Source organism: Patella vulgata, chromosome 1 (assembly GCF_932274485.2).
Source record: "Patella vulgata chromosome 1, xgPatVulg1.2, whole genome shotgun sequence".
NCBI lineage: Eukaryota > Metazoa > Mollusca > Gastropoda > Patellidae > Patella > Patella vulgata.
In genome coordinates, this window is record NC_065879.2 from 77,397,064 (window position 1) to 77,469,152 (window position 72,089).

The 72,089-nt window shown below is 35.8% G+C and overlaps 1 protein-coding gene and 2 long non-coding RNA genes across 3 annotated transcripts; 2 read left to right on the forward strand and 1 right to left on the reverse strand.

Moving 5' to 3' along the window:
• The first annotated feature begins 1,715 nt into the window (after window positions 1-1,715).
• LOC126811239 (uncharacterized) lies at window positions 1,716-44,122 on the forward strand. The gene is made up of 3 exons (XR_007675444.2): window positions 1,716-1,882; window positions 43,343-43,577; window positions 43,725-44,122. It is a non-coding gene; the product is annotated as an uncharacterized LOC126811239 (long non-coding RNA).
• Window positions 17,008-19,335, reverse strand: LOC130012851 (uncharacterized). The gene is made up of 3 exons (XR_008788104.1): window positions 19,079-19,335; window positions 18,264-18,337; window positions 17,008-18,028 (listed from the first exon to the last, which is right to left on the reverse strand). It is a non-coding gene; the product is annotated as an uncharacterized LOC130012851 (long non-coding RNA).
• Window positions 22,303-32,378, forward strand: LOC126811088 (uncharacterized). Its single transcript, XM_050536566.2, has 4 exons — window positions 22,303-24,098; window positions 26,080-26,269; window positions 27,821-27,915; window positions 28,472-32,378. The coding sequence occupies exons 1-4, from the start codon at window positions 23,602-23,604 to the stop codon at window positions 28,680-28,682; spliced, it is 993 nt and encodes a 330-aa protein (XP_050392523.1). The 5' UTR covers window positions 22,303-23,601; the 3' UTR covers window positions 28,683-32,378.
• Window positions 44,123-72,089: the final 27,967 nt, after the last annotated feature.

The following is a 72,089-nucleotide window of genomic DNA, read 5'->3' on the forward strand; positions in this document are numbered from 1 at the left end:
AGGTCACCAATCTGAAAGTGTTAGCCGTGTGAAGTGGCTATCATGTGTTTTAGAAATGAAATGAAATGGGTTTAACGTCCTACTGTTCTGCTCCGACTGGACTAATGAGGGAAACTTTGTCCGGACAGCGGAGCGACGGCCTACTCTTATTTCGAATTCCAACTTCCAAGGGATCTTTTACGTGCACCCAATGTGTACCTCGGTTTTACGTCACATCCGAACGACTTGACAACTGTCCTTGCCAGGTCACCCGTCCTGCACCACTGACAAGGGGAAACCACGCCGGGGAAACCCGGATTAACTCTCTCGGCCAACACCATGTGTTTTAGATATCCGCCTCATATACTCTGGGATATTACTGATAAACACGAAGGGAGCAACGGTGACCCGATTAGTATGGTGCTACATGATTAATCCTGGTATTTTCCAGTCGGGTTTCGCCTTGGGAGTGGTGCAGGATGAAGGGCCTACAACCTAGCTCACAACCCGTCGTACGTGTTATGACACGCACGGGTCGTAGGGATTGGTAGCTGACAGACCTGCCACAAGAAGCCATATGTGAAAATTTTGTATGTGCAGGACTGCGATCTTCTACGCTGCTGAGCACACGCAAGTGACGCATAAGACTTACGCACAGGTTTACTAAAATTCCCACCGTTGTAACACGTACGGCGATTTCCGGGCCAGACGTTACTGGCCGAATGGAACCAAATTAGAAAAATGAAATAACAATTGCACATGAGTGTGTTCAATAGACTGGTTGACACAGACAATTAGGACGTTAAACCATATTTCATTTGGATTTATTGATAATGGACGTAATAGAGTTTATTGTTGTTGTATATTTATGGGATATTATGTTTCAAGTGATTTAGTATGTATGGTGTATTATATACATTACACATAGTTCTCGACCTTTATTTACCTTCATATGTATACATATACAGGTATATAAATCAATTGTAATAAGACGACAGATTGTAATATCCACTCGTCACACAGAGTCACTTTTACAGCAACTTCTAAGAAACGAAATGAAATGGGGTTTAAATTTCTGCTTTTCGATACCAACTGGGCTAATGTTGACGGACATATGCAATGCAGTGTGCTATGAGGGAAATTTTGTCCTGATAGCGGCCTTTTCGCCTATTATTCATCGAATTCAAAATGTCAAGAAGTCTTTCATGTGCACACCAATGTGTTCGTGATTCCTCGGTTTGTCGTCCCATCCGAATGGCTAGACGTTGTTTCTTGTCAGAAATCTGGACAGATTGTGTGAAAGAGCTCCAACTTGTAAATTTTTTTTATTTGGACTGTTTTGTGTGGTGGGTGGGGTTGCTATAAGTCAAGCTATAAAACATCAAGACTGTCGAAAATGGCCCTAAGGATCAACTAAATAGTTGCCTAGTCGTTTGGGTGGGACCACAAACCAAGACCAAGCCGTGTACACGTAATAAGCTTGCACGTAAACCGGATACTTGATAGTTTGAATTCAATGAACGGTAGGTGCTGTCCGTACACAATCCCCCCCCCCCCCTAGATTTGTACATGGGAACATAAAACCATTTATGTTAGTCTCAAAACGAACGACGTGTGGGTTGATGAGGAGCTAAACTCCGTACTATTCCTTTCCTACTGTACAGTCATAACTTGAGACAGAAACCGAAGGGTATACCGAATGCATGTGAAATTTGATTGTGATCAGATTTATTTAAACTTCTATAACTGGATAGAGTGTTTGAAGACAACACTGTGTTATTGTTTTGATTTTACTTGATAAGGAGTAAAAATTTCAAATTATTATAATTAGCAACTAAACAGAAATGGGTAGCAAAATAAGTAAATCAATTCACAAACGACGTGAAAAGAGCCGAGATAAAAAGTAAGTTGATTTTCGCTACTTTTTATTGCTGGGAGCCACGGTATATAACTCCGTGAGTATGTCACGAGAGCACTAAACACCTGGGATTTCCTAGGGATTTTCCAATTAGCTATCAGGGCATGGATCTAGTTGTTTGGCTGGGGCAAAAAGATGGGGTCTACCCATTTATTCGTTGATGTGCATCATATAGAACCACTGAAACAATAAACAAGCCTCTATCGATACGTTGGCTTGCAAATAAAAGACAGATGTAATGGCGTATATCCCCATCGTTAATAGCACCCCCCGCTCAGCTACATAAAAAAATACATATAGTAAAACAATACTTTTTTTAAGTGGGCGTGGGGGATGACCGAATGGTTAGCGCGTGCGCGTTGTATCACAAGGTCTGTCATTGAGTCAACTCGCGTGGTTTCGATTCTCCGGTTGTACGTGACAAGGAGTAGGGTTGCCTTTCCAACCTCGTTTTCTCCTGGTCCGTCGGTTTTCTCCCACTGCCAAAGATCCCTACGCGCAAGTGGATTATTGGAATAAAAATGAACCATGTGGTGGTCCCGTAATGACCCAGTTTGTGCCGTGTGGACGTTAAACCCCTTTTCTCTCCCCCTCTCCCCTACGGGTGTGTGCTTTATCCTTATCATCAAGAAACAGCAACTAGTTGTTCGAATGGGGCGAGAAGTTTCCACATAGTTAAAACAAATGGGTCAATGGCTCTCCGTTTTAAGTACGCACTGCCTTACTTAATATCTGTGATATAAAAATAATCTTATTATTCTATTCATTATTATAATTGTGATATGGTTTATCTACCGGGTTATCTTGTTGTAATACGAGACGCATAAAAATATAGAATTGTTTATCTTCGTTACACATCTTGATGCCGTCAAGTAATCGTAAGACGAATGCCACCCATCGGTTGGAACAAGTCGCGGGAGTAAATCGTGGGATCTCGAGTCTCCAGTCGCGATAAATATTTCAAGTCGAGTTGCAAGTCAGATTCGTGTCCAGTTGCAGTTCACACCTCGGCTGCCATCATATTAACGCGGTTATCCGAATGCAGCAACTTAAAAATATTGTACCAACCCCAGCCAATTGCTGTTCAATTGATAGAAGATATATCATTCTGGTGATATATGAGAAATCCCGGTTTTCCTCCCCTGAGGGGAGCCACAGTGTTGTAATGGCTAGATCTTTTTGTTAAGGCCAACTCAATTTTCGTCAAGGTCGCTGAGATGTAAATAAGGTTAGGGCTTATTGTTGGCGAGTTTGTAGGTTAGGTTTAAGAATTTGGAGGAGAGGTTAAGTCTCCACATAAGCATGGACCTAGGATGATGAAAATTTGATTCGTGATATTTCCTAGTTTTATCAAAAATACATGCAATACATTAGATTTATAAACACGGTTGGTTTTTTGGTGTTGGTGGCGCTGATAGTCTTCCTTCGGTGTCGCTTTTGGTATTCTGGAAATTTGGTATCTGAAGAAAAAAAGAAATAAATAAATTTGAGGCTCTCAGGTGAGAGCAACATTAGTGTGTTTACTACTAAGGATTGTATTTTCTAAGGGTTAAGCCAAGGGTTTGATATATTCTTTGCTTTGGGTTAGGGTGAGGACTGGTGTTATTTAGTCTAATTTACTGTGCACTAGGATGTCGTTCAGATTTTTTTTTTTTAGAATATGCAATTATACTCTTCAAAAAAAGTAGGGGATATTGAAATGCAAATACCTATGCAGGTTGTGATATGATAAATAGTCATGGACACTTGACATGCTTTGAGAGTATGTTAACAGATGCAGAACTTATCGCCCCAAAAGAACCACTGAGCTGCACATGCGATACGCAATAGCGCCATACACGTGGGAGGGGTTCATTGTCAAATCTGACACTCCGAGGAAGGGTTGATGAAAACTGCCGCGTGCTGGTTTATCTATCCATGTTTGCTTTCCTATCGGTTCTTGCATAAGATTTACTGTTTAGCATATCTTTGTTTTAGTGTGTTACGTTTAAGAGAGAGAAATGGGGATTAACGTCCACTCGACACAGACTAGGTCATTTCGGGACTAACATATGGTTTAATTTTATTTCAATAATTAGCTTGCGCGTAGGGGTCTTTAGCAGTGGAAGGAAACCGGAGGACCCGGAGAAAACCCACGAGGTTGGACAGGCAACCCTACTCCTTGTCACGTACAACCGGGGATTCGAAACCACACCAGTTGACTCAATGACAGGTCTCATGTTACAGCGCGCACGTGCTAACGATTCGGAGTCTCCCCTACGTATTGTTTGTCACATTGTCTACATGAAAATATTAGATATATTTGAACTACTGAATGAAAGTTGGTCTAATATTGGGAATTGTGTGCCAGATGTTTTGTTATGGAAATGGTCGGATATGTTTATGATTTTGCATGTTTGACATCTTGGGTGGCCACAAGTTTTGGTTCAACTGCTGATTTCATATTATTTGTTTCTTTGGCGGCAAGTTTAGCTAGAGTGTTGTTTTTTATATGTCGGATATAGAGTTTGGAGTATCCCTTTCTCTTAGTTTCCTAAATACCAGCGTACATGCTGACTCAAAGTCGGTCTTCTGAATGCATATCCAATGAAAACGGAGATTCTGAGATTTTATGATGCCAGAGAACGTATGTTTGGGTGAAAGTAGCTTATGAACAATAATTGATGTGCATCAGTTTCTTTGAAAAATACTTTAAATTCCAATTGGCCTGTGTTTTTGATGTTGCTACTTTTAAAAACGGTAGTGTCAAGGAAATCTTTGCTGTTATGACTTACATTTGCGGTTAATTTGACCGATAGATGATGATTGTTCAGGATGTTGACAAACGTCCAAAATTCGTCTAGTGTGTACGTCCAGACTATGAAAACATCATCTAAAAAACGTCCATAGAAATCCGGTTTTAATGGGCAGAGTGGCAGAACTTTCCTTTCCCACTCCGTCATGTAGAGATTTGCATAACTCGGAGCAAAACCTTTTAAACTCTTTTGGCGATCATTTCAGAATGGTAAACGGGCTATTTCTGTACATTTATTTCGTAGACACAGAGAGATCATTTAGTTTTATACCTTAACTACCTTCACATGGTTAGTATTATGGCATTAGTCGTGGCTTAAACATGCACCGTATCAGACCGTTAGTCATGGCATAATACTATAAGTCCAGAACAAAGCATTAAACATGCCATATCCATGATCCGCATCATAGCATTAAGCATAGCATAATCATGGTGCGTTTTATAGCATGAATTAATCATGACATGGTCCGTATCATAGCTGTAGTCATGGCATTAATAATTTCCATATCATAGCATCAGTCATGGCTTATTGACCGTATCAGACCATTAGTCATGGCATAATCCTAGTCCGGACCATAGCATTAATCATGGCAAAACCATGGTGCGTATTATAGCATTAGTCATGACATAATGGTCCGTATCATAACATTAGTCATATTATATGGTAGATTAGATAAAATACATGTATAAGCATTTCTATGTACGGGAAATAAACAAAATTCTAAAATTAGACATAAGCTCTATCTAATATTATACATCAATCCTTAAGCCCATTCTGAAATGTGATATACATCAAATAATATAACATATTACACAAGCTATAAATATCCTGTCGTGTAATAAAATTTACCTTAGAATAAAATATAATATAAATGCAAATAGGCACAGCATTTTTTATCAGGGTATTTGCTCGACTGCTAGTAAAAGTAGTCGCAATCAATATTGTAAGCTACAGTATCCACATTCTCTTTGTATAAAGATATATTACAGTCATGTTAGTGATTATTAATAACACAGGTGTCATTTTACAATTTTATCATACATTTAAACGAAAATAATCGATTTAAACCGTATTAGTCATGTGTTCAACATGCTGAATTTATCCAAGTGAGAAATGTGTGTATTTTATTAGTGCATCTATATAATGGTCTTATTTGATTTAACTTAATCATCATCATCAACTTCTCAACAGAACAAGCTTAAAGGTGCATTATGTATAGATAACGAGCTGAAAGTTCTCGCTGTAGTATTTTTTTTTTTTTTTTAAAAAGATACATAATGAAAAGGGAGAATGTTTAAAATTATTGCATTCTGAAAAGGGTTATGGCCGTTTGAAGAACATTGTAGTCTCGATTGACATTGCAACCGTTTTTACGATAATAAACAATGTCTCCATTATCCATTTTTAAATTAGATTATTAAATGCGCTAAAAAAAACCCAAAGCCATCCGATGACCCAGACAGTTGATTATGGGCTTGACATGTGAATGAATGTCTAATTTAGCTTGTACATAATGCATCTTTAAAGGCCCCAATTGTATATTAGTAAAACAGCAGGTGGTTGCGGCGGTACAGTACCATATAAAATAAGAATTGAAATGGGGTTTAACATCCTACTGTTCTGAAAATGCTAGTCTATAAAACATCTTTGGATATTGTGTTTGTATTTATGCCATTGTTAAATCGCAGGAGGGGATTAAGGGATCAGCCGCCGGAGGCGGCACGTTCCGAAGGCCCTAATCACGGGAGTTCGAGGGTCCTCTCAAACTCAAAGAAAATTTTAAAAATTGGATCGTCATAGATGCGATTTAGATACATACTGGAACCGATAATTTCGTTCCCCATATCTAGCGAAAAAAACAAATGAAATTGGGTTTAACATTCTGCTCTTCTGCAATAACCGGATTAATGAAGATGGGCAATATGACTGGTCATTTTGTCCAAACAGTGTCGTTTTCGCCTAAGCCTAGTCGTCTTCGAGATCCCGATGTCGGGCTCGGAGGTTCCTAATTATTTCCGGTGAGGTTGTCAGCGGTGCAGGATTGAACGAAAAACCGAGGCGTGCACGTCGAATAGGCCGACATTTACGTGTGGCAAAAAAAAAAGTTGTATAGTCATTCGGGTTGGACAAAAAACCGAGGTCTCACATACACATTTGCGTGCAAGTAAAATAACCCTTGACAATTGGATTTCGAAATAGGAGAAGCCCGTAGTTTATAATTTCGTTTTGATTGTGTTACTACTACACTCCTGGCCGAGGCCATCGAAAGTATATAATATATAAAAAAAAACGAAACGAAATATAGATCTGTATTTTAATCAGACTTGTTGTTCAATGAAGATGAGTAATCTATAGTTCATGAGTGTAGAAATAATTATCAACCCCGTTTGTTTATATAATACGATATGATACTCGATGATAGGTACATGTACATTCCTTTCTATTTTTATCACAACCAGCAACTATTGAACCCTTGCATTCATAAGTCAATAATTGTGTTTTAGCTGCCGATTGTCTGGCAAGCAACAAGCAAACAAAATGGAATAACCAAAGAAAGCCTATAAACAAATATTACAAATACGGCACTATATGCAATTTGATGACTTGCCTGATTTGTCGAATCTGTATTTTCGACCAATCAACGCCTCTTTTTCTGTAGTTATTCCGTGTAATCTATCTATATATAAAGTGTAAAATGTTTCAAGGGCATTTATTAGTAATTGAACTGGAGCGACGTTTCGACTAGACTTCTCTAATCAATTGACTAGACAAGATAATGACTAGAGAAGTCTAATCGAAACGTCACTAATAAGCAGTAATTGTATTCCATAGAATTGTGACCTGTAGGCCTATATATAAAATGTGTCTCTGTGTGTGTGTGTGTATGTTCGTCCATTACGCGTCCTCGCCGCGCTCCATCCCCACATGTGTGGTATCAAATTAACGAGCATGACCCCGGGAATGATTTAGGCAATGATTTATGAAGGTCGAGATCATTTATTAGCTGAACACAGCCAAAAATCAATGTTGGACTGTTTTACTCCAATTAACGGTTAACGGGAGATAACTCTGTTTATTATTCTAATTAAGTTTAATAACAGTAACATTATGCTGTAAACTAGCGTATGTTACTGCTATTATTCTAATTAAGTTTAATAACAGTAACAACTAACATATGCTGTGTACTAGCCGCAAAGCGTGCAAGAAAGAAGATGGCGAGCAAGCAGATCTTGAGCCCCGGGCGAGGCCTGGTATCGTGCTAATGTTTGATAAAACCAGGCGGACTTTTTTTTATATACAAAAACTAGAAAATTACGTGGTTCTAATCCAGATTAAACTACGCGACCATCCGAAAATGAATCATCATTTAAATTTGTAATTAAACACGAGTTTGTAAACAGGCCAAATCAACCAAAGTTAAAGGGGCATTATGTAATATTAGATACAGAGCCGACAGTTCTCGCTATAATAGATAACAAAATAGATAACGAAAAGGGAATATTATGTTGAATTTTCAGTCAAATTGCTTCAGTCTGAACTAAGTTATCGTCGTTAGAAGAACAGTGTGGCATTGGTTGTCATTGCTACCGTTAAGATAATAAACAAAGTCTCGATTATCCATTTTAAATCATTAAATGACCGAACCCTTCTAATCTACTTGAAATCGGAGCCATCCGATGGCGTCGAGAGTTGATTATGGTCTTGTCGTGATAATTAATATCTAATTAAACATACATTACGCAAGAGCTAAATCTGTCTATTGCAGGTCTTTCTTTAGGCGTGAAATGTTATCTAAATTATTAATTAGACATTAATTAATTTATCCAGACCATAGTCAACTCTCGATGTCAACGCTAGCCTGCGATGATTATTGGATTAGGATCCCATTTCCTACACCACTTTCATTCATGATTTAATCATGAAATAGATAATCGAGACTATGTTTTTTTTTTATCGTGCCGACTTTAGAAATGATGATCGAGGCTAGGCCAAAAATTCAAACGCTAAAATCTGGATTCAGAGTGGATCAATTTGACTGAAATTTTCAGCAAATTCCCTTTACATTATCTTGTTTTTAACTATTATAGTGCAGACTGCCAGCTCTTTATCTAATCTCCTATAATGTATCCTTAAAGAAAGACCTGCAATAGGCAGATTTAGCTCTTGCATAATGCCTCTTTAATGATATTATACATTATCTGTGTTAATATTGTATTAATAGTAGTGATATGAAACTAACAATCCCATATGGTATTAAAATCGGTAAATCAGTAGGTAATATCATTGGGCGTGTCTAAACTACAACTATCCGCGTTAAAAGACATACCCTGTCATTAAGGTCAGTTATCTATGCATATCTCCGTATACAGTACTACTGAAAGACACCTCTTCTTGGGAGAATGCACGTTTCTAAATGAAATGTAGGATTATTTTGCCTTGACAACGGAAGATGGAAAGCATACGGGGGTTCGACATATAGTTTTCCGAGGCAACTGTCCTAATATCAATAACTAATTTATTCCCGTTTAAATTATTTGACACACAATTGTTATGTTGTCCTATTCACGATTTATCTGAAAACTATTTTCATTTTATTACAATCCTATCACATTGCAGATGTTAGCAGATGGCGATACACGTTTTATAGCTGTAGTTATTGAATAATAATTTAATGTTAGAATACGGTAATATTATAGAATAATACCCGTTACAAACACCTCAGAGAGAGAGAGAGAGAGAGAGGGGGGAGACAGAGAGAGAGTTTAACGTCCACTCGACACAAACTAGGATATATCGTGGAGAGAGGGTGGGGGTGGGGGTGGGGGTGGGGGATGTAGATGTTAGGCGGTTGGAAAGCTTGGGGTCGAACTATACTTCAACGGATGATGGACCTAATGATCTACAGCTCATGCATTAGATCAATCTGCAACCACCACCCCGAACAGCCAAGTAAAAGTATACATGATATTCCGGTGGGTCCGCAGGTTTATCTTGTAGAGTTAGTTTTGTTTGGAGTGCGGTCCTACTGAACCTACTATTACATAGTATAAACATTTCAACCACTTCTCACCCCACCCAGTGTATCTAAAGCTTTTAGCGGCTACAAACCACAAAGACAATAATATCCCCAGCTAAGACGACTTAGACGAGTACCTGAAAAATAGGCTTACCATGGTTCATGCACGATACGAAGCCAACTTGTATATACCCTAAGATGAGTCTAATAGTATTAGTTATGGGAATACCTACAAACATAGGCATACTCTGGGTTATGGTCGACTGGTGCCTTACACAGAACATCTGATAACATTGCTGATAAGTTTTGTTTTCTAAAGTAATGCGTTTAATAGAGAAAATAAAAACCGTCTAGTCGTCAGGAAGGACGAAAAACCTTGTTACCTGTGATAGCACGTTAAAGATCCCCGAACAGTCGGAAATCGAAATAACAGTCACGGTACTACTGCCCGGGTAAAATGTCCTCATAGCAGAATTAGCATACTGCATGACGTATGTGTCTTCATTAGCCCGACTGGTGCAGAAAAGTAAGACGTTAAAGGAGCTAAATCGCTAATATTTGGGACCTAGAAATTGACACAAATGAGCCGCAACGCATATAATAATGTAATATGAATGTATATAAACTGACTTACATTCAGTCGTTTCCGTTTTTACTCTAATTTTGAATCAGTTATGTTCGGCGACATACGCCAGAAGTCTCAATCGAATGGTAATCTCTAGCGTCTGGTTATTCCAGTCTACACCGATAGTATTTATTGCGCATGTCCTCTAGATAAGAATGGGGGTTTGGGATAGCCTCGTGGTTTAGAGTGTCACACTTCGACCTCTAGCGGGTCGGTCACCTCTGGCTTGCGTTTGTGGTTTCGATCCCTGGTGTGAGCGTATGTGGCGTGGGGATATGGGCGCCTTCACAACCTCGTGGGTTATTCCGGTTTCCTCCCAAAGGAAAGACCCCTGCGCATGCGCTAAGATAATACAAAAATGAAAATGAGACAACTTGTCTGCGATATCACCTTCGGTGGAAGCGGGCGTTAAACACTAAGTACAACGAGATAAGAATATTGTGTCTTCGTTTGACATGGAATATGTCTAACCTCATTCTTCGAGTCCCTTGTTACATGGTGCTGAAACGCATTATGGTACACGATTCATGTATCAATGGTAAGATGTTTATTTTGTCTTAAATATTGGATATAAGAAGCCCATCTCTTCCCGGTAAGGTCACAACGTCAATGTTGATTGAAATTGACAAATAATTCGTGTTTTCAGTGTCAAAGACTTTGGATGATATTGAGTTAGACTTAGCTACTTTAAATCCCGTTGCATTTTAAATACATACAGAAGAAAAACTTAGAAAAAATAGTTTAAACATACGATAAATTTAAAATCAATATTCTAATTTTCTGTATCAAGATGATAAGAATTTTATAGATGGTGAAAAACTGTTATGAGAACAGCTGTCAGCCATGTTATTGTTTTGTTGACGTTGCTCTACCTTGCTGAACAACAAATGAATATTGATTTGAAACTGTATGTAGATACAACACAATTAAAAATCATACCACGTTTTGCTGTTTTTTTATATGCTGCTTACATTTAGAATAATCTTATTCAATTTTTATCTTTATTTCGTTCCGGGAGCCACAGTGACTAAGTGAGTACGACGCGGGCTTGCTAGTCTGGAGGTCGCGGGTTCTCTCCCGGGATTTTCCGGCGTGGGTTGCCCTTGTCAGTGGTGCGGGACGGAAAAGGACAGCTGTCTAGTCGTTTGTATAGGACGAAAAACCGAGGTTCCGTGTCCACGATCCCTGGCCGTTGGAATTCGATATAAGAGTAGACCGTAGCGCCGCTGTCCGGGGGCAAAATTTCCCTCATAGCACAAGTTGCATAGCGTATGCCTGTTTTCATTAGCCCAGTCGGAGCAGAACAGTAGTACGTTAAATCCCATTTCATTTCATTTATTAAATAATATCGATTTAAAGTGTCGCTTTAAATAAAACATGTCAATCAAAAAAGTGGGCGTGTTGTAATTTATACGCGAGCTTTAATGATTAAAAGTTTTTCTATTTTCTATGCGTTTACAGTATGTAGCTTTGTATATGTCTTGTTCACCACAGCTGTCGTTTGCAAGATATAATACATGACTTGTGTCTATTGAAAGGAAACAAGTTTATTTAAAATCCAGGCTACGTATCCTAGTGAGAAAGGTAAGTTTTATGCATCTTTAATGACGCTTGTGTAATGACCATGGGGGGTGTACATGTTCAAACGGACTAAAGTCACTTTCCTTAAAGGGATACAGAAACAAACAAAAGTAAGACAAAACAAAGTGCTTTAAAATTTCAAAAAATGAGATTTTCCAATTAAAAAAAAGGGTACATCAAAAAATCGTATGCAATGGTCAAGATTTACGCCTGTAAGCTTATTTCCAAAGGTAGTAAGATTATTTTTCTGACATTACTGTGACTATCCAGAATAAAGATGGAATTTCTATACTAAATGTTTTATTTGTCCATTTTTAGCTGAACAGAAAACCTGATTATGCTCTAAGTAACTTATCTTTAAATAAGATTAAAATGCCACAGCGAAAATAGTCTGATAGTGACTTTGGCAATATGTGGAATTAAATGGCGCTTAACGTCATACGATTCTGCACCATTCAGTGCGACCAACCAGGCATATGACATTCAGTGTGACCAACCGGGCATATGCCATTAAGTGTACTTTGCGGAGAATCTTGCCCGGACAGTGGCGTTTCAATCCGCTCTTCCAGAGTGGAGACTATAGTATTTCGGTATCCGAATTAAATAATAAAACACTGTTGAACCGTCGCAGTGCAATATATATACACTTGTTATTCATTAATAGTGCATGTTATTTGATCAAACCCAATTTCTCGAAGAAGACTCCCGTGCCCAATTTTCTTTTTGTAAGGGACCGCCGGTCGGTCACGTGGCACTTTACAACCCGAACTCCGTTATTCAATCGGGGTGATACGAAGATCAACAAGTCGGGGTTTGGGATGGCCTAGTGATCGAGTGTGTCGCGCTTTGAGCTCAGGATGACCAGTCACCTTTGGTCTGTCGCTTGGGTGAGTGTATGTGGCTTGGAGATAGGGGACTCTTCTCAACCTCGTGGGTTTACTCTCGATACTAGAGTTTCCCCCACAGGAAAGACCCCTGCGCTAACCTGGAGGTCCCGTGTTCGATCCCTGGGTTGGCCGAGAAAGTTCATCAGGATTTTACGGCATGGCTTCCCCTCCCGATACCTTTCACTCCACATGTCCAAAAGTCAACGGTATGTTGATTACCAATCTGATTAAAATACAGATCTATATTTCGTTTCGTTCTTTTATATTTTCGATGTCCTACACTACAATACTGTAGTGAAGACAAGTAAAACGAAATCTTGAACTATAAAAAATGAAACCAAATAGGATCTGTGTTTTAGTCAGATTGGTTTGTTACTGGATCTTCTTTATTATTTTGTGGTTTTTCATTTTTGATTAATTCTAATAGACCACTGAAGCACGAGATAACGACTAGTTACGAACGTTAAATGCCCTAGAAACCTGGACAAAATCGTTATATTCTTTAATGACATAAAAAATACTGTTGTTAGGTTGGCACGATACTGGATGTTTGTTCGATCTGAAAAATATCTTTCCATGTTTATACTCACAATTCTAACCCTAACCCTTCGGAATAGTTTTACCCGCAATCCACTGTGTTTACAGCTTCAATTTGTACGTTTGACATGTAAATTATAAACCTAGCCCTAACCCTAACCCTAGAAAGATATTTTCCAGATCATACAATGATCTAGTATTGTGCGTTAGGTTGTAGTTTTATCAAAAACTGTAATTGGCAGATGTGACACCGTCGATGAAGGAGATAACAACATGAACATTTGACTTATTGATGAATTTATCAATTTTAAGCTACATTTCATATTATGTACATACAGTTAAAGATACGTTATTCAAGAGTTAAATTTTCCTATTGTGGGTCTTTCTTTAGGACTTTAATGTTATATGAATTATTAATTAGACATTTATTAACATGACAAGACCATAATCAACTCTTGATGCCATCAGTTGCTCGAGATGTTAACTAGATGAGAACGGTTCGACCATTTAATGATTTAATTAATTAAAAATGGAGAAGCGAGGCTAAGAATCGAGTATACAAGTACCGTGGTTACGATAATAAACAAAACATATACACATCTTGTCAAAACTACAAAAAGTGATAACTTGGCCCCGAATAAAGTAATTTGAATGAAATTTTCAATATAATAATAATAGTGTAATTTATAATGCGCAAATGTCTATACACGTATGCATGCGCAAAGTGCCAAACACTATGACATCTTTCACTATTTATACACAACAGTATATTCGGTCAAATACAACTGTATTCACATTTAAACAGACGCGTCTTTAATCTTGATTTGAATGATTCCAGTGAAGGGAAAGATTTGGGAACTTCTAGTAAATGCTGGTCTTGGGATCGTAAATTACGCCGAGGAGTAAACACATGTATTAGATCAGACAGATATTTTGGACTAGTTGCATTGGGGCTGATGGCAGAGAATAGTGTTTTCTCGAATGGACAGGCAGTCAGTGAAGATAATTTAATAGCGGTGGGGTATTAGCTCGTGGGGATCACGTGGCTAAGTGGGTAAGACGCTGGCTCGCTGGCCTGGAGGTCGGGTGTTCGATCCCTGCATTGGCCGAGAAAGTTCATCCAGGTTTTTCAGCGTGGTTTCCCCCTTGTCAGTGATGCAGGATAGAGGGTCTGACAAGGACAACTGTCTAGTCGTTCGGATGGGACGAAAAACCGAGGTCCCGTGTACACTTTGGCGTGCACGTAAAAGACCCCTTGGCAGTTGGAATTCGGTATAAGAGTAGGCCGTAGTGCCACTGCCCGGGCAAAATTTCCCTCATAGCATACTGCATGGCGTATGCCCGTCTTCATTAGCCCAGTTTAGGAGCAGAACAGTAGGTCGTTAAACCCCATTTCATTTGTATTTACTCGTTTCGAAGTGCGACTGACTATCCTAACAGTAGTATTTTGAATAGTTTGTAGTTAGACCACTCGAGATGCTGTTGCAGTAATCCAGTCTAGAAAGACCAGTGATCTAACAGATGTGTGAGCAGAGTCTTTTGTAAGGAGATGCCTGATATTGCCAATAGCTATCAAATGAAAGTAACATAATCTTGCACAAGTGATTAACTTGTTTTTCCATTGTTGCAAACCCCCATTTCATTTTCATTATCCCGGTTAGTAGGACGTTAGGTATGTCGCCATTATCATTTCATTTCACTTCATTTCGCCATACTCATCGAGCCACAAACAAAGCTGTAATCTAAATTTATACAAATTAAATATTGTTGTAATTTGACCAGTTTATATGAATAATAAAATTGTTGCAGTAATAATTATTCAACAAGATAATTGATGGGGCAGTTTTTATTTAATCATACTGTCACGGGGTTTAAAGTGCCACTTATTGGTTGATCACGTTATTATCTAATCATTCGAACCAGGCCATAGTTTTGCTTCTTTTTTTCGTTTGTTTAAATCTTTTTACAAATAACAGAGCCACAGTGGTTCAGTGAGTAAGGCGTCTATGATTTTCAACCTGGCGTCCTCTTGTCAGTGGTGCAGGACAGAGGGCTTTGAAAAGAATACTGTCTGGTCGTTCGGTTGGAACAAAAATAAAAGTAGACCGTAGCGCCATTATCCGGGCAAAAGAATAGTGTCTAGCTATTCGGTTGGAATAAAAAACGAGACCCCGTATACACGTTGGCGTGCACGCTAAAGAACCCTGTCATTTGGAATTCGAAATAAACGTAGACCGTAGCGCTATAATTGTCCGGGCAAAATTGACCTCATAGTACACTGTATGGCGTATGCCCGTATTCATTAGCCCATTCGGACCAGAACAGTAGGACGTTAAACCCCATTTCACTTCACTTATGTTTACATTTACACAACAGTAAGGTCTAACAACAGCTTTAAGTTAGTGTGCGGCCAACCAGGGCTCTAACAAGGAAAGGTTTAAAGGTTAAAGAAATTTTAAAATAGAATTTTTTATACTTTTAACAATTTATCTAAACATAGAACTAGAATAATATACTAACTTCTATGATCTAAATAACTATTTATTCAATCAAATTATATGTAAAACAAAATATGTTTATTTCCCCTTTAACTCTCCATTTGATTGAAAAACCTTTTAATATAACTTAGAGCAATTATAATTCTACCCTCTCTATTTGCTGAAATATGAACTGGTTTACACAGGTTTAGGGGAAGCGAAGGCCGGTAGTTTGCTATCTCAGCCTATACTGTCCCTTTAAATGTTAAAATGTAATTTATTGGGATGTCGTTATTAGTTTTACATATAACTCGCTTAACTTACAATAGTTATGTTAATTTAAACAATGTATATTAGATAATGATAAATGCCAATAAATATTTACAGGCCATTGATAAAGTCATTATTATCATAGCTGTATTGTCAAATATTGGCGTTCAATAGAATTCAAGTGACATTAAAGAACAAAGGGGGACAACTCCCATTCACGTCATCAGGTCTCAGACTAGCAATTATTTGCCCATTGACTTCAATGTTAAATGACTGTAACATCACAGGCTGTAGCTTTTTGCTCAACATTCCGTTGGTTCCAATCTTTATAGGCACAATGGGGACAACATTTGGCAATCTCCTCATCATAATTTTGTAGGGGGTTGACCATTTAGATTTTTTGCTACACAGATTTGAAGTTGACAGGGGTGGAAATCTCACTTCCGACACAATGATTGCTCTGCAGAAAGACACTTTACACCCCCTATCCCTGTAATATCATCAGTATTACCCAAAACTGCTATGAAATTGCAAATTTGATCCCTTTTCTCCAATTCTAGACCAAAAAGTCAACCCAAAAATGCAGGAAGAGGGGAGAAAAAAATTAAGGGAAAAATTGTCTATTTATAACTCGCACTACATTCGTCCATCATGAAATAAGGGGAAATAATTACTAGTCTTAGTCCTATATACCTCACATGTTTCTGCAGTTTAAACAAATCTGTTGTTATCTAATAAACAAACATATATGCAATTCCCTGGCCAAAGAATATGAAAATCTATGCATTTTCAGATGAGCTGTGCGGCATTCTGCAAACACTATAATACATCAGAAAACTGCGGAATTTCAGACAGAAATTTAAAAGCACATGAATTTTGAATTAAACAGAATATTTTTATTTTTGAACATAAATGCATTCTGTAAAAAGATGAGATAAATTCAATATAAATCTAACACGAAAATACTTTAAAACAGTAATCATGATGCAATATTAGACTTTTTAACACTTTCATCGAAAACCACACAGTTTTTCTCTGTTAACGTAGTTTCAAGTGCCAAATTGTGGTCAAATCTAAAATGTTGAAACATGCAGTGCCTATCAATTTTAAAATATCTCCTATATAGCTGTATTTCCATAGGATAAGTAAGTTAAAATAATCTGATTATGTAACACTACAACAGCTTTTTCATCCCCACCCCCAGTTTGGAATCTGATAATTTAAAAGCACATCAATTTTGAATTCCACAGAACATTTTTATTTTTGAACATAAATGCATTCTTCAAAAAGATGAGATGAATTCAATATAAATCAAACACGAAAATACTTTAAAACAGTAATCATGATGCAATATTAGACTTTTAACACTTTCATCGAAAACCACACAGTTTTTCTCTGTTAACATAGTTTCAAGTGCCAAATTGTGGTCAAATCTAAAATGTTGAAACATGCAGTGCCTATGAATTTCAAAATATCTCCTATATAGCTGTATTTCCACAGGATAAGTAAGTTGAAATAATCTGATTATGTAACACTACAACAGTTTTTTCATCCCCACCCCCCGGTATGGAATCTGATACATTGCTGACCAATCATAGGTCGCCCCGTTCACTCGGGCCTGTCAAATGATTTACAATGGCGATGGTGCCTACAACTTTCCTGACCAAGAGATATGCACAACCGTCGATCAACACACAAGCCATTAATGTTATCTTCCAATATGAGAGGCCATGATAAACACACAAGCGTCCTTTTCAAGCTCGGAAATTAAGTCATCACCAAAAAGCAAAGTTTACAAAGGTCCTCGGGGCTGGAACCCAAACTGATTACGATTTGCCCTCCACTTCCACCACAGGTGTCATAGAGATCAGGGATGAAATTGATATGCATCATCGTTCTCCTAAAGCCAGTTCAGGAAGAGATCAGGTTTTGAGATGTAGACCTGAAATGTTAAATTTGGATGAGAATGAGAATTCTGGGGCGAATACTATCCAGGGAAATGGTCATTGACATCCAGAAAATGGTCAAAATGTGGAATTCTGTCATTCAGTTAAATGTCAAGGGGAGAAGACAGGCCTGTGCAGTACCAAATTTCCAGCCCATTACTATTAGTGAGCAGAAGCGGGGATCAGGTTGGATGTACTTCTTAAAGTGTATGAAATGCACATTTATCTCACCTGTTTTGCTTCTTTTTTTTTTAATACTTGTGTTGAGGTCAATCATTCCACTCTATGAAACATTACCTGGGCACCTGAAATGATAGGAGGCTGGGGATAAATATGCAATAAAAAACAGTGAGAAAATAAGAAAAAAATATGGTTTCAACTGGAAATAGAAATAAACCTCTTTATTTCTAGCGAACAGCCCGTCACTGGCCCTCCAAAAAGAAACCAGTTAACAGTCAGTAAAAAAGTAAACCTTGAGTGTCACATAAGTCTAAGCCAATCTCAAAGGTAGATGCCATGTTTTAAGGTTCGGTCTAAATATTAAGGCCAACTGCATGTTTGATCAAAAGTCACACAGGTGTGAATTTTGGAGTGTACATGTTAACATTTCATTGTATGATGTCAAAAACATGTTAGGTCTAAATGTTAAGGCCAGCTGCAGACTTGGTTCAAGGTCACAACATGTAATTAGGGTTAGGGCACATGATTTTTTGACACAATTGTGGGTTTGGGCTAGGGTCAGGACTAGGTCTTGGCTTAGGCCTAGGCTACATGCTTTTTGACAAGATTGTGGGTTAGGGTTAGGGTAAGGACTGGGTTAGGGTTAGGGTCAGTCTTGTTTACATCTCGTGACTTTAGACCAAATCTGCAGTTGAGTTGGCCTTAATATTTAGACCTAACCATGTTTTGATATCATTGTGAACAAAATGTTACACATTTACAACCCAAAATTCACACTCAACCAACGGATACCCCCAATCATGGCTATTTTGATACCAAATAGTCAAAAAACTTACTGCTGGGCAATAAAAAAGCAGTATTCTTACCATTTCTGACACTTTCCATTCAAAACTTCAGGAAACAAGCCGTTGAAAAAATATCAACATCCCGAGTCGGCCATGCTTCATTATTTCATCAGGACTCAGACTAGCAATTATTTGCCCATTGACTTCAATGTTAAATGACTGTAACATCACAGGCTGTAGCTTTTTGCTCAACATTCCGTTGGTTCCAATCTTTATAGGCACAATGGGGACAACATTTGGCAATCTCCTCATCATAATTTTGTAGGGGGTTGCCATTTAGATTTTTTGCTACACTGATTTGAAGTTGACAGGGGTGGAAATCTCACTTCCGACACAATGATTGCTCTGCAGAAAGACACTTTACACCCCCTATCCCTCCGCTGTAATATCATCAGTATTACCCAAAACTGCTATGAAATTGCAAATTTGATCCCTTTTCTCCAATTCTAGACCAAAAAGTCAACCCAAAAATGCAGGAAGAGGGGAGAAAAAAATTAAGGGAAAAATTGTCTATTTATAACTCGCACTACATTCGTCCATCATGAAATAAGGGGAAATAATTACTAGTCTTAGTCCATCACTAGGAACCGAGCCATTCGCTTTGAAATAGACTATAACTTTCCAACTGTTTATAGGATTAACATCACTACGATGTAAAGCACGAGAGGCCAGATCGGCTTTTTTGATTAGTCTTCCGGTGTACTCCTATTAGACCACAGAAAACAACCGCCCCCATTGTCTCTAGTCATCGCTCATAAATACCACGTTTCGCATTTCTTAAAACCCCAATTCTATGACGAAAAGTTCATGTGTGTGTTTGTGTGGTGAGTGAATGGGGTTAAAGTTCCCTCCGACACTAACATATGGTTCAATTTTATATCAATAGTTCGCTTTCACGTAGGGATCTTTAGCAGTGGGGGGATTCCGGAGGACCCGGAGAAAACCAACAAAGTTGGACAGGCGACCCTACTCCATGTCACATACAAGCGGAGGATCGAAACCATGCCACTTGAGACTCAATGACAGGCCTTGTGATCTAACGGGCACGCGTTAAACCATTTGAAGTATGGTGTTTGTAACGATAAACTGGCGTAGGGCCTGTCGTCTTTTGAAAACGACATATGGTTGATGTTAGAAAATCGTGTGTACTGATGAATTTATGACATCACATATTTTCTTAGTAGTTTAGATAATAATACACAACAGCTAGATAGTAGCGAAATTACAGTCCCTTGAAATATCATCACATTTAATAATGTAATAAGTATATAAACTGATTTACATTCAATCGTTTCCGTTTTTACTCTGATTTCAAATCAGTTATGTTCCGTGAAATACGCCAGAAGTCTCAATCGAATGGCAATCTCTAGCATCTGGTTATTCCCGTCTACATCGATAGTATTTATTCTTATCTCCAAATAAATGAAATGAAATGCAATGGGTTTAACGTCCTACTGTTGAATATGACGTCACAGATTGACATGACTTGTTGAATATGCCAAGCCTCGTTCTTCGAGCCCCTTGTTACAAAATAATGGCACTGAAACACATTATGGTACACAATTTGTGTACCAATGGTGATATCTTTATTTTGTCTTAAACATTGGATATCAAAAGCCCATCTTTTCCCGGTAAGATGACAACATCAATAATTCGTGATTTCAATGTCGAAGACGTTGGATGATATTGAGTTAGAGACTTAGCTACTTTAATTCCATTTTTTTGTTCAAATTACCTCCGATAAATTAGTCACCAATGCCTAACTTTAGCAAATCTATTCCGGGTCAAGTTCCCTTGATCATCGCCCCTGTCTACGCCTCCTCCCAGGGACCTCGAACCTTTCCACTGTACCGATCTCCCACATTCTTAGTGGAAGGGGCAAATAAATGACAATGGCCCAGGTTGGTCGAGAAAGTTCGTCGGGATATCCACTTATCAGTGGTGCAGGACGAAGGAGGCAAGGATAAATAGCTGGGTGCAAGATTTCAAAATCACTGGTAGTGGGTATGTGAGACATAGGACCTTAAAGTTAAAGAGCTGACAGTTGTCGCTATAATAGTTCAACAATAGATAATTTCAGTCAAATTCAATCGGTGTGGAGTTATGGCCGTTTGAAGAATAGTGTAGTCTTGGTTGACATTGCTACCGTTGCTACGATAGTAAACGAAGTCTAGATTCTCCACTTTTTAATTAAATTATTTAGTGGCAACCGTGCTTAAATCCGTTGAAAATCAAAACCATCCTATGTTCTAGGGCTTGGCATGTTAACAAATGTCTAATTAATGATTTATATAACACTAGCAGGATACCCGGCTTCGCTCGGGGGTCATAACTCCGAAACCGGAAGTGGTAGACTAACGCCACCTGGTCTGTGTTACTCCCCGGTCCGAACTACCCCTATACCCCAAATTTCAGACTCGGGGCAGACCTAGTGTAGCCGCCAACCCCGAACAGACCGGCATCGCTCGGAGGTCATAACTCCGAAACCGAAAGTGGTAGACTAACGCCACCTGGCCTATGTTACTCCCCGGTCCGAGCTACCCCTATACCCCAAATTTCAGACTTGGGGCAGACCTAGTGTAGCCGCCGACCCCGAACAGACAGACTTCGCTCGGGGGTCATAACTCCGAAACCGGAAGTGGTAGACTAACGCCACCTGGCCTATGTTACTCCCCGGTCCGAGCTACCCCTATACCCCAAATTTCAGACTCGGGGCAGACCTAGTGTAGCCGCCAACCCCGAACAGACAGACAGACAGACAAACGACAGTCACAAATATATATATATTGATTGATGATGATGATAGATTGAGGTCATACGAAAGATCTGCATTAGGCATATTTAGCTATTATATAATGCACTTTAATAAAAGCGTGGTTTGTTTGATAGAGGTGTTACGTTAGTTGATTTTCCTATTCGTGATATTTATTGATATTTGTTATTGTTTACGTTTTAACTAGTTATTCTCGTATTTGGATAAATATTTGTCATTGTATCACGCTTTGTTTTTGTTATTGTCTGTTGTTAATCGATATACAAGTGTGCGACCCCTGTTCGTATTCTGTCCAATGGTGTGAACTTATCCTTGAATTCTTGACATTTTCTTTATCATGACTATTTAACTGTACACAGAAAAATCAATGTCTATTAATTATACCCAGTAACAGATGTTAGGTAATCGATATAAATATGTTCTAAATTTCTTGAGTTAATAAAATCTTGAATATTTCTTATTATAGGCCGACAAGTTTTGCACAACGTTGGGCCTTTTTAAGTTGTGACTGAATGGGCTGGCGTTTTGTTTTATTTTGAACTATGTGTGTTTTCATTTTAAAGAAATATGATCTTATTCGATTCTTTTCTTAACTTATATTGTTTTGCTTAGGTAGATCAGTCGGATTATGTTTTTTTAGTCTTTTTAATATGGATTATTTTTCAACACAACACTGGATGTTTTCACGGGCCGTGCTCTTTTAATGATATAACTGGGGCATATTAATGGATAGATTCATCCGGACACCCACTGGAAAAATTTAAAGACTATTCAAAAATAACCATTTAAACAGCTCGGTCAATGTGTAGTGTGAAATATAAATTATGAATTTAAAATCGTGACATCAAAAGGTTATTTTTATATTTAAAGAATATTTAAGACAAACGGATATAAACCATAATATGCTTAATTGATATTAACATCTGATCTTAACAATCTTGCCCTTTGTGACTTTCAAAGAAGAACGATACTTTTACAAATTTATGGATATTCATACTTTGAACATTAATATCTAATCTACTTTTAAAAAAAAGGAAAACAATTAATTAATATAAGTTTGAAAATGGTCGTCTTATCTTTTTAAATATAAACAAAACGGGAGTTATTTGTTCGGTCGATGTGTACGATGTACATATAATTCAGATAGACTAGATAAATAAATAAAAACTAATATAACCTATATTGGATGTATACTATATATACATACAAGCGTTATTAATATAGCTAGAAAGTGAATTTAATATATAAACGTTATTGTTAATCACAACAAAATATACAGAACAAGCCCATAATCGATATACTAATTTAATACTATGATTCGCCATAGACGAGAGGGTGTAAGACAGGTTAATTTGAATTTATGCGCGAATAACAAGTCCTAGTTTGTTGTGTATTAGAAGCATTGGCTCACTGGATGTGTGTGCCTTACTTTTGCGATTAACTAGTACTTCAAACGATGTAAGAGGAATTCACAGATTCATATGGTCAACATATGCTGTTGTTAGATTGTTGATTTTAAGCAGATTTTAAACACTGGATAGACATTTTCGAAGCTATCGTTTTTGCAGCAGTCATATATATTATTAGGGTATTAAATGAAGTTACTACACGAGTTCATTTCCGCAACAACAGAGGTCAACTTTTCTGATTTTGTGGATTAAAAACAAAAATCAGTTCCTAATTTAGTGTTTAAAGGAATTGTTAAGAGGAATAACAAGTGTCATCATTACCATCTTCGTCATCAGAGGAAATTTAAATACAGGTTGAGAAAATGTTTACATGCTGTTGTTGTGTAGAAGATGATGAAGCCAAAGTACCTATTTTGAAATCTGAACAACCCGATTTGAAAAATGAAAATGTCGTAAATAGTGCTCCGAAGGGAGGAGAATTTCACGAGAAATTAATTATGGAGAAAAATGTTAAGGAAAGTGTCGATATAGTCGAAAAGAAACACCCAAAAACAATAACTAGAACACTTTCAGTAATTGCTGCAGACCATGCCAAAGAAGAAGAAAAGAAGAAGAAGAAGGAACAAGTCGAAGTGGCTAAAGAAACTGTTCCTGTAAAGATTACGGATAATGCGAAGAACATAACGGAAAATGTCGAAGTGGTCGAAGCAGGACTGAATGCTAAAGCAGTGCCTGTAGCGCATAACGATCTTGAGGAAATTCCAGATAGTGAAGAAGTGAAAGAGTTTTTAGAACATCGAGCATTTCCCACTGCTATCCTTGAAGATGGTGTGGAGATCGTTCCGGATGAGGATGAATTGTGGGTATATCATTATGCATAAATTTCCGGTTTTATTTATTTTTATTTTAAACCGAACAGAAATCCACTTTTTGTAATCTTTTAAATTGGGTGGCACATTTTCTCCCGCTTAAATAAATCAAATCAAATCATAAGTCTATAAGCTCCCGAAATCTTTTATAGTTTTTAACTCAATAACCCTGCACATTAGTTATTGTAATTTTGAAAGCCAAATGAGGTCAGTGATCTGGATATTTATAAATACTACTGGTGCTAATATTAGTTTTTCCAATAACAGCCGCTTCGCTGCTCATCTGAGATAATCTGGTTCAATCAGTTTGAATCTGGGTCACAATCCTTTTCTGGGTTTCAAACTTACAGGGCGCTATATTTCTTGCACGGACAAAGATAGCCTTACTACCCATTGTCTTTTTGGTATCACATTAGAGGTTTGAAGGGTAATTTTTGACATTTATTTTCTTTTTTTCAAAAGGCGATATTTCTTTGATTTGTGTGAAAAATAAAATGGTTGATCTGATTTTATCGGCGGATTTGTGGGATGAAATCTTTACGTGACATTTAGTACGGTAGCCTGTTGGTGCCATTCGTTAACTTATAAAAAAGGGTTCTCTATCGCGGAGAATTGGTTTCCACCGCGAAAAAAGGTGTTTCATGGGTTTTTGTATTTACCATAGTTTTCATTGCGAAACACCCGTTCATTGTATTGCAGGGTGAATCTTTCTCATATGAGGTAAATTACTACAAAAAGGTATAAATTAACGAATGACACTATTAGGTCACCGTAATTTAGCGATTGAGAAACAAATCAAGAACAAAATTTTTATGGAAAACAATCCGTGTTTGATAAAGATAAGAGGATACCTGTCGAATGTCGTCTGTTAGTCCATTGACAGTGTTGAGATATACCAATTTTGTGTTCCGTTCTAGATCTGGTTGTACTAAATAGTGTCTAAATTAACAGTGGCGTGTTCAAGTTTGTTGTGAGCTCTAGGGGATTACCCGAGAATTTGATAAAATCTGGGTGCATACATGATACATGTATAGGATTAGAGTGGAGTGAGGCCAAAACCGTGACAATTCTTCGCACACGTATGTTTGTTGGCGTTCTTTCGATGAATCTAGTTGAAAAAAGTATGTTCTGCGCGAGCCACCTCCACAGACACACGTCTGACCAACTGGGCTCACATACTGATGAACTTGAAATATAATTCTAGAAGGTTGCATGGTACAGAGAATTCATTGTTAGGATTAAAAGCTAATGATAAAATATAGTAAAAAATGATTCTATTTTTCGTAAAAACTAGGTCATTCCTTTTATGCACGGATATATTGATAACATTTTACGCGTAAAATAGTATATACCCTCAATTTGTTGGGCAATTAACAATCGTTGTGATTTAGATTGCAAATTTAAATGACTTGCAGAAAGGCACTATTCCATGGCTATTCTTAGCCCACGATATCATATCGGTAGAAGCGGACGTTAAATAAGAATATTTCAAAGACACCCACAGCCTTCTATTGTCAAACTTAAAGTATTATTTGTTCAATCGATTTTGTTTCTTATTTATTCAAGGTTTGTTTTTTGGGATTGTTTTTCAATACATGTTTTTGTTTTTCAATACATGTTTAACCCTTTTCTACACCCATAAATGAAACCCGCCTTTAAGATTGTATTGAGATTGTCATTGGTTGTCCAACTTATTTATTTTTTGATTTTCACTGATTACATCATATAACGTGCTGTCTATCAGTTTATATTTCCTGTCCGTTAGAATCATTGTGTTCCGAATGGGTGAATGCCGACTGCTGCCATTACAACCGACCAATAGTCGATGGAGGATTATGTGTCCTGACCACCGAGCTGTATTTTAATAGTACATGTATATTAGTAGTAGTAGTAGTAGTAGTAGTATAGAGGGGTAGGGCTTTTGGACAAAATTTTAAAAATCTGACGTTGACCTTTAACCTTTCGTTTCAGGAAGAAGAAGGAACAGGACATGGCAGCTCTGCATAAACAAGGTTCTTTATCTCAATCGGAGATAAATGATTTGTATTATAGAGCCGAGTTTGAATGTATGGATCTGGCTAAAGATAATCGACTCTGTTACTCAGAATTCGTCAAACTACTTGTGGGTTTAGGATACCATCTAGGCGTTGAGGGTGCTAAGGTAAGTAATATAAAAATAATATATAGTTATTCGGTTATTTTGATGTAGCAGAGGCGTGTTCAAGAATTTAAGTAGAGGTGGAGGAGGGGGGGGGGGGGTCCAAGGTGGAGACAACGTCAAGTTTGTTGTGAGCTATAGGGGATTACCCGAGAATTTGAGAAAATCAGAAGCTCTGAGACAATATGTCTGCTCAGTTAGGTGCATACATGATACATGAAAAGGGTTAGAGTGGAGTGAGGCTAAAACTGTGACAATTCTTCGCACATTTGTTTGTTGACGTTATTGGTATTTAAAGAGCTTCGGAACGATGGTGCTCTGTTTTGGTCGTTAGTTTAACGGGGCATTATGGGAGATTAGATATTGTGTCGCTATAATAGTTAAAAAAATAGATACCGTAAATAGAATATGCTGAAAATTTCAGTAAAATGGCTCCACACTGAATCGTGAGTTTTAGGCTAAAGTAGGCACGATAAGAAAAGAATAAAGTCTCAATTATCCATTTTAACGTTTAATTATTTTTCAAAAAATGTATTCTAATCGGCTAATTAAATATCGCAGGCTAGCGATGGTATCTAGAGTTGATTATGGTTTGGATAAGTTGATTAATGTCTAATTAATAATTTAGATAACTTTTCAGGCCTAAAGACATAATGTATGTTTAATGGTTCGAGGGTTTTGAGAATTTTCACGTCGATTGCCTCCCTGAAACGCCTTGCATTAGGCTATTCGCCGCTTTGATCTTTTTCCGCGTGATTCTTGCAGGTGCTGATATAGATTAGGCGGCGCGTCAAAATCTGCGCCTAATGCGTAGGACACACTGGGCGAATCATTCTGGCGACCCCATCGCCAGCGAATTTCGTCTAGTGTGTCTAGACCTGCGACATTGGCCCGAGCGTGGGCCGACACCATTCGTCAATATCAAACATGTTTGATACCTAAAGCCCGAATATTTATCGCCGTCGACCCGTTCAGCGAATGTGTCCAGTCCTGCGAAGAGTATACAACTATATTATGTGGCCAAAAGCGCATCAACGGATGCGTGAATTAAGTTTCCGTATAGTTAGTCGACGACAAATCGGTATAGGTATTCACTTTGCGTGTTCACGGTGTTGCCTGCAGGTAATTTGGGCGGCGAATACTTCGGCCAAACTATAGACGAATAAAGTTCGCTTAGCGTGTCCTAGGCTTTAGGCCTATCTCTCGACAAGGCACAGCCAGATCCCAATTCCCAAGTTAACCGATGTGCTTCCTTTCAACGGTAATTTTGGGGTGTTGTTTAGCTTGTCTGCTCTGGATGTTTGCTGGTGCGACCAGTTGGATCTAGTAAGCGTCCTTATGGATATCGTCCTACAATTAATCAGTGAATTAACACTGTTGATGCACAAAAGTGGTACGTTATATACAATTGTTCATTTATACATCACTTGGGAAGTACATAATATATCTAAAAAACAAAATGTACTTTTGAATATACTGTTATTTTTTATTTCTATTTTTAGAATGTATGGAAGGAATGTGTATTTTACTGTTATTTTTTGTTTCTATATTTAGAATGTATGGAAGGAATGTGGTAAATATGATTCATCATTTATGACAATAGATGAATACATCAGATTAATGATCAAAGATAAGGAATTAGAAAATGCGTAAGTATATTATGTTATTATCATAATTAGACCAAATACGTATGGAAACTTTTCCAGGTAAACGTCTTAGATGGGGGCGATCAAGTGTAGGCGTGGGTGCGATGAGAGGTGGAACCCGCAGGTTTACTACCGATGTCGCGGATTGACTCGGTACACGGTTTGAGTACAAAAACAAATCGATCTTAGCATTGACATATTTGCAAGTAAGCTAATTTGGTACACACATTTAGTAGATGTGTTGCTTGATTGGTGCTTATCTATGTCTATCGAAAAGAAAATGATCGGTCCCATATGTCAGTTTCGGGGTACTTTTTAAGAGGGAAATTAAGATATTTTCTTACTCACTACATCGCCATTTTGTCGGCATGCTGACTTTACAATCATGCTTGTTCACAAGAACCCGTAGTAAGTCATTTTCTCGTCGACAGACCCCCCCCCCCCCCCCAAATAAAAATTATTAATATTATAGTGATCTTGCCCAACCCTTCGTCACATAATGTGCAATTAAGCCCATGTGGGCTCTCTGTTTTACAATAGTTTTCTATATTTACTTCAGGACCAGTAGCTGTAGGAGTGTCTTCGCTGCCTTTGACTGGGATTCCAGTGGATGGGCCTCTAAGGATGACATCATCAAAGGACTCGAGACAGTCTTGGGGATTACTGTGACCCCTGCATTAGAGAAGAAAATCCAAGAGATGGACTCAAATAAAGACGGATGTATCTATTACGGGGATTATTTAAAAATGCAACTAAAAGGATTTAAATGAGAATGGAGGAAATTAATTTTTTTAAAGTAGTCAAATCTCTTTGATTTTAGTCAAAATGGTGTTGAATTGGGCCGATTGTCATTAGTAACCGGATAAGCTCTATACGAAAGATTAAGCGGAAGTCGATTTATTTACTAATTTTAGTTTCATTTCTGATGCAAAGAGTTGTCATATGAATCGGTTATATGTCTCAACATTACCTTTATCTACAGACGCAAAACATTGGACAAAGGCAGTGTATCATCACACTAAACAGGCAATGCATAAAGTCCAGAATCAAATGACAATTGTATTTTTGACCCAAATCCATTGAGATTTAATTCTTTTATTTCATTAGGAACATTTTGTACAAAAAAACCCCACAAAACCACAAAAGAAAACCCAGCCCAGTAATAAAACATTAGAGTTCATGCGTTTTAAAGTCTCTGCGTTATTCTTCAATTTTTTGTTTCTAATTGTTGTGTGCTTTTTAAGGCCAACCTACGTGGTGCGATTTTTCGTCACTTTGATTGATACTGTATGTATGTCACCCGGGGAAAAAGAATCAGGGTGTTGTATTTCCTTTGAAGACCACATGATCTTACTGACTAATCAAATTATCTGTATTGGTATACGACGCTTCATTATGTAGTGGATTATGAGAATTTTAAAACCAATTTGCCTCTAACGAAATGTAATGCAATTTTAACTTCTTCCGTAATCTTACATTTACAAGAAAGAATTCGATCAATAATCGCATGGTTTCAGTTGGCCTTTATGCAGAGGCTTGCGTGATTTTTCTGTTTTATTTCCGAAAGAATACTCATTTTAAAAAATTTGAGGCATATTTGTTTTTATTTTCATGGTGTATTTATCAAATTATTTGCAAATTGAATATTGTTGTTGATGTCTATGGGTTTCGCTGGCCGTTGGTTCTTTTAATCTGCTTTGTAGATTTTATTTTATTTTATTTCTTTGAATGTTGGCTTCGTTGAAGGTATTGTTCCTGATTTCTATAATAACTAGTACTTCCAAACATGTATTCAGATATCGCTCTATCTGATATAAATTCGTTTTTCCTTAATGTCTGGCAAATTTTATCATTTTCTTATTTGTGTACTGTAAACGGCCAATGAAAACATAGCTCAATTCACACCAAGACGTTCTTAAACACACTGGCGTTTTCTACCCAAAACCGAAATAGATTTCTCCAGACGTCAGTATGCCTCATTTTATTTTTAATGTTCTACTACAGCAACAATATTAGAATGAAAATATAATTTAATTTTAATTACATGATATACATTGACATATCTAATATGTATTGTAGACGTATGAGGGGTTTAAAAAGTACATCATTAGCTGATTTAAACATATTTTATTACTTTAAATTAAAGGGGTCGGACAAACAGTTACTCAAACTTACAAAGAGACCTCTACAATACAATATAAATTAATATAATTGTCGTAGGTGGTCAATGAAACAAAGTCAATAAACATGGCAGATATTAATACATGTAAACAATAATTAACAAAACAGACATATGTACACAAGATCAGTGTATTTAAACTATGGACTAGGGAGAATACCTCGGGATTACATTAGTCATTAGTTAATCAACGTATTTAATTACATGTATTTAGTTATTCTTTATTTGAATTGTGTATAAATATATTATTATATCTAGTAGAAATCCTTTGATATTTATAATTATGTTTTTTTTTATCTCTTTAATAAACTTGACTTGAAAATGGACATATTTATAGTCATTATAACAGTATATAGATTTTACAGTGTTTATCTCAATAACATTGTGTAAATTTGACGATCTTAGCTATATTTTAATACTTTGTAAATATGATCAACTTATATTTATAACAATACTACGTATGCATGTAGATTTGATGATCTTAGTTACATTAATAATACTGTGTAGATGTGATGATCTTAGCTACATTATTAATAATATGATGATCTTAGCTACATGTATTTATAATACTGTGTAGATACGGTGATCTTAGCTACATGCATTAATAATGTAGATATGATGATCTTAGCTACATGTATTAATAATACTGTGTACATGAAGATATAATGATCGTAGCTATATATTTATAATACTGTGTAGATGTGATGATCTTAGCTAATGTGTAGATATGGTGATCGTAGCTACAATAATAATACTGTGTAGATATGGTGATTTTAGATACATGTATCGATAATGCTGTGTAGATATGATGATCATAGCTACATTAATAATACTGTGTAGATATGATGATCTTAGCTACGTGTATTAAAAATAATGTGTAGATATAATGATATTAGCTACATTAATAATGCTGTGTAGATATGACGATCTTAGATACACGTATTAATAATAATGTGTAGATATGGTGATCTTTTATAATACTATGTACTAGTGTGTAGGTATGATGATCTTAACTATATTAATAACATTAATCATGATCTTAGCTACATTATTAATATTGACCTTAGCTATAATATAAATATTAAAGTAGATTTGATGCTCTTATATAGCTAAGGATTTATTTTCTATGTATTTTTTCACGGGTCGAGGTGCTAAGTTTTAGAATTACTTTTATACTCAATAAGTATTCATGTTTAAAGGTTCACTGCCTTATTCAATGTTATCTTGTACTGTTTGTTTTTATTATTGTGAGTAGTCGATTAACAAGGGTTCAAATATTTTATCAACGTTCTATATATATTTAAAGATGCATTATGTTGAAATTTTCAATACATTCATTTTCCATTGTCTATATTTGAACTAGTATAGCAAGAACGTCCCGCTATTTATCTAAATCTTACATAATACTATTACTATATTTGTCATTATCTATTTTTAAACTATTGTAGCAAGACGGATCTGCTCTTTATCTAAATCTTACATAATGCATCTTTAAGGATCCGAGTTTAATTCGTTGTGACTAGAAAAGTTTTTTGGTACCATCTGTCAAAGATTTGACTTTTTCTCTTAAGAGTAGTTCCATAAACAGTTAACTGAATTAGCTTTAGATATAGCATAATATATTATTTACTATAAAGCAATATTTAAAGCCTACCGTAAAATTATATAAATTCGTTGGACTTGACATTGTATGTCAGATGTAGCTGCACTTTTGGTAAAGTAGTTCTGTAATGTCCTCTTTAGATTTTTTATTTTCATAACATTTTACTGAGGAAATATCATTCTCACCAAGCCATTAAGTATGAATATTTTTGAATAATATTATATTCAAGATAGCCTCAAAGACTTTGTTAAGTATCAAAAATCCCAAAGCTTACCTCCACTAAGCCCCCCCCCACCCCAGACACACCTCCTCTCCCCTTCCCTTCCACTAAGGTAGTTTTAACAAGCGTCCGTTCAACTCCATGAAAACCATTACAAAATGTTTAGGACTGTAAATTGAAAATTAAAATGTCGAAATCTTACCGATAGCTCGGATGATTTATCTCAAATTGTCCACAGAATCCAATTTGAACACGGATGATGTAAGCTTAGTTAATTTGCGCTAAATAGAGAATTATTTTTCTTTTACCAAGTGATAATATCTCTCAGATCTATTTTTGTTTTCAATATACCCTAAGTGCAATATATGCCATATGTTATTTTGTAGTAGTGCTACTTTTCATCGTTTTGTTGAAATATAAACATGATAAATGAATAAAACTTTGTGAAATTATGGGACTGATAATTTTGTTTTTCTGTTTTGTTTGAGATAGCTGTATATCTGTAAGCAGTTATGTTAATAAAAATCTAAATACTTTTTCAGCTATACAGTAAAATCTTAATAATTGTTCAGGCCATAGGAACAAGTGCCCCACGCCATTTTCTGTTTAAAGATTCATTATGTAAATGCTAAATCTGCCTATTGTAGGTCTTTATTTGGCCTCAAGTGTTATACAAACTCTGGTTTAGACATTAATATTAACATGAAAAGCTCATTATCAACTCTCTAGAGCATTAGGTGGCAAACCCGCGAGATTAAAAATAAAAGATAACGATAAAATGGATAATCGAGACTTAGTCTCGTTTGTCCAGTACTTTTGCTACGATAATAAACAATCTACGCTACATTTTCCAACACTCATAATAAACGTGTTTATCTATTTTTGAACTATAATAGCCAGAAGGGCCAGCTTTTTAATTTATCTAATTCTAAATCACACATAATGCATATCTTTATGCGGAAGAAACGTCATGGTCCTGAAGCAACGACCGCGATTTTTACAACATCTAGCATTAATAAGAAGTACGGTGTTAAAGCGAGATCAAGCCTTCTACTGAAGATGGAGAAACGTAAGGTACAATATAGCCGACAACAGTTCTAAAAAGTTTGTAAGTTGTGTGTTAAGACATCAGACGATAGATACAATTTATAAACGTAAACAGTATATTGAAATAAAGGGAAAAATGCTCAGAAAATATTTTTCATTGAAATATTTCACACCAAAATCAAATAACCACAAGAAATATTATTCTTACCCTATCTGCACTGTTTCACGCTCAAAATGAAAACTAAACAGTTAAATGACGTCATGGCGATTGTCCAAAAGACTTTATAAAGCGGACGTGATTGGAAGCATATTTTACCATAGTAACTTAGGGCTGAAATAAACCAGCTTTTAAAATTTAAGTTTACAATGTATAACATGAACTTTTATCTAATTCTATTTATGTACGTGTTTTATTAATAAAATAAAGACTACAGAAGGCCTGATCTCGCTGAACATTACTTCGGGAACACGTTAAGGGAGGCGTTTAAGCGTTTATAATGTTAAAGGGAAATAACTGAATTCCCGGTAAGAATTGTACTGCATCGCAAACGTGTGGACATATCGAGGAAAAAGTTTTAGTCTAAATCAAAACAGCCGTATTACAGAAATGCCACTCTTCGTATTATATCTAAATACAATCAACCAATTCTTCAGTTGTAGAACTATCTGTGTGTAATAGTTTTATTAAGGTGACAGTGAGAAATAGGGTTTAACGTCCACTCGACACAAACTAGGTTATTTCGGGACTAACATGGTTCAATTTCATTTCAATAATTCGTTTGCTTAGGGGTCATTAGCATGCAGTGGTAAATAGATTTGTAGTAAACAGACTACGGGAAAAAGAAACATTTAATTATATGATCTTTCGCAAACATTTAATGTTTGAATTTTAATTGTTATTAGCCTTGTAAATAAAAAAAAAATATTCTTTAGTTTTTGACCTTTGAAACACAACCAACCGCGTGGGTTTATGCTGAGTCCTCCGGTTTATTGAAATAAAATTGAATCATTGCTTATATTGGTCCCGAATTGACATAGATTGTGTCGTCTGGACGTTAAACTCCATTCCTCTTTCTCTCTTAACTTTATAATCAATAAACATAATTTCCAAACATCCAAATCTGGTTGTAGGCGTAGAGCCAGTATTGTAGTTTTATATATCTCGTTGTTCTTTCCGTTGCCTTCCGGTTCCTTCTCATTTGAGGAGTTTACATCATGACTAAAAACCTTTTGATATACTTTTGAAAATACATCTTTCAGAGAAATTTTGAAAATATATTTTTCAGGGTATTTTCGTAAAAGTATATTAATTCGTAATTTTGAAAATATATCTTTATGAGTATTTTTCGTAATTTCAGAATATATCTTTCAGAGTAATTTTCGTAATTTTGAAAAGATTTCTTTCAGAGCGATTTTCGTTATGTTGAAAAGATATCTTTAAGAGTAGTTTTCATAATGTTTGAAATAAATTTGAACTATATATTGGTCCCGAAATGACTAAAGACCTTTCGATTTTAAAAATATATCTTTCAGAGCAATTTTTCGTAATTTTGAAAATTTATCTTTCTGAGTATTTTTCGTAAATTTGAAAATATATCTTTCCCAAGAGTATATCAATTCGTGATTTTGAAAATATATCTTTCGGAGTATTTTTCGTAATTTTGAGAATATATCTTTTAGAGCATTTTTCGTAATTTTGAAAAGATATCTTTCAGAGCGGTTTTCGTTATGTTGAAAAGATATGTTTCAGAGCAGTTTTCGTAATGTTGTGAATATATCATGTTAACATGCAATGATACCATCCATTGTTTCATGTATTTCGCTATATTCTCGGTCATGGGTAGCTATGGTAATTTTCAAATCTGGTTTCTGGTTTACCACGTCTTTAATAAATGAGAATGTTTCCGAATGTGATTCGAAATGAATATTCTCAAATCTTCATTTCCGATACTTTTGCTGTTCAAAAAAATCAGTGATGTTATGTCATATTAATTTGTACTATTAAAACGGTTGCGGTTGTGTGTATACATACTATTTTCATAATTTGCTGAATATTATATACACCCATTTTCTAACATCTGTTCTTTAGTTTCTTAATCTTCAAGTCTCAAATTATCGCTGCGTTCTCCTTTCAGCAATGAAGCCTTTATCTTGAACTCTCAAATTTTATCCGACTTTTCCTTTCAGAGAAGAAACCTTTCTGACTTTCTAATTAATTATCTTTTTGGAATTAACTCTTTTCACTTTCTTATCTTCAAATCTGTATTTTATCATTTTCAGCTGCTTAGCTCCAAATATCAATTATTAATTATTACTTGTTGATTAAGTGATTAAGAAGTCAATCAACTTACTTATCGACTACAATAACAGTCATATCATGTGATCATAATCCGAGCATTTAACAGTAATTTTGATATTCCGGTAACCCCCCCCCCCCCAAAAAAAAAAACAAAAAACAGCGACTGCCAGAAAGGATACGCCCACATTTTGCAAGATATGGATAGAGAACAAGCTAAAAACAAGTGGGATTTTTTGTACAATTAGGGGCAATAATCCAAAAAGTTATGGTCTGAAATCTTTGGGATATTCCGGTATTTTGCAAGAGAAGGATAGAGAACATGCTAAAAACAAACGGGATTTTTTTGTACAATCAGGGGCAATAATCCAAAAAGTTATGGTCTGAAATGCGCAAATATCAAAAGGGACTGTGATCTGTGGGATATAAAGATATGTTTAAAGTTTCATCAAAATCGGATAAAAATTGTTACCTCTAGAGGGTCCACAACCATCGTGTCTGATTTCTTTCAAATAAAAATACAGAAAATACGAACTGAACTTGATGATTTAAATAAAACTGTTGACTTGAACGCTCATGATTTTGATAAGTTAGAAAATTCTGTTTATTTAAAAAATTTTAACTTGGTTAGTGAATCTTTTGTTTTAAAGCTAATTAAATCGTCTGCTCCTAAATCTTGTTCATTAGATCCTGTTCCGACTTCTGTTCTTAAGGACTGTCTAGACGAAGTTATTCCAGTTTTTACCAATATTATTAATTCTTGTATATCCTCCGCTACTATTCCCATCGTTTTCAAACGAGCTTATGTTACCCCTTTAATTAAAAAGTCTACACTGGATCCTAATGTTTTTAAAAATTACAGGCCTGTCTCTAATTTAAGTTTTATTTCTAAAATATTGGAGAAATGTATTGCTTCTCAGATAAAGGCCCATCTAGATGATAAATGTTTGTATGAACCATTTCAAAGTGCTTATAAACAATTTCACAGTACCGAAACAGCTTTAACCCGGGTTTCAAATGATATTTTAATGGAAATTGATAATAGAAAATGTACATTTTTAATTTTATTAGATTTATCTGCTGCTTTCGACACGGTGGACCCTTCCATTCTTCTACGTAGACTTCAATTTAAATTCGGTATTTGTGGCTCTGCATTAAATCTTTTAGAAAGCTATCTTGTGAGTAGAAAACAGTGTATTTTAGTTAATTGCAAATCGTCGTCTGAATCTGTTTTGTCATCTGGGGTTCCCCAAGGTTCTGTTCTTGGTCCGATTTTATTTACCCTCTATACGTCACCATTAGGCGATATTGTCAGAAAATATGGTCTCAGCCTTCATTTGTATGCCGATGATACTCAATTACATATTTCATTTACACCTGATTGTCCATCTTCTTTCAATTTATCAAAATTGCAACTTGAGAACTGTATTAGTGAAATTAGAAAATGGATGTCAAAGAACTTTCTAAAATTGAATGATGATAAAACCGAATATTTGTTATTAGGCTCAAGGCATCAATTAAGTAAATCTGCACATGATAACCCCCCTGTTGTAATTGGTAATTGTGATATATTTTCATCTTATTCTGCTCGTAATATTGGCGCAATCTTTGATAGTTTTATGCTTATGGGAGCTCAAGTAAATAATATTTGTAAATTGTGCTATTTTAATATCAGAAATATAGGTAAAATACGTAAATGTGTAACTGTAGAGGCCACTAAGTCACTTGTTAATTCTCTGGTCACTTCTCGATTAGATAACTTTAATTCACTTTTAGTTGGTTTACCTTTAAAGCTTATAGATAAATTACAAAAAGTACAGAATACTGCGGCTAGACTTGTTACTTTAACTAAGAAATGTGACCACATAACTCCTGTTTTATATAATTTACACTGGTTACCTGTTAAATATCGAATTGATTTTAAGATTGTATTACTTACTTTTAAATGTTTAAATAATTTAGCTCCTGTTTACCTCTCAGATCTTTTAGAACTTTATACACCTGGTCGAACATTACGTACATCAGATAAACTACTTTTAAAGCCCAAAACTGTTCAACTAGTCTCTTATGGTCAGCGCTCTTTTAGTTATCAAGCACCTGTTTTATGGAATAATCTACCATTTAGTTTAAGATGTTGTACATCTCTATATTCTTTTAAAAAACAACTTAAAACACATTTATTTAATCAGGCTTTTAACTGACTCTGTATACAATCGTTAACATGTCCATAATCTTGTTGTTTATGTATGATTTACATTGTCACTTTGTAAAGTGCTCCTGAACATGTTATATGAAAGGGTGCACTATAAATATGCTGTAATAATAATAATAATAATAATAATAATTTGCGTACAAAGAGCGGTCATTTTGTTGGGCAATTTCATTTCGATTTCCCGAAATTCGAATTCAACCTTCATTATGGTGGAATGGTGAAATATTTAAACGGTTTTTTAAAATCGGAAAAATAATTGTGACCTCTAGAGAATCTGCAAGATAAAAATACCATTTTGCGAACAATCAGGGGCCGTAATCCAGGAAGTTAAGTTCGGGTATCCGCGATTATTCACACATTTTTTTAAAATCAGATAAAAATTATGACCTCTAGAGGGACCTCAAGCTAAAAACTTACATTTCAAGGGTATCCGCGATTATTCACACATTTTTTTTAAATCAGATAAAAATTGTGACCTCTATAGGGTCCACAAGCTAAAAACGCGATTTTTCGTACAATCAGGGGCCATAATTCAGGACGTTACGGTCCGATATACGCGAATATCGAAAGGAACTGAGATCTTTGGGTTATAAACTTACATTTCATGTTTCAACAAAATCGGATAAAAATTGTGACCTCTATAGGGTCCACAACCTTGATATACCATATTTTTACGCTATTTTGAACGGTGGGCGGCCATTTTGTCAGTCAGTTTTGGTCCGATTTTCTTGAAATTCGAACTCAGTCGTCCTTAGGGTGTAACGGTGATATACTAAAACGTTTTTTTTTTAAATCGGATAAAAATTATGACCTCTATAGGGTCCACAAGCTAAAAACGCTGTTTTTCGTACAATAAGGGGCCATAATTCAAGAAGTTATGGTCCGATATGCACAATTAATATCGACAGGAACTGAGATCTTTGGGTTATAAACATATATTTCAAGTTTAAACCAAATGGGATAAAAATTGTGACCTCTACAGTGTTCACAAGCTAAAAATGTGATTTTTCGTAAATCAAGGGCCATAATCCATGTAGATACAGTCCGATACATGCCAATATCGAAAGAAACGGAGTTCTTAGGGTGATAAACCTACACTTCAAGTTTCGTTGAATCGGATAAAAATTGTGACCTCTAGAGTGTTCACAAACAATTGTGGACGGACGGACGGATGGGGGCGACGACAATATACGTCCACATGAAAATATGGGCGTATAAAAACAAACAAAAAACAAAACAAAGATAAACAACAAGCATTCTGATTATTCATAAATGGCACAGAAAGTTGCCTTTTGTGTAAAAAAAAGCCACATATCTATTTTTGAACTATAATAGCCAAAGCGACCAGCTCTTTATCTAATTCTAAATCACACATAATGCATATCTTTATGCAGGAAAAACGTGGTGGTCCTGAAGCAACGACCGCGAATTTTAGAACATCTAGCGTTAATCAGAAGTACGGAGTTAAAGCGAGATCAAGCCTTCTATTGAAGATGGGGAAACGTAGGCCTATGTTCAATAGCCTACAACAGTTGTAAAAAGTTTGTAAGTTTTGTGTGAAGACATCAGACGATAGACACAATTCATAAACGTAAACAGTAAATTGAAGTAAAAGGAAAAATGCTCAGAAAATATTTTTCATTGAAATATTTCACACCGAAATCAAATAACCACAAGAAATATTATTCTTACCCTATCTGCACGGTTTCACGCTCAAAATGAAAAAAAACAAAAACAATTAAATGACGTCATGGCCATTGTCCAAAAGACTTTATAAAGCGGACGTGATTGGAAGCATATTTTACCATAGTAACTTTGGGCTCAAATAAACTAGCTTAATTTAAGTTTACAATGTATAACATGAACTTTTATCTAATTATATTAAAGCACGCGTTTTATTAATAAAATAAAGACTAATTTAGGTTTACAATGTATAACATGAATTTTTATCTAATTCTGTTTATGCACGTGTGTTATTAATAAAATAAAGACTACAAAATGAAGTCGCGTAAAGAGACATCTTCGATAGAATGCCTGATCTCGCTGAACACGGTCGTTGCTTCGGGAACACGTAAGAAAGTCGTAAGCGGTTATAGTTAAAGGGAGATAATTCGGCGAGAAGGAGACAGAACAAGTGGTCCCGGCCTAGCAATTATTTGCCCATTGACTTCAATGTTAAATGGCTGTAACATCACAGGCTGTAGCTTTTTGCTCGACATTCCGTTGGTTCCAATCCTTAAAGGCACAACGGGGACCACATTTGGCAATCTCCATATCATAATTTTGTAGGGGGTTGACAGCTTAGATTTTTTGCTACGGGCATGTAATAGTTATATACCTTGTTTTCAAGGTGTATGGGTTGATACACCGTCTATTTTTTGAGTGCGGCTCCAAGGCGAAGCCGAGGAGATCTCCGCTCAAAAACGAGACGGTGTATCAACCCATACACCGAGAAAACAAGGTATATAACTGACTTATACTAAATACTTTTTCTAGAAATAAACGTTTTTTCTATTTTTTCAAATTTCAAAAGCATTTTTCATTTCACAGATTTATCAAAGTTCCCATACAGAGCCCCTCAATCATCTCATCGCAAACGCTTATTTCTACTCAGGTAAATGATGTCAGTTCACCGCATGTGTATTTCACGGTTTAAATCAGGGCCGGGAAAATGTTCATAACAGGGCTATTAGGCCTGTAGCCAAAATTTCTAGCATGAAGTTCCGCTACATGGTCCTCCCGAAAAAAAAAACATTTTTGGAAAGCATTTAACACCAGGAACACAAATCCAGGGAGTTCCAAGCAAAAAGTCTGCACTAACTCGATTGAGGGCCAGATGAAAATTGTGATAATTGTCAAGTAAATGCTATATTTATACTAATAATTGTGAAGTTGACAGAAAATTAAATATTTGCGAAAACACCCGATGCCTTCATCCTCTGCAAAGAATATGCTGTTGGTTAAAATGTGATTTAAAGCAAAATGCAGAAAACATAATGGACAGGGAAACATACAGAATTTCGGAAATCCATTTATGGTAAAGGGAGTTGTCTCCCTTTATGGAAAATATCAATAATTATTGATAACAGTAAAAGGATTTAACTACAGACAAGGGCCTATAGAAGTTCAGCTTTTTTTTCAGATAGAATTTGAAACCTAAAGGTCTAACAAATATTTAACCTGAAACATATAGCATCTACAGATATTTAGTTTTCTCACTAAAATAGATATGGCCAAAACTAAATAGTACTGTAATGGGAGGGACAATATTGTAATGAAGAGAAAAAATATAATATCTGTATCTGTACGTGTACAACTAGTATGTTTCCCCGTGTCCGTGGCTCACTAATCGGGGGGTCTGATCCGTGTTGACCTAGACAGTTCCCCAAACTTTCCAGCGTTGTTTCCCCTTGTCTGTGGTACAGGAAGCGGGGGGGGGGGGGCTGTGATGGGCAGCGTCCAGTTATTCGGATGGAATATGAAACTGAGGTCCCGTGCACACATTGACGTGCACGTAAAAGAACTTTAAATTCGAAATAAAGAGTAGACCGTAATGTATGGCGGGCCTATGTACATCTTTATTATGACGGTTGATTTTTTTTCTCTTCATTACAATTAGCACTCACTTACAGTATAATTGTATATTTGTGTAATTAATTTAAAATAAACAACCATCACAGCTTTGTGGAAAATTCATTTTAGTTAATGATTGATTCATTCAGAAAATTTGGGTGACAAATTTTTCAGGCAAATAGGCTCAGCCCCCACCCCACCCCAAATGAGATTAGCCCCCTATGCCCATGTAGCCCCTTACCTGTTGTTCAATCCGATTCAGTTTGTTGAATCAAATATTGTTTAAACTATTGTTTTCCCTCCCATCCGAACGACTGGGCATTGTCCTTCCAGCCCACTCCCACCCCGTACCACTGACAGGGGGATACCGCACCGGGGTTGTCTTGTACATGTACATATCTAATCTGTGTAAGTGTAGTAATGTGAAAATGAAACAAAAAGACTGTTAAAGAAATCGAACTTGATATTTATACATGTAGTGACAGTGATGATGATAACGACCAACTTTGATGACATTTAAAGTGCAGGGTAACTGTGTAATTTTGATTTTCAATAATTGATTTACTTCAATAAAAAGTTTTTGTCTTAAATCTATATTTGTAAGTAAATTATACAATTATAGATACGGTTTCAGTTTAAATGTTTTTAATTCGACTTTAAATATCTGAACTAGAGGTTTACAGCTATCTGTAGTAAAAATAATGTAGGGTCTACTTGAAAGGGTATGTTGGTGTGGGTTTATGTTTTAGTGGGAAAAGTCGCGTGGTTTCAATGCGATTTACAAAACTACGGACATAGTCTGGTCTCCATTACTTCATAGACATATTGCTCAACCAATGTTAAACATATCTCCTTGCTCATCAGACTAGGCGCTTCGCCCATAATTTCTGGGTAAACACCCGTTCACCAACCCTTGCAGTCCCCTGTGACCCCATTAACTATATAAATATTGGGCTTGTGTGCTCACACATGGTCTTGTGCGTCATACAGCATCAGCAGTCAACACGCACCTGAAATACTGTTACCAATTCCAAACATTTGACATAAAGGGAGATAACTCTCTATTACCGTTAATGGATTTCCGAAATTCTGTATGTTTCATTGTCCATTATGTTTTCTGCATTTTGGTTTAAATCACAATTTAACCAATAGTGTGTTCTGTGCCTAGGATGAAGGCATCGGGTTTTTTCGCCAACATTAATTTTTATGTCAACTTCACAATTATTAGTATAAATATAGCATTTACTTGACAATTATCAAAATTTTCATCTGGCCCTAAATAGAGTAAGTGCAGACTTTTTGCTTGGAACTCTCTGGATTTGTGTTCCTGGTATTAAAAGCTTTCTAAAAATGTATAGTTTGTTTATTCGGGAGGACCATGTAGCGGAATTGTGTTTCTAAGCAAGCTAGAAATTTTGGCTGCAGGCCTATATTGATTGGTTAAGAAAAGCAAACGTCATGCATTTTGTACAATAGTCATTTCTTGTTGTTTTTCCAACATTCTGGCTGTGTCGTCGATTGTAGTGGATGACAGAAAATGGATGCTGAATTCGACGAAGAATCCGACTGTATAATGTCACAGATGTATATTCCTGAAACCGAGAATATCAGTTATAAGCTAACTCGCAATCAACGCGAGAACCGATTTAGAAGCCCCATCACAGAACAAGAAATCCTATCCATGCAGAAAAGTCGAATTCCGCCAAACAGGAGACAAAATACCAATGGGTGTATTAGCATTTATGATTCTTGGGGATGTTCTAGAAATACTTCCGTACACAACAATGGAGTAACTTCAAGTGAACGCTTTTCTCTGGTCCCACCTCTATCGTCCGACATACCAGCTGATATTCATGTTTATTGGATGTGTCAATTTGTTTGTGAAATTAATAGACAAGATGGTACACCATATCCAGCTAGTACACTGAAGAATATATGCATAGGAATACGGCGACACTTGCGAGATGAGTACAAGAGATATGATTTGAATTTTTGTTGGTGATCAGAAAGGTACTTATGCTAATTTCAGGGCTACATTAGACGCACAGATGAAATCATTCAATTCGCGGGGTATTGGCATTCACAAAAAAACAAGCTACAAGAATTATCATGGTGGATTGAAAGATTGTGGCAGAATTCAGTTTAGATGCGTAAAATTCTATTTCATTTTGATTTCATATGTATGTACTTTCTTGACGAATCCATTGGCTTTTTTGTTAGCTCGTGGCGGCTTTTTCTTCTTTCTTTTTTTTTTGGCCTGTTAAAATTAACTGCTTTCTTAAATTAAATATCTTTTTCAGGAATGTTAAACAGTACACGTAAGAAGAAAATGACAGATGCTATGTAAAACTGCTCAGTCTATATTTAGAGAATATTGGAGACAAAACCGGGCCATTCTATCGCAGAACTCCTGCTCCGGGCAAAAGGGGGAAAATCCTTTTCTCCGAACAAGTGATAGGGTTGCATACGATACAGAAGCTAATGAAAACTATCTGTTCCGAGGCAGGATTGGAGGTAGCTTCACCGGACTTTCTAGTAAGATATGTTTTTCAGTTTTGTAGTATGATTTTTATGGGTATATAGTTCTTGGCACAGATTGGCCCAATGTGTATCTGCATAGCGTTATCATTCTTTTATTCAAATCCGGTTTTAAGGTAATAATGCTTTGTTTTTCATTTTCAGGTTACCACAGCAACAACATTTTTTAATAATAAGGTTGAAGAGCAGCTCATAATGGAGCGAAATGGTCACTGGAGTTCTGCAGTGAGAAGCTATAAAAGAACAAGCTGTCAACTACAAAAAGAAATATCCGATCTGCTTCAACCCCCTATTAGGAAAATGAAGAGTCAGAATAATACAAAATGTAAAACCGCGACAAAATGTGAAACCGCGACAAAATGTGAAAGTGCAGAAAGGGCGACAAAATGCGAAAGTGTGGAAAGGGCGACACAATGTGAAAGAGCGACAAAATGTGAAAGGGCGATAAAATGTGCGACAAAAAGTGCTGAGAAAGGTGAAAATGATGACTCTCTTACTATAACCATTACATGTTCAAAAAAGGTTTCTAATGTTCAAATAAATATGTAAATCATGTATTTGTTATTTTTGTCCCTTTTCAACTGATACACGGCCACTTTTCAACTGATACACGGCCACTTTTGAAAAGTGGCTGTGTATCGGTGTATACCCTCCCCTTTCCATCAATGAGTCGAGAAAAAGTATGGGTATAATTGATGTTGACTGGGGTGAAAATCTTACTTCGGACACAATGATTGCTCTGCAGAAAGACACTTTGCACCCCCTATCCCTCCGCTGTAATATCATCAGTTTTACCCAAAACAGCTATGAAATTGTAAAATTGATCCCTTTCTCCAATTCTAGACCAAAAAGTCAACTAAAATATGCAGGAAGAGGAGGAGAAAAAAATGAAGGGAAAATTGTCTATTTATAACTCGCACTACATTGTCATGAAAGAAGGGAAAATAATTACTAGTCTTACTCTTAGTCCAAGTATGTTGAAATCTATACAAGTTCCCGGCAAGAATTGTACTGGCATCGCAAACGTGTGTACACATCGAGGAAAAAGTTTTATTCTACGTCAAAATAGCTGTATTCCAGAAATGACTTTCTTCATATTATATCTACAATCAACCAATTCTTCAGTTGTAGAACTATCTGTGTGTAATAGTTTTTATAAGGCAACAGTGAGAAATAGGGTTTAACTGCCACTTGACACAAACTAGGTTATTTCGGGACAAATATGTTTCAATTTTATTTCAATAATTCGTTCGCACGTAGGGGTCATTTGCATGCAGTGGTAAATATATTTGTAGTAAACAAACTACGGAAAAAAGAAACATTTACTTATACGATCTTTCGCAAGCATTTAATGTTTGAATTTTAATTGTTGCTAGCCTTGTAAAAAAAAAAACACCTTTATTCTTTATCTGCTTCCTTTCGAAACACAACCAACCGCGTGGGTTTGCGCTGAGTCCTTCGGTTTCCTCTACTTCTAAACCCCTACGCGCAAGCGATTTATTGAAATAAAATTGAACCATATATTGGTCCCGAAATGACATATTCTTTGTCGTCTGGACGTTAAACTCCATTCCCCTTTCTCTCTTAATCTCTATACTCAATAAACATAATTTCCAATCCTCCAAATCTGGTTGTAAGCGTAGAGCCAGTATTGTAGTTTTATACTATATGTCTCGAGGCTCTTTCCGTTGCCTTCTCATTTGAGGAGTTCACATCATGACTAAAACCCTTTTAATTTTGAAAATAAATCTTTCAGAGCAATTTTTCGTAATTTTGAAAATAATAACTTTCAGAGTATTTTTCGTAATTTTGAGAATATATTTTTGAGAGCAATTTTCGTAATTTTGAAAAGATATCTTTCAGAGCGGTTTTCGTTAGGTTGAAAAGATATCTTTAAGAGCAGTTTTCGTAATGTTGTGAATATATCATGTTAACATGCAATGTTACCATCCATTGTTTTATGTATTTCGCTATATTCTTGGTCATGGGTGGCTATGGTAATTTTCAAATCTGGTTTCTGCTTTACCACGTCTTTAATAAATGAGACTGTTTCCGAACTTGATTCGAAATAAATATTCTCAAATCTTCATTTTCGATACATTTGCTGTTCAAAAGATCAGTGGTGTTATGTCATATTTTGTACTATTAAAACGGTCGCGGATATGTGTATACATAATATTTTCATAATTTGCTGAATATTATATACACTCATCAGCAAGTAAGCCTTTATCTTGAACTCTCAAATTTTCTCCGAGTTTTCCTTTCAGGGAAGAAACCTTTCTGACGTTCTAATTAATTATTTTTTGGGAATTTACTCTTTAAAATGTCTTACCTTCAAATCTGTATATTATCATTTTCAGATGCTTAGCTTCAAATATAAATTATTAATTATTACTTGTTGATTGAGAAGTCAATCAACTTAATTATCGACTACAATAACAGTCATATCCTGTGGTTCATAATCCGAGCATTTAACGGTAATTTTGATATTCCGGTAAAAAAAACAAAAAAAAAAGAAAACAAAAAAAAAAACATTCTGATTATTTATAAATGGCCCAGTAAGTTGCCTTTTGTGTAAATAAGCCATGTAGCGATTGAAGACGTTCTCGGCATTGCGAATCTCGGGATTCGCGCCGTATTCGAATATAGTTGAAAATAATCCACTGATAGAACACATAATACACCGAGAAACAGCCATTAATAATATATTTTTCAGGTCTCAAGTACGCCTATCTCCAGGTTATTGCACGCAAGTAATTATCCGGTTAGATATAACGACACCTGATTTTAACATATATAGAAGTGAGACTTTCAAAATAAAAACCTATTCGCTGCTATCAGTTTTGATCCTTAACTTATTTGTTAAGTTTCCCCAGAATAGGACAACAATTATTGTAGTCTCTCTGGAAGGCCCCTAAAATTCATACATATTTCACATTTTTCGTAAAAAGCAGGGGCTATAGCTCTAAAATGTAAGTTCTGATGCGTAGCAAAGTCGAACTCATCCAAGAACCTTTGATCCTTATAAATTGTTTAAGTTTCATCTCATGAATCGGACAACAATTCTCACCTATGGAAGGTCCATAAACTTCATTCATATTTCACATTTTCGGTAAAAGGCAGGGAGCCAATGCGCACCAAAACTGAACTCAACTAAGAACTAGTGATACTCGTTTTAAGTTTCCTCTAAATCGAATAAAAATTATGACCTCTAGATGGCCCACAACCTTGACAATACATGCTTTTATACTTTTTGCGTAAAGGGGGTTGACGTTATTATGTAACGGTGATATATTTGAACGGTTTTGTAAATAAGATCAAAATGATGACTTCTAGAGTGTTCAGAAGCTAAAAACGTTATATTTACAGGGTCATAATCCAGAAATTTACGGTCCAATACGTGCCAATATGGAAAAGAAACCATAGCTTTGGGATATATTAAATTGTATAAAAATTCACAACCTATGTATTACCTGCTTTTACAATCAAATAAAAACTGTGAGCTCTAGAGGGTTCACAAGCTAAAAATGTATATATGACAAGTGATGATCCTATAGCGCCAATATCGAAAGAAACTCAGATCTTTCGGTTATAAACATATATTGTTAGTTTCATCAAAATCGTATAAAAATTGTGACCTCTAGAGTGTCTATAACCTTGGTATTATTATGTATTATATTTGTCAAGTTCAGTATCGCAGGAAACCACCATCGACTGTGTTTACATGGTTAGGGATTTAGAAAGGATATAAAATTTCAATTCATTGCTGAATAATTTCATTAGACACTCCATGGAGCTTCTGGGGCCTAGGCCTAAAGTCCGTGGATGCTAGCCCCCCAATCAGGCCGGCCCTGTTGTTTTCCGCCACAATCTCCAATGACATGCATCTGTTGGAATTAGGTCAATAAACCAAACGATGCTAGATGTTTTGAATAGCGTTCACCGTTATGACTATTCATGTTATACACACGCTGACAGAGGTTAAATTTTGAATGTTGTTATTATTATTGAAAGCTATGTCATAGTGGTACAGAATTTTATTTTTTAATTGTAAAGCAATTTCAATTATGGTTGTCACGTGGTCACTGTGTCGTTTATCTATCGACAAATGAATAAAAGCTTTTGCAAGTTACGTGATAAACAAAAACAAAAATTTGTGGCAAATATGAATAAATACCACGGTGCTGATCAGCTTATTTTGGCAACGACTGATGAACTACTATTATTAAAATTACGAACATTTTGCTTTTCAGAAGGATTTACAGTGTACCTATTTGTCGTTATTTTTTGTGGTAATCACATACCATTGGCCTATACAGAATACGACATTATACTTACCCTATTTACTACCGGGACGTCATTTGGTCCAATTCTGACCGGTTCATTTCAAAATGGATTAAGAATCCTGGTTCTTCACTCATTCATTTTGTTACTGATTTAACAATTATTTTATTCCACATACGATTTTTTTTTGTCTTTATTAGTATGCAGCCTATTGCTCACGTAAAGCGAATTTGCTTGAGTAAATTTAACCACTCGCCATACTCGCGCAAGTTCAATTTTGTGTTCTGTTGTTATCTCTGTAGCAATCAAATATTAACATTTATTTATGATTTAATATTTCATACATATACATCAGGACACGGAATGCCATTTACATAAATGTTATTATTTGGTGGCTACAGAGATAACAACAGAGCACAAATTTCAAACGCATAATTCTCAATACTTAAATATTTCAGATTCGTCGGTTCGCCAGAAAAGCGACGAATTACTCGCTTTAATTTTCTTCGTGACAAGCCCTGCCACGTCATTTTTTGTTTAAAGATACATTATGTAAGAGCTAAATCTGCCTATTGTGGGTCTTTATTTGGCCTCAAGTGTTATAATAATTCAGGTTTAGACATTTATATTAACATGAAAAGCCCATAATCAACTCTCTAGAGCATTGGATGGCAAAACCCGCGAGATTAAAAAAAAGATAACGATAAAATGGATAATCGAGACTTAGTCTCATTTGTCCAGTACTCTTTGCTACGTCAATAAACAATCTACACTACATCTTCCAATACACATAACTTCGCTCATAATAAAGTAACTTGGATGACATTTCAATATATTTATCTATTTTTGAACTATAATAGCCAGAACGGCATGCTCTTTATCTAATTCTAAATATCTCTATGCAGGAGAAAGTTCATGGTCCTGAAGCAACAAGAGAGAGAGAGAGGGAGAGAGAGAGAGAGAGAGAAATCGGGTTTAACGTCCACTCGACACAAACTAGGTCATTTCGGGACTAACATATGGTTTAATTTTATTTACATAATTCGCTTGCGCGTAGGGGTCTTTAGCAGTGGGAGGAAACCGGAGGACCCGGAGAAAACCCACGAGGTTGGACAGGCGACCCTACTCCTTGCCACGTACAACCGGGGATTCGAAACCACGCCAGTCGACTCAATGACAGACTTTATGATAGAGCGCGCGCACGCTAACCATTCAGCCCCCCCCCCCCCCCGAAGCAACAACATCTAGCATTACGGTGTTAAAGCGAGATCAAGTCTTCTAATGAAGATGTAGAAACGTAGGACTATGTACAATAGCCTACAACAGTTATAAAAAATTTGTAAGTTGTGTGTGAAGACAACAGTCGATAGACACAATTTATAAACGTAAACAGTAAGTTGAAGTAAAAGGAAAAATGCCCAGAAAATATTTTTCATTGAAATATTTCACACCGAAATCAAATAACCACAAGAAATATTATTATTACCTTATCTGCACTGTTTCACGCTCAAAATGAAAAATGAACAGTTAAATGACGTCATGGCGATTGTCCAAAAGACTTTATAAAGCGGACGTGATTGGGAGCATATTTTACCATAGTAACTTAGGGCTGAAATGAACTAGCTTAATTAAAGTTTACAATGTATAACATGAACTTTTATCTAATTATATTTATGCACGTGTTTTATTAATAAAATAAAGACTGATATAAGTTTAAAATGTATAACATGAACTTTTATTTCATGGCTTTAACATCACAGGCTGTAGCTTTTTGCACAACATTCCGTTGGTTCCAATCTTTATAGGCACAATGGGACCACATTTGGCAATCTCCTTTTGTAGGGGGTTGACCGTTTAGATTTTTTGCTATGGGCATTTTTTAATGTTGACTGGGGTGAAAATCTCACTTCGGACACAATGATTGCTCTGCAGAAAGACACTTCACACCCCCTATCCATCCGCTTTAATATCACCAGTCCAATTCTTGACCAAAAAGTCAACCAAAAAATGCACGAAGAGGGAAAAAAAAATTAAGGGAAAAATTGTCTATTTATAACACGCACTACATTGCAGGAACAAGAGAGAAAAAAATTAAGGGAAAAATTGTCTATTTATAACTCGCACTACATTGTCATGAAATAAGGGGAAATAATAACTAGTCTTAGTCCAAGTATGTTGAAATCTACCTGAATTCCCGACAAGAATTGTACTGGCATCGCAAACGTGTGTACACATCGAGGAAAATGTTTTAGTCTATACGTCAAAATAGCTGTATTCCAGAAATGCCTTTCTTCATATTATATCTAAATACAATCAACCAATTCTTCAGTTGTAGAATCAAACTATTTGTGTGTAATAGTTTTATTAGAGGGACAGTGAGAAATAGGGTTTAACTGCCACTTGACACAAACTAGATTATTTCAGGACTAATATGTTTCAATTTTATTTCAATAATTCGTTTGCACGTAGGGGTCATTAGCATGCAGTGGTAAATATATTTGTAGTAAACAAACTACGGAAAAAAGAAACATTTAATTATACGATCTTTCGCAAACATTTTAACATACATTATGCCAGAGCTAAATCTGTCTATTGAAGGTCTTTCTTTAGGCCTGAAATGTTATCTAAATTAGTAATTAGACATTAATTAAAGATGGGTTCCCAGAAAAGTATTTATCGGGTGGTTATTTCCAATAAAAGTATGGTAATTTTGGTATATATGGAAAGTAGAGATATCCAATCTTACTAGAAAAATACTGGATTCCCCGAAAAACACTCATGGAGTGTATACGGGACAAAAATGTAAGGGTTCCCCTAATCAACAGCCCGACGATTAGGAATTTCTGCACGCGTGATGTCAAAGGTCGCACGCGAACATTGAGCGCTTGATGTACAAGTTGATAAACTTTATGAAGAGTTAGCCGAAAAACACTTTCTGAGATAAAAATGACGAAAAAAGACGCGGGTAGTGGATAATCCGAGAATTTAATTAGGATTCGATATTTGTAATAAATGGTAAGCGATTAAAGACAACATCGTCTTATGTATGCAATGAATTCTCCTCTGACTTCCAAGAGAGGCAAAGTTATGACAAATTAATTAGTTTGAATATGTTTTTAGTCCATATATACCATTAAATCACCCAGTTTGTACGCGGGAACCCCTCTTTAACCTACCCAGACCATAATCAACTCTAGATGGCATCGCTAGCCTGCGATCTTTAGTGGATTGTTAGTCGATTTTCTGCATAACCTTCCTTCACGATTTAACCATTAAATGGATAATCGAGACTATGCTGTTTATCGTACTGACTTTAGTAATGATGATCAAGGCTAGGCGGAAATTCAATCGTTTTGTTCTCGGTTCATAGTGGATCAATTTGAATGAAATTTTCAGCAAATTGCCTTTACATTCCTCTTTCTCACTTAATCTCTATAATCAATAAACATAATTTCCAATCCTCCAAATCTGGTTGTAGGCGTAGAGCCAGTATTGTAGTTTTATATGAATCAAGGATCTTTCCGTTGCCTTCTCATTTGAGGAGTTCACATCATGACTAAAACCCTTTTGATTTTGAAAATATTATATTTTTCAAAGCGATTTTTCGCAATTTTGAAAATATATCTTTCAGAGTATATTTCGTAAATTTGAAAATTATATTTTTCAGAACAGTTTATTAATTCGTAATTTTGAAAATATATCTTACGGAGTATTTTTCGTAATTTTGAGAATATATTTTTCAGGGCATTTTTCGTAATTTTGGAAAGATATCTTTCAGGGCGGTTTTTGTTATGTTGAAAAGATATCTTTCAGAATAGTTTTCGTAATGTTGTGAATATCATGTTATGCAATGTTACCATCCATTGTTTTATGTATTTCGCTATATTCTCGGTCATAGGTGGCTATGGTAATTTTCAAATCTGGTTTCTGGTTTACCACGTCTTTAATAATTGAGAATGTTTCCGAACGTGATTTCGAAATAAATATTCTGAAGTCTTCATTTTCGATACTTTTGCTGTTCAAAAAATCAATGATTTTATGTCATATTTTGTACTATAATATATTAAAACGGTAGCGGTTATGTGTATATATAATATTTTCATAATTTGCTGAATATTATATACACCCATTTTCTATCATCTATTCTTTGGTTTCTTAATCTTCAAGTCTGAAATTATCGCTGCGTTCTCCTTTCAGCAAGGAAGCCTTTTCTCCGAGTTAAATGTCTTTTTGGAATTTACTCTTTTCAATTTCTTACCTTCAAATCTGTATTTTATCATTTTCAGTTGCTTGGCTTCAAATCTATATTAATTGTTATTTGTTGATTAAGAAGTCAACCAACTTAGACTACAACAACAGTCATACCATGTGGTTGATAATCTGAGCATTTAACGGTAATTTTGTTATTCCGGTAAAAAAAAAAGAAAAAAAAAAGCATTGTGATTATTCATAAATGGCCCAGTAAGTTGCCTTTTGTGTAAATAAATCACGCGCCGATTGAAAATGTTCTCGACATTGCGAATCTCGACGCTCGATCTGTAAGAATTCCAGGTAATAATTGGATCATACATTTAATGGTTACGCTGACCAGTTGTTAGTTAAATTTAAATCTTCTTTGAATACGATCCACTGATAGACACCGAATACACCGAGAAACAGTTATTAATAATAATATATATTTTCCGACAGAATCTCCAGTGCCGAATCTCTATGACACGTGACATGCATCTGTTAGAATTAGGTCAATAAACCAAGCGATGTTTATTCATTTTACACACACGCTGGCAGAGGTTAAATTTTGAATATTGTTGTTATTGTTCAAAGGTATGTCATAGTAGTATGTACAGAATTTTATTTTGTAATTGTAAAGCAATTTCAATTATGTTTGTCACGTGATGATTGTGCCGTTTATCAATCATCGACGAATGAATAGCCAACTGCTGCCAGGCAGGATACGCCCACATTTTGCAAAAGATGTATAGAGAACAAGCTAAAAACAAAAACAATTTTTTGTACAATCTGGAGCCACAATCCAGAAAGTTATGGTCTGAAATTCCCAAATATCAAAAGGGACGGAAATTTTGGGAATATAAAGATATGTTTTAAGTTTCCTCAAAATCAGATAACCAGCGGCTGCCAGGCAGGATACGCCCACATTTTCGAGAGATGGATAGAGAACAAGCTAACAAGAAAGTGATTTTTCCTACTATCAAGGGCCATAATTCAGGAAATTACATATTTGTGTTATAAACTTACATGTCAAGTTTCAACAAAATCGGATAAAAATTGTGACCTCTATAGGGTCCACAACCATATTTTTACGCTATTTCAATTTGAAAACGAACGGCGGTCATTTTGTCTGTCAATTTTGGGCTGATTTTCACGAAATTCGAACTCAGCCGTCCTTAGGGTGTAACGGTGATATAATAATACGGTTTTTTAAATCGGATAAAAATTATGACCTCTATAGGGTCCACAAGCTAAAAACGCGATTTTTCGTACAATCAGGGGCCATAATTCAGGAAGTTACGGTCCGATATGCGCGAATATCGAAAGGAACCGAGATCTTTGGGTTATAAACTTACATTTCAAGTTTCAACAAAATCAGATAAAAAGTGTGACCTCTATAGGGTTCACAACCTTCATATACCATATTTTTACGCTATTTGAGAACGAACGGCGGCCATTTTGTCTGTCAATTTTGGGCTGATGTTCACGAAATTTGAAGTCAGTCGTCATTAGGGTCTAACGGTGATATAATAAATCGGATAAAAATTATGACCTCTATGGGCTCCACAAGCTAAAATTGCGATTTTTCGTACGAATCTGAAATATTTAAGTATTGAGAATTATGCGTTAGCAATTTGTGTTCTGTTGTTATCTATGTAGCCATCAAATATTAACATTTATTTATGATTTAATATTTCATACATATACATCAGGACACGGTACGTCATTTACATAAACGTTATTATTTGATAGACATAGAGATAACAACAGAGAGCAAATTTCAAACTCATAATTCTCAATACTTAAATATTTCAGATTCGTCGGTTCGCCAGACAAGCGACGAAAGTTAAGTTCCGATATGCACGAATATCGAAAGGAACCGAAATCTTTGGGTAATAAACTTACATTTCAAGTTTCAACAAAATAGGATTGAAATGGTGACCTCTATAGGGTCCACAACCTTGATATGCCATATTTTTACGCTATTTGAGGACGAACGGCGGCCATTTTGTCTGTCAGTTTTGGGCCGATTTCACGAATTTCTGCTCACTAATAATTCCTTCGAAGACCAACAGTTGATATATGGGACTGTAAGAGACAATTCAATAAAGTACTTGAATGTCACTTCCGATTCTGGAAAACTGTATTACTCAGCTATCATAGCAATGATCTCTGTGTTAAAATTATATTTGAAATGTGTTTAACCAGCTCTATCACATAATGTGTGATAATGACTGGCACCAATATTGTCCTTTAACAAATTACCAAGAATTATTTTTTAAAGGGGGGGGGGGGATGGCTGAATGGTTAGCGGGAGCGCGCTGTATCATAAAGTCTGTCATTGAGTCGACTGGCGTGGTTTCGAATCCCCGGTTGTACGTGGCAAGGAGTAGGGTCGCCAGTCCAACCTCGTGGGTTTTCTCCGGGTCCTCCGGTTTCCTCCCACTGCTACAGACCCCTACCCGCAAGCGAATTGTTGAAATAAAATTAAACCATATGTTAGTCACGAAATAACCTAGTTTGTGTCGAGTGGGCGTTAAACCCCATTTCTCTCTCTCTATTTTTTAAAGGGAATGGGAGCTTATAATTACCCTATTACCTAACGGTTCATTTAAAAATGGATTAAGAACCCCGGTTCTTCACTCATTCATTTTGTTATTGATTTAACAACTATTTTATTCCACATGCGATGTACCCATTTGTCGTCATTTTTTGCGGTAATCACATATATTAGCCTAAACATAATACGACATTCTCCTTAACAAATTACCAAGAATTATTTTTTAAAGGGAATGGGAGCTTATAATTACCCTATTAACTACCGGGACGTCATTTGGTTCAATTCTTGCCGGTTCATTTCAAAATGGATTAAGAACCCCGGTTCTTCACTCATTCATTTTGTAATTGATTTAACAACTTTTTTATTCCACATGCGATTTTTTTTTTGGTCCTTAGCATGCAGCCTTTTGCTTACGTAAAGCGAATTTGCGTGGGTAAATTTAACCACTCGCCATACTCGCGCTTGCGTGAGTTCTTAATTCCTCGCCTTGCCACGCCATTTTTTGTTTAAAGATACATTCTGTAAGAGCTAAATCTGTCTATTGTACTAGGTCTTTATTTGTTATACAAACTCTGGGTTAGACATTAATATTAACATGAAAAGCCCATAATCAACTCCCTAGAGCATTGGATGGCAAACCCGCGAGAGTAAAAAAAAAGATAACGATAAAATGGATAATCGAGATTTAGTCTCGTTCGTCCAGTACTTTTTGCTACGATAATAAACAATCTACGCTACATCTTCCAACACTCATAATAAAGTAATTTGGATGACATTTCAACATATTTATCTATTTTTGAACTATAATAGCCAGAACGGCCAACTCTTTATCTAAATCTAAATTACTCTTTATGCGGAAGAAACGTCATGGTCCTGAAGCAACGCCCGCGATTTTTACATCTAGCATTAATAAGAAGTACGGTGTTAAAGCGAGATCAAGCCTTCTACTGAAGATGGAGAAACGTAGGTATAGGCCTGTGTACAATAGCCGACAACAGTTCTGAAAAGTTTATAGTTTGTGTGTTAAGACATCAGACGACAGACACAATTTATAAAAGTAAACAGTAAATTGAAGTAAAAAGAAAATGCTCAGAAAATACTTTACATTGAAATATTTCACACCGAAAACAAATAACCACAAGAAATATTTTTCTTACCCTATCTGCACGGTTTCACGCTCAAAATGAAAAATAAACAGTTAAATGACGTCATGGAGATTGTCCGAAAGACTTTATAAAGCGGACGTGATTGGAAGCATATTTTACCATAGTAACTTTGGGCTGAAATAAACTAGCTTAATTAAAGTTTACAATGTATAACATGGACTTTTATCTAATTCTATTTATGCACGTGTTTTATTAAACATATATTATTCAGGGGCTAAATCTGCCTATTGCAGGGTCTTTCTCTAGGCCTGAAATGTTATGTAAACTATTAATTAGACACATTAATTAACTTATCCAGGTCATAATCAACTCTCGATGGAATCGGATATATCCGATATGAAATAGATTAGAACAGTTCAGCCATATTTTGATTTAAGCTAAAAATGGAGGTGCGAGACTTAGCTTCGAACAACCAGTACGGTGGTTGAAATTATTGCACACGTCTTGTTAAACCTTCAAAGGTTAACATCTTCGCTTGCAATAGAGTAATTTGAATGAAATTTTCAAATTATTCATTTTCCATTATCTATTTTCGAACTATTAGTCCTATAGGAAGAACGGCTAGCTCTTTATCTAAATCTTACATAATGTATCTTTAATAAACTAAAAACTACAAAATGAAGTCGGGTAAAGAGACATCATCGATAGAAGGTCTGATCTCCCTGAACGCGGTCGTTGCGCTGGGAACATGTTAAGGAAGGCGTAAGCGGTTATAGTTAAAGGGAGATAACTCGGCAATAAGGAGACAACAAGTATGTTGAAATCTACGTGAATTCCCTGTAAGAATTGTACTGGAATCGCAAACGTGTGTATACATCGAGGAAAAAGTTTTAGCCTACGTCAAAATAGCTGTATTCCAGAAATGCCTTTCTTCATATTATATCTAAATACAATCAACCAATTCTTCAGTCGTAGAGTCAAACTATATCTGTGTGTAATAGTTTTATTAAGGGGACAGTGAGAAATAGGGTTTAACGTCCACTTGACACAAACTAGGTTATTTCGGGACTAATATTGTTCAATTTTATTTCAATAATTCGTTTGCAAGTAGGGGTCATTAGCATGCAGTGGTAAATATATTTGTGGTAAACAAACTACGGGAAAAAGAAACAATAATTTATACGATCTTTCGCAAGCATTTAATGTTTGAATTTTAAACATTAAAATGCTCAAGGCGCTACACAGACTGGGTGCCATAATAGGCCGTAAATAGATGAGTTTTTAAGTTAGTTTTGAATGTTTCTAGGCTGGGTGACAGTAAAATATTCAGCGGTAAAGAATTCCACAAAACAGGCACAATATGAACAAACGATCTGTATCCAAATGATTTGAGTTTATATTTTGGGATTGTAAGAAGATGTTCCTGTTGAGAACGGAGTGGACGTCCGGGAAAGTATGGTAATAACAGATCTGCTAGATAAGAAGGTCCAGTTCCATGTAAACACTTATACGCAAGGCACAAGAGCTTAAAATCTATTCTTGATTTAATTGGCAGCCAATGCAGTTCTATGAGTGCTGGTGTAATGTGCGAGTTCCTCTTTAATCGACTGATGATTCGAGCTGCAGTATTTTGAACGGTTTGGAGTTTTGATATCAGTTTGTGGGGTATTCCAGATAACAAGCTATTACAATAGTCTAATCTTGATAAGACGAGTGATCGAACCAGAGTATGAGCTACGTCCTTCGATATTAGGTGACGAATGTTTCTGATAGAGCGGAGGTGGAAAAACAGGTTTTACAGATATAATTAATCTGAACTTCGTTGGATCATACATTTAAAGGTTACACTGGCCATAATATTACAGTGAATATAATCCAGTGATAGAAAACCGAATACACCGAGAAACAGTCATTAATAATATATTTTTTCCAACAGAATCTCCGATGCCGAATCCCTATGACACGTGACATGCATCTGTTGGAATTAGGTCAAAAAACCAAGCGATGCAAGATTTAGTTTTAAATAGCGTTCGCCGTTATGATTATTCATTTTATACACACGCTGACAAGCGGTTAAATTTTGAATATTGTTGTTATTATTGAAAACTATGTCAGTAGTAGTACAGAATTTTATTTTGTAATTGTAAAGCAATTTCAATTATGGTTGTCACGTGATCCTTGTGCCGTTTATCTATCATCGACGTGTGGCTGCCAGGCAAGATACGTCCACATTTTGCAAGATATGGATAGAGAACAAGCTAAAAACAAAAACGAATTTTTGTACAATCAGGCGCCATAATCCAGAAAGTTATGCTCTGAAATGAGCAAATATCAAAAGGGACTGAAATTTATGGAATATAAAGATATGTTGTAAGTTTCATCAAAATTGGATAAAAAGTGTGACCTCTATAAGGTCCAAAACCTTGATATACCAGATGTTTACACTATAGATTTGAGTCAAGGGGCGGCCATTTTGTCCGACAGTTTTGGTCCGATTTTCACGAAATTCGAACTGAACCATCATTAGGGTGTAACGGTAATACACGAAAAGGTTTTTTGAAATCGGATAAAAATTGTGACCTCTAGAGGGAACACAAGCTAAAAGCGTGATTTTTCGTACACTCATGGTCCGTAACTCAGGAAGTTACAATCCGATATACGCGAATATCGACAGAAACCAAGATCTTTGGGATATAAACATCCCCAATCCCATTCAGACATCCTGAATAAAAATATTGTTTATAAAAGAAAAACAACAACAACAAAAAAAAAACATACATTCCAAGTTTCATCAAAATCGGATGAAAATTGTGACCTCTAGAACCTCCACAACCTTGATATACCATATTTTTTATACTATTTGCGCACAAGAGGCGGCCATTTTGTCCGGCAGTTTTGGTACGATTTTCATGAAATTCGAACTCAACCAATATTAGGGTTTACCGGTGATATACTAAAACATTTTTTTTTTAGATCGGATAAACATTGTGACCTCTAGAGGGACCACAAGCTAAAAACGCGATTTTTCGTACAAACAGGGGCTATAATTCGGGAAGTTACAATCCGATGTGCACGAATAACGAACGGAAACAAGCTATTCGGGTTATAAACCTGCATTGGAAGTTTCATCAAAACCGGATCAAAATTGTGACCCCTAGAGTGTCCACAAGCTAAAAACGTGATTTTTCGTATAATCAGGGGCCATAAGTTATGGTCCCATACATGCCAGTATCGAGAGGAACCGAGATCTAAATGGGAGATAGACCTACCTATATTTCAAGTTTCTTCAAAATCAGATAAAAATTGTGACCTGTAGAGTGTCCACAAACAAAATTGTAGACGGACAGGGGCGACGACAATATACGTCCACCTGACAATGTGGGCGTATAAACACTTTTGCGTGACAGACAAAAATAAAAATTTGTGTCAAATATGAAGAAATACTATGGTGCCGTATCAGCTCATTTTGGCAACTGTATTTTCAGGTAAAAAATCCTAATTTCGATCAACTGATGAACTACTATTTTTAAAATTACGAACATTTCGCTTTATCCATAGAATAATCGAAGAAAGTGAATTTTACTGATGCGAGCTTCAAGCTGGTACGTAAATTAAATATGGAAAATTTCCGGAAAGGTGTACAATGTAACTAAAACATTTAGAAGGATTTACAATGTACCTATTTGTCGTTATTTTTTTGTGGTAGTCACATATATTAGCCTATACAGAACACGACATTCTCTTTTCGGCGATATCACCTCGGTGGAAGCGGACGTTAAATAAAGGTATTTCACACACGACATTCTCCTTAACAAATATACCAAGAATTAATTTTTAAAGGGAAAGGGAGCTTATAATTACCCTATTTCCTACCGGGACGTCATTTGGTCCAATTCTGGCCCGCTCATTTTAAAATGGATTAAGAACCCTGGTTCTTCACTCATTCATTTTTTTACTGATTTAACAACTATTTTATTCCATATACGATTTTTTCGTCTTTATTAGCACGCAGGCTATTTCTCACGTAAAGCGAATTTGCATGAATAAATTTAACCACTCGCCATACTCGCGCACGGTTAATTTTGCGTGAGTGCTTAATTACTCGCCTTCATTTTCTTCGTCACAAGCCCTACCACGCCATTTTTTGTTTAAAGATACATTATGTAAGAGCTAAATCTGCCTATTGTAGGTCTTTATTTGGCCTCAAGTGTTATGTTTAGACATTGATATTAACATGAAAAGCCCATAATCAATTCTCTAGAACATTGGATGGTAAACCCGCGAGATTAAAAAAAAAGATAACGATAAAATGGATAATCGAGACTTAGTCTCGTTCGTCCAGTACTTTTTGCTACGATAATAAACAATCTACGCTACATCTTCCAACACTCATAACTTCGCTCATAATAAAGTAGTTTGGATGACATTTCAACATATTTTTTTTATCTATTTTTTAACTATAATAGCCAGAACGGCATGCTCTATATGCGGAAGAAACGTCGTGGTTCTGAAGCAACGACCGCGATTTTAACGACATCTAGCATTAATAAGAAGTACGGTGTTAAAGTGAGATCAAGCCTTCTACTGCAGATGGAGAAACGTAGGTACAGGCCTGTGTACAATAGCCGACAACAGTTCTGAAAAGTTTATAGTTTGTGTGTTAAGACATCAGACGACAGACACAATTTATAAAAGTAAACAGTAAATTGGAGTAAAAAGAAAAATGCTCAGAAAATATTTTTCATTGAAATATTTCACACCGAAATCAAATAACCACAAGAAATATTATTCTTACCCTATCTGCACGGTTTCACGCTCAAAATGAAAAATAAACAGTTAAATGACGTCATGGCGATAGTCCGAAAGACTTTATAAAGCGGACGTGATTGGAAGCATATTTTACCATAGTAACTTTGGGCTGAAATGAACTAGCTTAATTAAAGTTTACCATGTATAGCATCGACTTTTATCTGATTCTATTTATGCACGTGTTTTATTAAACATACATTATGCAGGAGCTAAATCTGCCTATTGCAGGTCTTTCTTTAGGCCTGAAATGTTATCTAAACTATTAATTAGACACATTAATTAACTTATCCAGGCCCTAATCAACTCTCGATGGCACCGGATTTCTCCGATATTAAATAAATTAGAACATTTCAGCCATATTTTGATTTAAGCTTAAAATGGAAGCGCGAGACTTAGCTTCGAACCAGTACGGTGGTTGAAATTATTGCACACGTCTTGTTAAACCTTCAAAGGTTAATATCTTCGCTTGCAATAGAGTAATTTGAATGAAATTTTCTTCAAATTATTCATTTTCCATCATCTATTTTCGAACTATTATAGGGAGAATGACTAGCTCTTTATCTAAATCTTACATAATGTATCTTTAATAAACTAAAAACTACAAAATGAAGTCGGGTAAAGAGACATCTTCGATAGAAGGCCTGATCTCCCCGAACGCGGTCGTTGCGTTGGGAACACGTTAAGGAAGGCGTAAGCGGTTATAGTTAAAGGGCGATAACGTAGTTTTAGTCTACGTCAAAAAAGCTGTATTACAGAAATGCCTTTCTTAGTATTATAATAATATCTAAATACAATCAACCAATTCTTCAGTTGTAGAGTTTTATTAGAGGGACAGTGAGAAATAGGGTTTAACGGCCACTCGACACAAACTAGGTTACTTCGGGACTAATATTGTTCAATTTTATTTCAATAATTCGTTTGCACGTAGCATTAGCATACAGTGGTAAATATATTTGTAGTAAACAAACTATGGAAAAAGAAACATTTAATTATACAATCTTTCGCAAACATTTAATGTTTGAATTTTAATTATTGTTAGACTTGTAAATAAAAAACTTTATTCTTTATTTTTTTTTCCTTTCAAACACAGCCAACCGCGTGGGTTTGCGCCGAGTCCTTAGATTTCATCTACTTCTAAACCACTACGTGCAAGCGATTTATTGAAATAAAATTGAACCAGAACTGACATAGTTTGTGTCGTCTGGACGTTAAACTCCAATCCTCTTTCTCTCTTTTAAAAGCTCTATACTCAATAAACATAATTTCCAATCCTCTAAATCTGGTTGTAGGCGTAGAGCCAGTATTGTAGCTTTATTTAAAGTTACAATTTCATATTTTCTAAGAAAGTCAAAACATAATTATTTCTATGTCTTTTGTCAACTCACTATACTTTCATAGGTCTCATTCTCACACTTAAAACTCATTTACGCCGGAAATAATAACACAATTACCTCCCAATTACCTCCCTTGTTTTCTATTCTCCACCATGGAGTGGCGATATTCAAACGTTTGAATTTGAAGAGGAAAATGATATTTTTGCCAATTTCTCAACTGGCAATAGTGAATTATAGGATTAATAGGATTATTCTTTAACAAGGTAGGACTGTTTATAGATACCATCTATTTTAAGGCTTTATTTTAATAAATTTTAAAAATATAACGTAAAAATATGAAATTGCAGCTTTAAGTTTATACATATCTCGAGGTTCTTTTCGTTGCCTTCTCATTTGAGGAGTTCACATCATGACCCAAAACCTTTTCATTTTGAAAATATATCTTTCAGGGTAATTTTTCGTAATTTGGAAAATATATCTTTCAGAGTATTTTTCGTAATTTTGAAAATTATATCTTTCAGAAGAGTATATTATTAAATCGTAATTTTGAAAAAATATCTTTCGGAGTATTTTTCGTAATTTTAAGAATATATCTTTCAGTGCATTTTTCGTAATTTTGAAAAGATATCTTTCAGAGCGGTTTTCGTTATGCTGAAAAGATATCTTTCAGGGAGGTTTTCGTTATGCTGAAAAGATATCTTTCGGAGCAGTTTTCGTAATGTCGTAAATATATCATTTTATTTTTTTAACATACACTGATACCATCCATTGTTTCATGTATTTCGCTATATTCTCCGTCATGGGTGGCTATGGTAATTTTCAAATCTGGGTTTTGATTTACCACGTCTTTAATAAATGAGAATGTTTGCGAACGTGATTCGAAATAAACATTCTCAATATTATGTTATGTCATATTTTGTACTATTAAAACAGTGGCGGTTATGTGTATACATAATATTTTCATAATTTGCTGAATATTATATACACCCATTTTCTATCATCTATTCTTTAGTTTATTAATCTTCAAGCCTCAAATTATTGCCGAGTTCTCCTTTGAGCAAGAAAGCCTTTATCTTGAACTCTCAAATTTTTCTCCGGGTTTGCCTTTCAGATAAGAAACCTTTCTAGCTTTCTAATTAATTATTTTTTGGGGATTTACTCTTTTCAATTTCTTACCTTTAAATCTGTATTTAATCATTTTCAGTTGCTTAGCTTCAAATCTATATTAATTATTACTTGTTGATTAAGAAGTCAATCAACTTACTTATCGACTACAATAACAGTCATACCACGTGGTTATAACATAATGACTTATGTCATAGAGGCGTCCTGCCATATTAAAATACGTGTTAGTGATTGTAACATAAACCTGTCGCTATCAATACCCGGCTGGAGATCTTGGTAGTATTCCTTATGTCATTGCGTAACTATAACTTGTTGTTGGCATGTCTTATCTAACTTTCTTTCTCTGATAAACTATATTGAATGTTAAACCTTCATATGGTGCTTGATACATTAGACAGGTGTCTAATGAGCTACTTTGTCTCGAATACGTTTATAAACTCAGAACAGAAACGAATCTTCAGGCGGGTCCAGGAGGCCATGCTAGGCGGGTGCCTAGATCAAGGTACCTAATGGATACGAGGGAGGTCCAGGCAGGGCATGAGAGCAGGCGGAGGCTAGGCGACGTCTGGTAGTTAACTCCAGGCCAGGCAGGTTTGGAGTTAAGACCGGACAACGGCCAACTAATGTAATTTAGTCCTGGGTGTCTTTAACATTACGATGTTTGTACATAATATGTTAGAAGCAGAATAAAAGTATTAATAGAAGCTGAAACTAGTCTTGTCATCCGAACCTGATAAAAGAACTAATACTGTCACATATTAATTGGCGCCGCTGACCAGAGCAACGTTTGAAGTCCACCACTAGAAGACCACAGGCCACAGATATTAGTCTACACGGGTAAGTCTTTTTCTAATCCTACCATGGCCGGTTAATAATGACATTGTGCTATAATGTATTATAATTTAACTGGGAAATCAGCAGTTTATCATCACGCTTTATTAAATATCATGGTGTAGTTACTTAATTTAATATAACGTTCAAGCTAGTAGTGGAACAGTCCTTAACTATTTGTAGGAAAATGACTAAAACAAAATTGTATATATATTGTTTGTTTTACAATGGGTCATGTTGTTTTTAAAAGATTATAAATTATAATTGTTTGTTTTGAACACATATTTTGGCATTTAAAATTAGTATTAATAGGTTCATATCGAAAAGTAAAATGTTTTGTGATTGTTTAACTCGAATTGGGTTAACAGTATCGTAATTTGAAATTTAACCCAATAACATTCACACAGTATTACCGCGTTTATCTCTAAGGTTTTTTATTTGTTTTGTCTATACGTGTATATTACCCCAAGTGTTAATGGGATGGCCCGATATTTACGGGAAAGATTTTATTCGTGTTTAACGTAGTACCCCAAATGTTAATGGGATGACCCGATATGTACGGGAGAGATTTTTTTTATTATTTTTATTTTGTGATACCCCAATAATATAGATTGGGAGGTCCCGATATGTTACGGGAAAAGGTTTATGTGAAACCCCAGTCAGGTGGGATTGGTTTAACCCCAGGAGAGGGTCGTGCTCAGAATTAGGAGCGAACGTATTGTCTTGTTTTGTGTTGTGTTTAAAAAAATTATAGAGATAAACCGTTATTAATTTTGATAACTTCTTTCAAAATATCTTATTGAAGATTGGTAAAATGTGTTCAGATCATTCATTATTCTTTATCTTGAGATAAAACAATATGGCATCCTAATTTCAATTCTATCCATATAAATAATAATGTAAATATCGTTAGATCGATATCTAAAGTCAAATCTGTTCCACTTGCTAATTTGATTAACTATTAATTAAGTTCACTCCATGATATATATGATAAGCAGATGATAAAACTTCGGCACGGGTGGCAGTTAATACTCTTCATATGCACATGTCATAACACGCCGTTTTGCCAGACGGTATGGAAAATGAAAAGACTACCGGTCAATAAGAAGAGCTGAACTAAACGGAGCAGGGAATATTCTGACCCCTCAACATTACTGGAACGAGGAAGGGCATCATATGTACCCCACCCCTACAGTTGGCTACGACAGTGCAGTAGCGGTCTAAGAAGATAATTACAGTAGTTTGTGTTCGCGATTCCACCATTTATGTGAATAATAAGAGTAGTCTGTGTTTGTAATTCCAGGATCTCGTTTGTTTTTTTTTTTTCATTGACTCGCGTATGTGACCGATTGTGTGTATATAACTTTTAAGTTCGTGTGTTTTTCATTGACCTTTTCATTTTGTTTAAAGACATTTTTGGATATTATGACATTTTACATGTATATATAACTTTTAAATTCGTGTGTGTTTCATTTACCTTTTCTTTTTGTTTATAGACATTTTTGTATACGACATTTTACGAGTGTTGTTTGTTTTTATATATTTTTTCATTATTATTATTGTTGTTTATATCTTAATAAGAGTAGTAATTATCGACTCCATAGGTATCTAATTTTGTAATAGTCTTTAAAAGTTATTTCATATAATTCATAACTTTATTCAAACAAAGAGAGGTATATAACATAATGACTTATGTCATAGAGGCGTCCTGCCATATTAAAATACGTGTTAGTGATTGTAACATAAACCTGTCGCTATCAATACCCGGCTGGAGATCTTGGTAGTATTCCTTATGTCATTGCGTAACTATAACTTGTTGTTGGCATGTCTTATCTAACTTTCTTTCTCTGATAAACTATATTGAATGTTAAACCTTCATATGGTGCTTGATACATTAGACAGGTGTCTAATGAGCTACTTTGTCTCGAATACGTTTATAAACTCAGAACAGAAACGAATCTTCAGGCGGGTCCAGGAGGCCATGCTAGGCGGGTGCCTAGATCAAGGTACCTAATGGATACGAGGGAGGTCCAGGCAGGGCATGAGAGCAGGCGGAGGCTAGGCGACGTCTGGTAGTTAACTCCAGGCCAGGCAGGTTTGGAGTTAAGACCGGACAACGGCCAACTAATGTAATTTAGTCCTGGGTGTCTTTAACATTACGATGTTTGTACATAATATGTTAGAAGCAGAATAAAAGTATTAATAGAAGCTGAAACTAGTCTTGTCATCCGAACCTGATAAAAGAACTAATACTGTCACATGGTTCATAATCCGAGTAATTAGCACATTTATCCGTAATTTGGATAATCCGGTAACCCCTCCCCCCCCCCAAAAAAAAAAAAAAAAACAAAAAAAAAACCATCAAGCATTCTGATTATTCATAAATGGCGGAATAAGTTACCTTTTGTGTGAATAAGCGATGATGTGGCGAATGAAGACGTACTCGGCATTGCGAATCTCGGAATTCGCGCCGTCTTTGACGCCCGATAAGGAACGAATTCCAGGTGAAAATTAGATCATACATTTAAATTAATGGTTACACCAATCTGGTTAAACACAGATCCTATTTCGTTTCGTTTTAATAGTTCAAAATTTCATTTTACTTGTCTTTACTACACTTGGATCTGGAAGACTTGTTATTTAACTCGTGTTCTGCTTGAAATGAGGGGTCAGCCAATCAAATGGTCTGTCGAATCGAGTGGGTAATCCACAAGTAACATCAATCCTGATTGGTTAATCAAATGTCTGACGTCATAGGTCAAATATCGGTCTTTTGACCCCTGACGTGACCTATCGCTATAACTTGTCAGATCTTCATGTAGTGTAGACCATCGAAAGTATAAAAAACGAAACGAAATATAGATCTGTATTTTAATCAGATTGTGGTTACACTGACCAATAATTGTTAGTTAAATTTAAATCTTCTTTGAATATAATCCACTGATAGAACACCGAATACACCGAGAAACGGTCATCAATAATATATATTTTCCGACAGAATCTCCAGTGCCGAATCCCTATGACAAGTGACATGCACTGGTTGAAATTATAGGTCAATAAACCAAGCGATGCAAGATTTAGTTTTAAATAGCGTTCGCCGTTATGATTATTCATTTTATACACACGCTGACAAGAGGTTAGATTTTGAATATTGTTGTTATTATTGAAAACTATGTCATAGTAGTACAGAATTTTATTTTGTAATTGTAAAGCAATTTCAATTATGGTTGTCACGTGATCCTTGTGCCGTTTATCTATCATCGACGAATGAATAACGAGTGGCTGCCAGGCAAGATACGTCCACATTTTGCAAGAGATGGATAGAGAACAAGCTAAAAACAAAAACGATTTTTTGTACAATCAGGCGCCATAATCCAGAAAGTTATGGTCTGAAATGCGCAAATATCAAAAAGGACTGAAATTTATGGAACATAAAGATATGTTTAAGTTTCATCAAAATCGGATAAAAGGTGTTACCTCTACGAGGTCCACAACCTTGATATACCAGATGTTTACACTATTGATTTGAGTCAAGGGGCGGTCATTTTGTCCGACAGTTTTGGTCCGATTTTCACGAAATTCGAACTCAACCACCATTAGGGTGTAACGGTAATACACGAAAAGGTTTTTTGAAATCGGATAAGAATCTCCGATGCCGAATCCCTGTGACACGTGACATGCATCTGTTGGAATTAGGTCAATAAACCAAGCGATGCAAGATTTAGTTTTAAATAGCGTTCGCCGTTATGATTATTCATTTTATACACACGCTGACAAGAGGTTAAATTTTGAATATTGTTGTTATTATTGAAAACTATGTCATAGTAGTACAGAATTTTATTTTGTAATTGTAAAGCAATTTCAATTATGGTTGTCACGTGATCCTTGTGCCGTTTATCTATCATCGACGAATGAATAACGAGTGGCTGCCAGGCAAGATACGTCCACATTTTGCAAGAGATGGATAGAGAACAAGCTAAAAACAAAAATGATTTTTTGTACAATCAGGCGCCATAATCCAGAAAGTTATGGTCTGAAATGCGCAAATATCAAAAAGGACTGAAATTAATGGAACATAAAGATATTTTTTAAGTTTCATCCAAATCGGATAAAAGGTGTGACCTCTGAGGTCCACAACCTTGATATACCAGATGTTTACACTATTGATTTGAGTCAAGGGGCGGTCATTTTGTCCGACAGTTTTGGTCCGATTTTCACGAAATTCGAACTCAACCACCATTAGGATGTAACGGTAATACACGAAAAGGTTTTTTGAAATCGGATAAAAATTATGACCTTTAGAGGGACCACAAGCTAAAAGCGTGTTTTTTCGTACACTCATGGTCCGTAACTCAGGAAGTTACAATCCGATATATACGCGAATATCGACAGAAACCAAGATCTTTGGGATATAAACATGCTAAGCCTGTTCCCCAATCCCATTCAGACATCCTGAATAAAAATATTGTTTATAAAAAACAACGGTGATATACTAAAACATTTTTTTTTAAATCGGATAAACAGGGACCACAAGCAAAAAACACGATTTTTCGTACAATCAGGGGCTATAATTCGGGAAGTTACGATCCGATGTGCACGAATATCGAACGGGAACAAGCTATTTGGATTATAAACCTGCAATGCAAGTTTCATCAAAATCGGATCAAAATTGTGACCCCTAGAGTGTCCACAAGCTAAAAACGTGATTTTTCGTATAATCAGGGGCCATAATCCATAAAGTTATGGTCCCATACATGCCAATATCGAGAGGAACTGAGATCTTTGGGAGATAGACCTATATTTCAAGTTTCGTCAAAATCGGATAAAAATTGTGACCTGTAGTGTGTCCACAAACAAAATTGTAGACGGACAGGGGCGACGACAATATACGTCCACATGAAAATGTGGGCGTATAAACACTTTTGCATGACAGACAAAAATAAAAATTTGTCTCAAATATGAAGAAATACTATGGTGCTTATTTTGGCAACTGTATTTTCTGGTATAAAATCCTAATTTCAGTCAACTGATGAATACTATTACTAAAATTACGAACATTTCACTTCATCCATAGAATAATCGAAGAAAGTGAATTTTACTGATGTGACCTTCAAGCTGGTACGTAAATTAAATATGGAAAGTTTCCGGAAAGATGTACAATGTAACTAAAACATTTAGAAGGATTTACAATGTACCTATTTGTCGTTATTTTTTTGTGGTGATCACATACATTAGCCTATAGAGAATACAACATTCTCCAAAATAAATTACCAAGAATTATTTTTTTAAAGGGAAAGAGAGCTTATAATTACCCAATTTCCTACCGGGACGTCATTTGGTCCAATTCTGGCCGATTCATTTCAAAATGAATTAATAACTCTGGTTCTTCACTCATTCATTTTGTTACCGATTTAACAACTATTTTATTCCACATACGATTTTTTTTGTCTTTATTACTATGCAGCCTATTGCTCAGGTAAAGCGAATTTGTGTGGGTAAATTTAACCACTCGCCATACTCGCGCAAGGTTAATTTTGCGTGGGTGCTTAAACATACAGTATGCAAGAGCTAAATCTGCCTATTGCAGGTCTTTCTTTCGATCTGAAATGTTATCTAAATTATTAATTAGGCATTAATTAACTCATCCAGACCATAATCAACTCTCGATGTCATCGCTAGCCTGCGATATTTACTGGATTATGATCCGATTTATTGCTCAACTTTCATTCATGATTTTATCATGATTGAAATGATTGAGACTAGGCCTAAAATTCAATCGCTAAATTCTCGGTTCAGAGTGGATCAATTTTACTGAAATTTTCAGCAAATTCTCTTTACATTATATGACACAGGGCACGATAAGGTGCAGAACTAACATATGGCTTTGGGCAAATTGTGTAATAATATTGCTGGAATTTTTTCTCTTGAAATTAATGATGGCAGTATATTTCATTAATTAATATCTTTGGCAAGTTGGTAGATTCCCACATATTTGGAATTGTACTAAATCAACTTAGTCTGTAATTGACATATTGTTACATAAAAAGAGCTATTTAACCAAAACAGGTGTCTATAAAATACCCCGAGATTACCCGTGAGTGGAATTATTCTAATTGCATCATTTAGCTTAAAGTAACCAATCATATCGTTAATTGCACAGGTTCAGGGCCATGAACACGCTTATTTATGCGTGATAAACGTGGGTGCTATATGAGTTATCTATTTGAACCTTTCAAGTCAGACTTCCATTAGATTCCATTGGATGGACACTCAAAGCACGAGATAATGATATAGACATTATGTGATATCACAATTAATACTTTGCATCCATGAAATTGAATCACAAAGTCATTGTATTAATTGATAATAAAAGTTGACGTCAAACGAGGTGTTGAATTTCTCTGTTTTAAAAGCTCAATGTGTATGTATATACGCCAAAATGACGATAGAGACCAAGCGGGGGGGGGGGGGAGATACATTGTCCCAGGAACATACCCCCCCCCCCCCTGCAAAAAATCCTGGATCCGCCCCTGACCTTATCGTGGCTGGTGTCATATAGTTGTCAACTTCTAACTCTTATAGTGAGAACTGCCAACTCTTTATCTACTCTCCCAGCCATGATTTTCTTCGTGGCAATCCCTGCCACGCCTTTTATGTTTAAAAAAAACATTATGTAAGAGCTAAATCTGCCTATTGTAGGTCTTTATTTGGCCTCAAGTGTTATACAAACTCTGGGTTAGACATTAATATTAACATGAAAAGCCCATAATCAATTCTCTTGAGCACTGGATGGCAAACCCGCGAGATTAAAAAAAAAAGATAACGATAAAATGGATAATCGAGACTTAGTCTCGTTCGTCCAGTACTTTTTGCTACGATAATAAACAATCTACGCTACATCTTCCAACACTCACATATTTATCTATTTTTGAACTATACTAGCCAGAACGGCATGCTCTATATCTAAATCTAAATTACTCTTTATGCGGAAGAAACGTCATGGTCCTAAAGCAACGACCGCGAGTTTTACAACATCTAGCATTAATAAGAAGTACGGTGTTAAAGCCAGATCAAGCCGTCTACTGAAGATGGAGAAACGTAGGTATAGGCTTGTGTAGAATAGATGACAACAGTTCTGAAAAGTTTATAGGTTGTGTTAAGACATCAGACGACAGACACAATTTATAAACGTAAACAGTAAATTGAAGTAAGAGAAAAATGCTCAGAAAATATTTTTCATTGATATATTAACACTGAAATCAAATAACCACAAGAAATATTATTCTTACCTTATCTGCACTGTTTCACGCTCAAAATGAAAAATAAACAGTTAAATGACGTCATGGCGATTGCCCAAAAGACTTTATAAAGTGGACGTGATTGGAAGCATATTTTACCATAGTAACTTTGCGCTGAAATAAACTAGCTTAATTTTAGTTTACAATGTATAACATGGACTTTTATCTAATTCTATTTATGCACGTGTTTTATTAATAAAATAAAGACTACAAAACGGTGAAAAATTTGCGTAACTATAATCGTAACGTAAACTTACGAAACAATTGCGTTTCATTAAACGTCTTAACTAATAGGCCGTATTCTCGTGGTGAAAATCTTGTCACCTTCGCTCCCGCTAAACCGGTCTACAAATCGGACTATCAATAATCGTGCAATCAATATGTCAACAAAGTTCTCCAATAAAATCTGCCAATTTAATAGTTCAAGCTCGAAATAGGCTATAAATCGATGACTTATTTCTTTATAGTGCGGAGCCATATTTGCGTAGATGTGAGTTGGATCCTGCGCATCTATTTAAAATTTGGCCAATCAGCGGTCTCGCATGCTGGGTTGCGGTCAAAAAATCTGGGGTCAAGTGCCAGGTCATAGCATTTGTAAACAAAGCCATGCGAACGATTTACCTTGCAAATCGCTCGCGGTTAGGACGAACAGAGATCAAATGAACCCCAAAAACGTCCCATCCGTGTAGAGAAGTGGTGTATGAGAGCCACAAAAGGTATTTTGATCACACTGACATAAAATGTGGCAGTCAGTCAGGTTTTTTCGACACTTATTAAGGATATGGGACCGGTCTATTTCACTAGAAAAATGCCTTAATTTCAAGGGAGATTACAGAGAATGCAACAAGGTCACTGCTTCTATAAGTGTAATTCTAATAAAATCATTCATTTTGCATAACAAAATAGTTAAAACCTGTCTAGCCTGCTGTCTT

Bases quoted from the DNA above. Each gene is read 5' to 3' on its own strand.
- LOC126811088 (XM_050536566.2), top strand. From the start codon at position 23,602: ATGTTTACATGCTGTTGTTGTGTAGAAGATGATGAAGCCAAAGTACCT. The intron at 24,099-26,079 runs GTGGGTATATCA...CTTTCGTTTCAG, and splicing joins GTTCCGGATGAGGATGAATT to GAAGAAGAAGGAACAGGACA. The intron at 27,916-28,471 runs GTAAGTATATTA...TATTTACTTCAG, and splicing joins GATAAGGAATTAGAAAATGC to GACCAGTAGCTGTAGGAGTG.